At 44.5% G+C, this 72089-nt stretch overlaps 2 protein-coding genes and 2 pseudogenes across 2 annotated transcripts; 3 read left to right on the top strand and 1 right to left on the bottom strand.

Moving 5' to 3' along the window:
- Positions 1–17384: 17384 nt before the first annotated feature.
- LOC127752618 (uncharacterized) lies at positions 17385–29930 on the top strand (annotated as a pseudogene).
- Positions 29931–30113: 183 nt separating this feature from the next.
- On the top strand, positions 30114–32662 carry LOC127786010 (putative disease resistance RPP13-like protein 1). Its single transcript, XM_052313331.1, has 2 exons — positions 30114–30203; positions 30327–32662. Exon 2 carries the CDS (start codon positions 30393–30395, stop codon positions 32529–32531), a length of 2139 nt encoding a protein of 712 aa, XP_052169291.1. The 5' UTR covers positions 30114–30203; positions 30327–30392; the 3' UTR covers positions 32532–32662.
- A 15369-nt stretch (positions 32663–48031) lies between these two features.
- On the top strand, positions 48032–48919 carry LOC127752619 (probable CCR4-associated factor 1 homolog 11). Its single transcript, XM_052278029.1, has 2 exons — positions 48032–48192; positions 48265–48919. The coding sequence occupies exons 1-2, from the start codon at positions 48032–48034 to the stop codon at positions 48917–48919; spliced, it is 816 nt and encodes a 271-aa protein (XP_052133989.1).
- A 4134-nt stretch (positions 48920–53053) lies between these two features.
- Positions 53054–55987, bottom strand: LOC127752418 (disease resistance protein RGA5-like; annotated as a pseudogene).
- Between the last annotated feature and the right edge of the window lie 16102 nt (positions 55988–72089).

The following is a 72089-nucleotide window of genomic DNA, read 5'->3' on the forward strand; positions in this document are numbered from 1 at the left end:
GAATTTGAATTCGGAAAGAATTCACAGAAGAGATTTCTTAAATTATTTGAGTGCAATATTTAGAGGTGGAGTTTGAGGGAATTTATTTGGAAGCACTCAAATAGGAAGGGTGAGGGATATATGAATAAAATTTAATATGTCAATAGGAAGGTGGGAAGAAGATAATTGGAGAAGGATAAATAGGGTGGCATGGATTTCAAAGAATTGTTTGAGGCTAATAGGAAATTTGAATGACAAAGATATAATCTATTTTCTTAGCACAAGAGCAATTGTTCACAATATTCGTAATAATATTATTCTTGTGCCGAGGAGGAAATCAAGCCACGGAAATTAAATTGGCGGCTAGATTGAAAGGAGGAATTTGGGTACTTGAGATTTGGAAAGGGAACTAAGGATAGGTTTGGAATCAAAGGATAGGTTGACAATTAATTCCAACAAATTTGGAATTGCTTCGGTTTAGGTTCAAGGATAGTGTTGGAGGATTTCTTGGACCATGATTCATAAAAGTAAAAAGATTTTCAAACTAAATTTGAATAAAAGGAATTTTGTCAAAGGAAGGTTTTTAAATTAAAACCCAAAATAAATACCAGAAAGAGATTTTATGCAGGTTAATTTTAGGAGGTCTCTTTAATTATAATATCCTAGGTTTAGGAGGTTAATAAAAACATGACATGATGCGTAATTAGAAAATAGCTAATTTTTAGTATGTTACAATATCCTGGGCATCGGTTCCAGAGATGACCTTGAGAGACTTAGTCATGTCAGCCACATGTTTGATAGCCGATCTCAATTTGGACTTCTGTTCTTCGACAACACTTGGAAGATTGGCTAGTTTTTGTTTTGCCAGGTCCAGCTCAACGTTGAACTCTTCAAGTTGAGCTAGTAAATCAATTTTGCGAGCTTCAAGCCGATTTATATTCGACTGGATTGGCCTAACCGAGAGTTGGTCTAATTTAGCTTTCTCTTCATGAACGAGCTGCCGATTGGCTTGGATAGTGGCTTCAATATCGTTCCGCTCGCGCCGATCGGCTATCCGTTGCTTGGCCTTCTCCAGCTTGAATTGGTGTTGCTCAAGGTACACTACTGGAGTAATGGTGTTTGCCAGATCATTAGGGATTAAGGCTTGGATTTGAGCGAACTATGCCCGAATCGAACCACAGTCAGCCACCAGGTTGTCCAGTGAAGATCCTAGCCAAAGGGATATGTCTTCAAGTGTCTTTTTGACAGTGTCATCCAAGGGGGCTAGAGCCCTACTCGTGGTCTCTTCTTCTGTCTCATCAAAGTAATCTTTGATATCAAAAGAGAACAGATCGGCTAAGGCCTGTAAAAGAAAATTCGAAGGCAATTAGACGACAAACAAATACAGCCGATCTAAAGTTTGGCGTTTGAGAGAGACTTACTGGGATAGCAGGAGTGGTTGGTTGTACTTCTTCCTCAACATGATGACTCCCCACAGCTGATGGAGTCCAGTCGCTTGATGATTGCTGTGCAGAAGGAGAAGGAGGAGGAGGAGGCTGTAAAAGAAACAAGTGTTAGGCAAAATCGGCTGAGATCGACTAATAAAGGAATTAAAATATCTTACTGGTAGAGCCAGTTTTAGAGTTGTTGATGCCGATTTCTTCTTCACGGCAATTCTCTTTTTCTGCAAAGATAAGATTAATGAGTAATCGGCTGAGGATAAATAGTTATACAAGAAAGTTAAGGAAAGATATTTACCCTAGAGAAGTGAGCTGGAGCAGAGGGTGTCGGAGGAGTTTGCTTAGGTGAGGCCGATGGAGTTTTTTCAGTTTCGCTTATTTCATCTGCGGCTTAATCAACATCCTCGCCGATTTCTTCTTCATCCAGAGCTTGTTCAATGGATGGATCTAGGGCAGGCAGATCATCGGTTAGTTTAGGCTTCTTTAATTTGGCCTTCTTCTTTGGAGCAGGAGCCAGTGTGTCCACAGCCGATGACCTGGTTCTTCTCTTTTTGACGGCATCGGCTGGTTCTCTGATAAGCCCTTGGAGAAGACTTGAAGTCTTGGGGGCATGATAACCGATGACAGGAAGAGATGGTCCACCTCCATTGGGAATCAGACCTGGAGCATATTCAATGTCTCTGCCACTGTTACTTTGACGTGGAGGGGAAGAGTCGATTGTCTGCAGAACAGAAACAAAAGATTAGTCGGGGAATGAATCGGCTAACAATTTTTCAGGTTAATAATGACAAGGTTTACCTGGGGTATGACATCAGGGAATAGATCTGTCATGTACATCGGTTCCCCTCCGCCAAGTCTCGCTGGAAGTCGCTGTCACCGTGAAGGCCGATTTCGTCGCCTCGGTTTGATCTCCGGCTGAGCCTCCTCGCTGTTGCGGTCATCGCCGGTTCACCCCAAGGCCGTCGTCGGCATCGCAGCGCCAAGCCGAAGCCCGTACACCCCTCTGTTGCCGCCGCTCGTCACCGGAAAGCCATTACCGTTGTTGACCCATACCTCGTCGTCGTCCCGATCTCGTCGCTGGCCATCTCCTTCGCCGTTCATCGCTGCGTAAGTGTTGGTAAGCATCACCGTTGCCTCCTCTTTCTCCCAGTGCCCTCTGTTTGCATTATTGTGCAGTGGTTCGCCGGCAACCGCCGCTCCCATGCCGTTCACCAGTGTAGTTTATCCCTAGGGTCTTAATCCCATCTAATCTAATCTTGTTTGGCCCTAGCATCGTCATCGTCTTCGTGTGTTGTTGCCGGAACATTGTCATCATCCCTCCCTCTCCGATCGTTTTGGATCGGTGAGACGTCTATCCGTGTCTGCTTGGTTTAGATTTCAACCCATCAGCCGTGCTTGCCAAGCCGCTTTGTTGCAGTCGCAGCCGTGCCTGTTGCGTTGTTGTTCGCTGTGCTGCTGCCCTAACCCTAGCCGCGTGCCTCCGCTGAGCCACCGCTGCCTAGCCGAGCCAAGTCGCCCTAGTGCCGCTGTGTCACAGCTGTGTGCCACTTTAGCCGTTGCTCGGTAGTCAAGTTGTCTAGCCGTAGGTGCATCCCAAGGTTCCTACCGGCCTATCATTTGTCGTACCGGGGCTTTACCGTGAATTGTGTCTAGCTCACCAGTTTAGCCATAGCCGTTGTTGAGTCGTTCGCTCGTTTGTACGAACGAAGTGTTCCCCGTGCTTCGTTCGTTCGTCCGTGTTGAGTCGTCCTTTAGTTTAGAGCCGTTCAGAGCCGCCGGTTCCGTTCACCGGTTTCGTTGATCATTTGGGTGATCCCATGTCACGTAGAATTGACTCGTTGAGTTGGTATCTCGTGAGGCTCGCTTGCCAGATCAATCTAAGCCATCCGATCTTGGTCAACTCGATCAAGATTAATCTTAGCCATCCAAAATCAATATAATTCTGTTCTCTCTTTTCAATGGCATATTAGTCCTTTTTTATCATGTCATCTACCAAATATAATCTAATTTTTTCCGGAGATTGTTTTAATCTTTTATCTCCGTTATAAATCATTTGTAAATTGTTTAATTAATTTGGAATAGTCTTTTCTTTAATAGGTTTAGTTGGAATTAATCTTGTAAAATTCGTAATTAATTTATATGAAATCGGAATGAGGTCGTTCAAGTCTCATAATTCATCTAAAATCATGATCTACATGTTTGTTTACTTTATATGTTCTGTTTATTTGGAGTTTCTTAGTGTTTTCCTTGTTTTGCGTGTTAGCTTGTCGTTTCCGTCGTTTCACAGGATCGTGAGTGCGTCGGAAGTACTCAAGAAGATTTAATTGAAGACCGATTATTGCAAGGCAAGTCACACAGATCCCAAACACAATTCCTTTGAGCATGTTGATCCTATATTTAAGTTCTCTATTTATTTCAACTGTGCATTTATTTTCGATTGTCATCGGGTGACGTGAACCTATTCATTTGTTATGACCACTTTGCATTGCTTACTCTATTCTTTGATACCTTGGGTGATAATTTGACTAGTTGGACTTATATATTGGTTCAGCTAGATATTAGATATAATTGCTTAGCCATGCTTAGAAACATTAGCACACGATTGGGATAACTAATGTTTCACTATCACTTAACAATGGATATTTAATGATAGCTCACGATGGTCAATCGTGATTGGTTAATTAATTAATTTGCCAACTAGAACTTGATAATGGTGGGCTGTGAGCACATGGTTTTGATGGTCGTGCTCATGACAATTAAGGACCGGTTCACGAGTTTCGGTTGTGAAACACTAACCGTGCCAACCACAAGCCAGCATGGGCAACGGCTTTACCTTTTGTATAGCATGGTTCATTGCGGGGCACCAGACTGAGAAGTGGCGGAGATAAGCCCACGGGGGTCGCTGGGTAGTCCATGCCTTGTTTATAAGGGGGTGATTATGATCCAGGAATGGTGCGCTGTGGTGGATTGTGTTATGCGAGGGGTACTGTCACAGCTCCTTTCCGAGGTACCGTGGTGGTATTGAGGCGCATGGTGACATGTTGTGGGGCTGTGTCTTGTGGGTACAGTGGTACACCTCTGGCCAGAGTAAAACTATTCGAATGGCCGTGCCCGTGGTTATGGGCGGGTCTAACAATGTCTTTTGTGATTAGTCTCACACTTCTCACCATAATAAATGATGCTATAACTGGTAATAATTTGATTAGCTCCTGGTTTGGAATGGTACATTCCTAGTTTGGAGATAGATCTGTACAGCCGGGTATGGTTGTCCAGGATGGTTGGGCCTGTGCAGCATGGGTGTGCTGTTCAGTATTGATTAATATTGATGATTAATTACTCTACTGTTTTACAATTCTCAAATGTTTGTAAATGCTGCTTTTGCAAATGAGCCCTATATTATGCCATTCTTTGGTATCCTTGTGCACTTGCATATTTGCTGTGTGGCTTGTTGAGTATGTCATGTGCTCACCTTGCAATAATCAATCAAACCTCAGTTGAAGACAAGTAGCGAAGGAGAAGACGTTTGGCTTATACCCCAGTTGAGCTGCCTGTGGGAGTGGAGCCGGAGCTTCGCTAGACCGTAATTCCGCTGTTGTTTTCTCTTTTCTTTTGTAAGTATGTAACGTTATTATTATGATGAATCTGTATATTAAATTGTCAGTTTGTGTACCTCGGCTGATTCCTGGACGAGGATTTCATGCACAAATTAGTTCGGAAATTACTAGTGAATTTCTGGGCGTCACTTTTCGTGGTGGAATGACAGACGCTTGTGCCAAGCGAGTAAGAGCCTCATGACCAAGATGTCCAAGGCGACGGTACCATAGGTCGGTGTTGGTGGAGGTAGCGACAAAGGCACGTGCAGAGGGCGCCAAGGAGTACGCATCCGCCGGAAGAGGATAGAGGTCACCGGAACTATTGCACCTGACGATCTCGGTCTTGGTTGGGTAATCCTTCACAGAGAGGCCAAAAGGGTCAAGTTCAACAGAAACCCAGTTATCACGAGAAAAACGGTGAGCGGAAATAAGGCTTTTAATAATCTCAAGAGAAACGAGAACATTGTTAAGCACAAAGGAATAACTGGGATAGTGTAAATAGGCACGACCAACGGATGTAATGGGAAGAAGGGAGCCATTGCCAACAATAATGTGAGAGGGAGTATTGTGGGTAGGGCGTTGGGAGATGGAGAGGGTACCGGTGTCAGACGTCATATGAGAAGTAGCACCTGAGTCCATGTACCATTCAGTAGAAGGCGGAGTAGTCAACATGGTCGTGTTGAAGGCGCCTGCGAGGATCTGTGGGTCCCACTGCGAGGGGCCGTTCCACTGGAACGGCGTGGTGGTGGCTGGCACCACGGGAGTCGGCGGCACCGTGGAGGGGGCCGCAAACTGGGCCGGCCCAGGCGGAGCAACGAAGGCCAGCGGGAAGGCGTGGGCCAGCGCGTTGGTGAGGGCAGCGCTAGCGAAGCCGGGCCGTGGCCCAAGAAGACCTGGGCTGGCCTGGCCCGGCCACATGTGAATGCTCCCAGTCCAGGGGTTAAAGGCCGTGGGCCATCCCTGGTTGGCCCGTGTAGCAGAGGCCTGTGAAGAAGTGGATCCCTGGTTTGCTTGGCCGCCGCCACCGTGGGGGGTGCCACCGCCGCCGCCGCTTCCGCTGCCGCCGCCGTCGCCCCTGCCGCCGCTTCCGTTGCTACCACCGTTATTGCGACCGCGGCGACGATTGTTGTTGCGGGAGTTGCCGTTGGAGGAGTTGGTGGAGGACGAGCGGATGTTGGTGGAGGATGACGTGAGAAGAGCCGTGGCGGCGTCGGTCGGCTGATGTCCCTTGGTTAGCTCGTCAAGGAGGAGTTGAGCGCGGGCTTCGACGAAGGTGGGGAACGGGACTTGCAGCGGGAGGAGGGACTTGAGGTTGTCGAACTTGTTGTTTAAGCCACCGATGAGGGTGAGGACGGGGGAGCGGTCCTTGACGGGCTCGCCGACGTCGGCGAGGTTGTCGGCGAGGACCTTGAGGCACCGGCAGTAGTCGCCGATGGAGAGATCACCTTGTTGCAGATGATGAAGTTCGGCGGTGAGGTTGACGGCGCGTTGCTCACCGTTGTCGAGGAATTGTAACTCGAGGTCACGCCACACAGAGCGCACGGTCGCCGTGGGAGAGAGCACCTCCTGCATAAGAGTAGAGGAGATGGAGCCGTAAAGCCAGCCGAGGACGACGCAGTCCATCTATGTCCAGTTGGCCTGATCGGCGCGAGGGAAGTCGGAGAAGACATGGTCCTGGAGGGCGTATTTGCCGAGTGTAACGAGGAAGAGGCCTCGCCAGTGGGAGTACTTGTCGGAGTCGGGATCGAGGGTGACTGGGACGAGTGCCTTCACGTTGAGGACAGCGACGGCTTGGCTGTGGAGAGCGGCGACGGCTTCGGCTTCGTGCGCCGGCGGCGGTGGTGGTGGCACGACGGCGTCCTGAGTAGGGGCGGTCGACGCGGTGTTGATGCCGAGTCGAGCGAGGAGAGCCAGGAGCTTGGGCGGGAGCACAGCCGCAGAAGTCGGAGGAGGGACCAGCGGCGGTGTCGACGTGGGTGCGAGGACGACGGTCATCGGAGGCGCAGCCGTCAGGGGCATCGATGGCGGCACCGCGGAGGAGACGGCATCGTCAGTAGCCGGAGCCGACTGGAAGAGGTTGAGCAGCATGGGACCGAGGGCTGTCCAGGCGGTGTTCGTGGTGCGGTCGGCGGCGTTGCCGGCGACAGCATCGGTCAGGGCATCGTCGAGCTGGAGTCCGGGACTGGGATTGAAGGAGGAGCGGACGGCGTCGGTGATGACCTTGATGGTGTCTTCGAGGACGGAGTCAGTAGTGAGAGATGAGCGAGAGGCCATGGCGGCGGTGTGAGATGCCGGTTGGCTGGGGTGGAGAAGATGCGGAAGCAAAGGAAAGAAACTAATTTGATACCATGAAAGTGTGATTGGCTCAACATGATGGATTGCATTATCGATATGACAGAGTACATATTGGCCCAAGCCTTCCATATCTACTGCAACCGATTTATAGAAACAATATCGGAGGGGATACGGAAGGGAGGGAAACAGATAAACACAATCACAATCTAACACCTAGCGCCGGCGTTAGCCCGGTGTCAGCAAGGCAGAGTGAAGAGGTCGCATGTGAAAAAAGAGAGAGAGAGAGAGAGGAGACGTGTGACGACATGTGGGCCATAGGCCGGATAAGGGCAATTTTAAACCAGTCAATACCTTGACCTAGGCCTACCTGTCAGATCTTTTACTTTTATTTGATTAATTCAAATCCTAAACTTCCAAAGCCCATATCTCACTCGTTTTAAGTCGGATTTTGATGAAACTTTCACCAAAATTCTTCTAAATTCAAGATCTTCAAAATGGCACTGGTTTGGTATTTTTTTTCCATTTTTCTGGTATTTTAGCCCTTGCGTTAATGTCTAAGGATAGGTTATATTAATTCCACAAGTCAACCGAACATGTTACGTTTGTGAGGAGACCGAACCAGTCGAGGTAGAACGACCCTCGATTGAGCAAGGCAAGTCTCTACGCTCCCCTCCTTGAGCATGTTGAACCCATTTTATAAATATTTTGTTTATAAATAAAGTTGCATGTTAATTATAAAATGCGTACCTAAATTTATTCGCGAGCCTCCTTGATATTGTTACCCTTATATATCCTTGTTGCCTGAGTCTATTACTTATGTGTGGTCAATTATCGACATTGCTTTGTATTGCTTATATAGACAATTGTACACTCCATACTCATACTATATGGATGTGGTTGTGATCACTCAATGTGAGTAATTGATGGAAGACTGGTGTAGACATGAGCGCCACACAAAAACATTTGTGAAAACCAAAAACTTAATAAAACATATATTTTTGACTTGGGCAGCATGGATAGAATATGGGTGGTTCTATGAAACGGCTAATAGCCGACCCTGGTCAATTAAAGACCGAGTCAGGAAGCTATGTAGGAAATAAACCGAGTATGACCGCACTTCTCGAATGGGTAGACCTGATGGAATAAGAAATTCTCGTGGAGCAACACCCCAATCATGATGGTTCTGTATGATGTTGGTTGTGTTGTTGTAGTATTGTGCTTTGGATAATGAAGTCTAAAACTTAAAATGCACCCTATAAGTATATGTGTTATGTAACCCCTGATCCCGGGAGCGCCAAGACTCCCCTCACTTCCAGCTCGAGGTATGGATGGTGTGCCGGGGTGCAATGGGGGCCCATAGTCCTTGAAGCGGGTGCCGCAACGCGAGGGTGACTGAAAAACCGGGCCGTAACAAGTCTCATGTGTTGGGACTAAGCTCATGTGTTGGGCACGTCATGGAGTGCGGGATTAAAAGAGTACATCTACTGCAGTGTGAGTAAACCAATCTATTCGAATAGCCATGCTCATGGTTAATGAGCGTTGAGACTTGTGCGACTCTTGACTATGTTGAAAATAAAATATGGTATCCAACTTAGTGGTATGGATTATTACTGACCGTCAATGCCTGCATATAATGAAATAAAATATGGTATCCAACTTAGTGGTAGGGATTATTACTAATCATTTCCACCAGTGTTGGTAAAATATGTGTATGCAGGTATTTTATGAATGAAAACCACCCGTCTACGACAAAATACACCTCCGGACAATCAGGACGTGTGTTTACACGGATTGGAGGGCCCATATGTCAATCAAAACCACTTAGAATTGAGCCAAAACATAGTACATGATGTTGGAGGCCCATTAAGCAACCTCCCAGCCGAAGGAGAGGCTGGGAGGTGGGCTTTTGGGTTCGGCTGGCCGAACCAATCTTGGCGCCGTTGATCGCCATTTTCCACGTGTACGTCCCTGATTACTCCTCAATGATGGTTGGAGGGCATTTAGGACATTTCCCATCGTTGTAACCATCTTATGAAGGTTATTGTGGACCCCCGTTTTTATAACAGGAATCATTCGTGTAAACAGTACCATTTCCCTGGATCAAGTAGTCTGGTACACACGAGTTCATAGCTGAAATACCCAAAAGCACATACACGAGAGTCCAGTGCTAATTATTACATCATAAGCCCGCAGGCATTCTCTTAAATCATCGAACCGAGCGGTCCGGAATACATCCAAAAGCAGAAATAGATGAGGCAGCGGAATTCAGGCAGCGGCATGCCATTGCCACAGGCAACGACCGTAACTAAGACCTACTGAGCGCCATCGTTTTCTTCTCCCTCCTGGTAGTAGGCATAGGGATCCTCCGAAGCTTCATCTCCCGCTTCTGATTAATTTTATATTTGCAAGGGTGAGTACCAACCGTACTCAGCAAGCCACCACAGCAAGAAATGCACATGATAGGGGTATTCAAAGGATAGCTATGGTTCCTTTGCGCAAAGCCAGTTTTGTAATTCTTTTCGCAAGCCTAAGACCTAGCACAGACTAATCAAATTTTAGTACCAGTGTTCATATTAAACAATGACGGTTCTGTCCACCATCCATTGTGATCCCAAGGATAGCTTCCCGCCATCGAGTCGTTATGGTTTTCTGAGGACGTCCACATTCCCACCTCTCAGGAAGTGGCTCCATCAGCATAAAAATCATCATGCAATATCCCATCCCACACAAGTTAAGAATTTAAAGTCTAGCCAAGTGTAATACATGTCCCGGTGCTCAATAACCGCGAGCACGGCTATTCGAATAGATTTGGTTTACTCACACTGCAGTGGATGTACACTTTACCCGCACTCCGCAACTGCCCAACACATGAGCCTCGTCCCAACACATGAGACGCGTCACGGCAAAGCTTTTCGATAACCTCGCATTGGCAGTACCCGCTCCATGAACTTAAATCCTCATGCACTCTAGGTGTCCATGTTTCTAGCAGTGAGAGGAGTTCTGGCGCTCCCGGGAAAGAGAAGTCTCACACACATATTAAATTATAGTTCAAATTAAGTTCTCTCTCTCACACACTCTTGGCAGTCCTACCAATGGCGACACCGATGTAGGGCACGCCTCTCGGCCCTACCTCAACGGCTGTCCCATCGTAGCGCACCTGCCTCACTCAGGGGTGAACCATCTATGCAGGGATACTGCCTCCGCTCGGCTATCTAATCCGCTAGGTCTATACCCATTCGAGAAGTACGGTTGTACGGGGGTCGTTTCATGCTTAACTTCATGGCTCGGTCCTTAATTGACCGGGGACGGTACTAGCCTTTTCCAGATACCACCCAAATCCTCCGTCCGCCCCAGTCGAAAATAGTTGTTTAGTTTTTTTTTTTTTCCTTTCACAAATCATGTCATCAATATCATGGCAATGTGGCGCTCCTGTCTCCACATGCCGCATCTCAATTACCTTCCCAAAGGTAATTGCCCAAGCATATAGCATTTGATAAATATGAGTATGCATAATTCTAGAATAGCATTTCTAAGCAATTGTCATAATTGACTAGGGACTCATACGTAAACATGGTTACGAAGGAATAAGGGCAAACAATAATCAAGGCATGGCATAATCACAAGTAGGATGTTCATCATTGCATGCAATTTTATTTGTAAACAAAATAATTTCGCAATTGGGATCAACATGTTCAAGGAATAGTGATGACTTGCCTTGCTCAAAGTCTTGCGGGTCTTGGCCTTCACTTGGATCCGCAGCTCCCTCGGGCTCTATAGTTACGTGCGAAAATTGATTTGAATTCGGTTAGAATTCAAATAAAAATCCCAAATAAATCCAAATGGAAGTCGAACGCGAAAGTCGATTCTTTTATATTAACTTTACTATTCGCTAAGGCAAACCCAATTTCAATTTTTATATCCTAAACTATTTTGCGGGTATAAATATTTTGTTGTCATAAGTTTTTAATTTAATCTAACCGAGCATTATATTCATATACTTGGTTAGAAATTTCTATTGCGAGCTAAACATCGGACGGAATCCTAAAATAATATTATACGATTTAATTTAGTCTATGACTAAATGATTAAATATAATATACGTCTAAAATTCCTAGTGATTAAATCCGAATTTCTATCGTGAATCGATTTCTTATAGAGATTACCCAAATATAATTTATAATAGCCTATAAGAATTCATCTAATTAATTATATCTAAATTACTACCGCGAATTGATCATTTGTAGAGATCATTAAAAACAATCTACAATAATCTATATAATTCACCTAATTGTTTAGTTTTTAAATACATCTATGATTATAGCATTATTTTGCAAATACTATATTTTCGTTAATCCTATACTTAAATTCTAATATTTTTAAGTGTCCTAAATTTCTCCTAATTTTTCCTACTTATTTCCTTCTCTTTTCCCCCTTTTTCTTTTCCTTTTCTTTTCTTTTCTTTTTCTCTTCCTTCTTTTCTTTTCTCCCTCTCTCTTCTCTCTTTTCTTTTCTCTCTCTCTTCTCTCTTTTCTTTTCTTCTTCCTCCTCCCGGCTCCTCCCTGCCCCTCTCTCTCTCGGTTCCCTCTCTCCCTACCCGAGCGGCGACGGCGGTGGACGCGAAGGGGGGGGGGAGAGACGGCTCACCGGCAGCGGCGGCGACGCAGACGACGGTGGCGCGGGGACGATGGCGACGGCGGCGCAAAGCGCGGCGCGGCGCGGCGGTTTTGTGGCGGTGGCGCGGCGGCTCTAAGGTGGCGGCGCGGCGGTCACGACAACGGCGGCGTGTGGGGAGAGGGAAGGGGAGGAGAGATGGGGTGGCCGGGGTGGAGAAGAGGAGAAGGAAGGGGGCGGCCGGCTTTATAGGGCGCGGGGAGGGGAAGAGAGAAGGGAAGAGGGGAGAGGGGGGGGGGGCGCGGCGCGAGGCGCGGCTGCGGCGCGACGCAGCAGCGGCGGAGGCAATGGGCGACAGCGATGGGACGGCGCGCGGCGCGAGACGGTGATGCGACGCGCGATGGCGACGGCGCGGCAGCGGCGACGCGACGGCCGAGCGGCGACGGCGTGCGGCGACGAGACGGGCGCGTGGCGCGGCGACGCGACGAGCGACGGCGATGGCGATGGCGCGGCGACGTTGGCGCGGCGTGGCAGGGGCGGCACGGGGCTCGGGGGCGCGGCGCGGCAGGGGCGGCACGGGGCTCGAGGCGGCGCGCGGCGCGAGGCGGCGACGCGACACCGGCGCGGCGCGGCAGCGGCGACGCGACGGCGATGGGACGCGCGGGCGCGGGGCGCGAGGCCGACGGCGACGCGACAGCGACGATGGCGACGGCGGCGCGGCGGGCGGGCAGCGCGAGCGGCAGGGGAGGGGTTAGGGCTAGGGACGCGATCGAACACCTAGGGGGCAATGAATAGTGACTTTTCCTATTTATCCCGATTTTAGTGTATTTCCCATATAAATTTGATTCCACAATTCCTAATTTTTGCATATATGCATTTTACTCAATATTTGTGTTATCTCAACTAATGAATTCACCCTAGATTAATATTACTCATATTTTATTTTTATTTAATCTATTTGAATTTTTAATTAGGGTTAACTCTTATTCCATCGTATTTTAATTGATCCAAATATGGTCGCGATAATATTTTATTTATTCCTATCCACACCTAATCTTTATTTTAGTTTATATTTATTTTACCAACTTGTTTTTATGGTTTATTCCTAATTAACTATTCTTTACTCACGGTTAATAAACTTCGAGATCAAATCCAAATAAAATAAGCGAATAGGATCGGCATGATGCAATTAATTTTTAAAGTTTTTGAAAATCCGTATTTTTAGAGTTTAGATTTTTGTCGGTCGAATTTTCAGGGTGTTACAGTTATAAAAGGAGGAGCTCACTTCACTTTCAGCACACAACTTTGAGCTAAATTATAAGAAGTTCTATTGTATCTTTTATACATTAGAAAATAGGTAGAGTAAGGAGAAAATCTACAGGAGTGCCCGGAAGTTTGGCGCTCTCTCCGACTTCTACCTCGACGAGTATAGCTTTCTAGGAGGAATTCTGGAGGAGTACCGAAGCTGTTGGTGCACTCTGCTTTGGGTTCGGATAAACTTCTTATATAAGGTAAACATTCGAGATCTTTTCTTATGTTATTTAATTACTTAGTCTAAGTGATATGGATTTCTATCTTTGCGGGTTCATTGTTTAGTATTCGTACTAAGTACTCTAGTACTAGGACTCTGGATAAAGAAGGAAGTTCTTACGCAAGTATTAGAGTAGTAATTAGTAACTTAGGCGTGGTGTCTAGGTTAAATATAACCTTTGTTTGTTGTGATTCCACGGATTTGTCAAAGGTAGACGACAGGTGATGACAACCCTGAATCTCATCCCGGTAATCCTCCACATTCGGATACATCATAGAGCTATAGCCGGAACCATGCTGACAGATCAGCAGGGGTCAGTGCCCGAAACAACAGATAGGAAATTTCCTTTACTTAGATTAGATAATTAAAACATATAGAAAGTCCTCTCTAGCCTAGCTAGCCTACCAATAGTTGTTGTCCTTGGATAGTCTTAGCCTTAGGTAGATTAACACGTTCCCTGAGTTCGGTATCCTTTTGGGGTCACCCTAAGGTGAAGTGCTACAAAGGTATTCCATGCGCTTGCAGATTTATATGTGGTCGTAAGAAATAGCAACAGACTAGACTCTTACATCTTTAATTAATATGGTTTATGTCACACCCAAAAATTCACTCGTAATTTCCGAACTAATTTGTGCATAAAATCCTCGTCCAGGAATCAGCCGAGGTACACAAACTGATAATTTAATATATAAATCCATCGTAATAATAACGTTACATACTTACAAAAGAAAAGAAAACTACAATGGATAAAAGGATCTAGTGAAGCTCCGACTCCACTCCCACGGGCAACTCAACTGGGGTATAAGCCAAAAGTCTTCTCCTCCACACTTCTTCGACTGAGGTTTGATTGATTATTGCAAGGTGAGTACGTGGAATACTCAGCAAGCCACACAACAAATATACAAGTGCACAGGAATACAAAATGATGGCATAATATAGGACTCATTTGCAAAAGCAGCATTTAACAAACTTTAGAGAGTTATAAAACAGATGAGTCATTAATCACTATTAAATCAACACTAACCAACATACCAATGCTATATAGGCCCAACCAAACCTGAACAACCAACCCCGGTCATACAGATCAAACCTCCAAACCAGGAATTAACCATTCCAAACCAGGAGTTAAACCGAAGCATCATCATTTATCACATTATTATTTTTAATTAATTAGTGTGAGACTAATCACGAAAAAGATTGTTAGACCCTACCATGACCGCGGGCACATCTATTTGAATAATTTTACTCTAGTCAGAGATGTACCACTTGTTGGTACTTCTTAACCTTACAGATAAAATCCGCAAGCGCACGGAAAATACCGATGTAGCACTTCACCCGGGAGTATTCTCAGGTATCGATTTCCACAAGGAACGTGTGTGTCAACTCCGATTCAGATTCATCCAAGGACACGAAGCTATAGATAAGAAAAGGATAGAGAGGTTTCACCGGTGAAGAACCGTGTCTACGGAAAGTTTAATTTTAATCCTAATGAGGTACTTCGGGCACTGGCCAGCTCACTGCTCCCAGATATCGCTCTGTTGCACACCCGGACAGGGAGGACTTCAGTTTCTTGAGCGCTGTCACCACCTCTACACGCACCTCACACCTACTTTGGGATGCGGAGCAAACACCGAAAATTAACTACCTAGACACCGCGTCTAAGCAGATTAATTACTTACTTTAATGTTAGCTACACACCATAGTAAATCACTATATTTTAGTTGGTTATAGTGAACGATGATCCCGTACTCTAAATAGGAACTAACCAAGAAATAATTCTCACCGAGCAAAACTAAATTACTCAAAAGATAATTCTATTATAATCAAAGTAATTAACAGAGCAGAAGTAAATAAGGAGAGGATTACCGATAACTTGTCACGCCCAGTAATTCACGAACCCGAATTTCTAAGCTGAATGTATATTAAACCCTGTCCAGGACCAGCCAGGGTACATAAATGACAATTGTTCACATACAGATCCACGTCTTACAAAAATATAAATGATTACAAATGCAGCGGAAAAGGTAAAAGCGAGCTAAGCCTGAAGACTTGACTCTTGCAGCGGGCGACTCCATTCCACAGGCATCCTTGACGGCAGTGACGAAACCAACTTCTTCGAGACATCTCCAACTGAGAAGAACTTCAACTCTGGGGTGGGGGAAAAAGAGAGCAAGGCTGAGTACTACCCACTGTACTCAGCAAGTCATACCGGAAGAGGATGTATGATGCAGGATACAACCAAAGGAGGCTAAAGGTTCATTTGCAATAAGCTAGCATTTAAAAGTAGTAGTTGAAAGTAGTAAAACAGTTGTAGTAATTAATTAATATTAACCAATCACTGCTCAACGCTACACCACGTTGAGTCAGGCCCAAACCACCACCTGAACTAACCAGTTCAATTAGCTAACTAGGGGTGAGACTAATCACGGTGAATCTGGTTGACCGCCCATAACCGTGGGCACGTTTATTCGAATAGTTTTACTCTGATCAGAGGTGTACAACTGTACCCACAAGACACAGCCCCACGACACGTTCCCGTGCGCCGACATGCCACCACGACATAACGGAAAGAGGCCGTGACAGGACCCTTCGCATAACCCCCTCTAACCGATCGCACCACACCTCAGGGTTCACCCCCGTCCCCAGCAGGCAACGGGCAGCCCCCCTCTCGTGCCGCGGTGAATCCGGAAGCCGATCAACCGAACACCCCGGCCGACCCAACTCCATCACGCCCACCCTCGCCTGGGTATGTCGGCTAGAGGAAAGCTACACTACAAGCCCAGCCGTTGCCCACGCTGGCTTGTGGTAAGTACGATAAGTTCTTCCAGGGCATCCCGCGAACCGGTCCTTATTCGCCATGGGCATGACTAGCAAAACCATGTACCAACAGCCCACCATGTAGTGTATTTTAATTTACTAACACCATTGCGGTGGCACTAATCCAAAGCTATTGCCAATAATCAAAGTCTATGCATTAATGTGATTCCCCCTTTGTGTACTAGTTGAACTAAGCATGGCTAAGCATTCCCTAAACCAACATCTAAGCATTTTAATACCCAAGTTATCAACGGCATAAGGTAAACAATATATGGCTGAGTAGTACGACCCATCTCTCATGACATTGTAAAATAATGCAACATTTAATAGAAATGCGGGATATTTGTAAATTGTGTACAATATGATCAATTGTAATGCATGGCTTGCCTTGCTCTCGCACTGATGGAACCACAACAACGTCTTCGAGAAACCGCGGATCGATGGAACGGCTGAAATCTACACGACAAACAAAGCACACAAGCAAAACATGCTATAAGTCTACTGAAACAAGAAACAAAACTATTTTTAATGGATTCTTTGCATTTTTATGAATTTACTGAGACTTGAATGGACTTAAACGGAGCTCGGATGAATTAGATATGATTTTTAGAAGATAATATGTGTTTATTACTATAACAAAAAGTCCTTAAATCATTTATTGCGCAATAAAGCATCCTAGGGTTTATGTCAGCAAAAGAGGGGGGGCGGCGCCAGCAAGCGGGCCCCGCATGGCAGCGGCTCAAGGGGGAGGAGAGGTGGCGTCGGCTAGTTGGCCCCACCGGGCAGTGGCTCAAGGGGAGGGGGAGACGCCCGGTCGGCTCGGCTCGGCTTCAAACCGGCTAGCCGATTAGGCGGTGCAGTGGCGGCAAGCGGCCACTGACGGCGGCGACCGGCGAGAAGACGGCGGCTCGCGCGAGAGGAAGGAAAGGGGAGGGAGTTCTCACCGGGGTTCGGCCGGCGCGGGAGGAGGCGACGATGAACGGCGACGGTGAGCGACCGGAGCTCCAGGATGAACGGCGGCCGAGCTCCAGGACGAACGGCGGCCGAGCTCCAGGACACACTAAGAGAGGAAAAGAGAGAGGTTAGAGGGAGAGAGGGAGTCCACGGCGAGCGAGAGCGATGGCCGATGGCGGCGGCTATGGAAGGGCTCACCGGCGGACGGCGGACGGCGAATGGCGGCCTCCGATGGCGGAATTCGACGGAGGAAGGGCGGACAAGGTGGACCTCGGCCGCGCGAACCCGACGGCGGCGGCGGCGCGGTGCGGCGGCGGCCCTAGCAGCGGCTAGAGGCTGCCGGAGTAGTGGAAGAGGCGGCGACGGATGGGTGCATGGTGCGGGAGCGGTGGAGAGCTCGGGAGAGGCCGACGGAAAAAGGAAAAGGGAGGAGGAGGATGTAGGGATGGATTATATAGGGGCGGAGGAGCCGATCGTGGCCGAGACGGGCTCGATTTTGCCGGAGTTAGTGGGGATGTGGGGGGAGGAGAGGCGGGATTCAAATTTGAATCCCGGCCATCTCGCGGGCGCGGGCGTGAGCGGGAATGGAGCGTGGGCGCAGGGAAGGCGGGGCTCGCGGGGGAGTGGGCGACGTGGCCCACGATGGCGGGGAGGGCGGGGCGGCGGGCGGTGTGGGCACGGCAGCGGTTGCCGGCTCGGGGGAGCGGCTGGAGGTTGGGGAAAGGACTGACAGGTGGGCGCCCACCTGTCGGCGCCCGAGAGGGAGAGGGAGACCGGGTGGACTTCGTGAGTGGGAGGGAGAAGCGGGCCGGCGCGGGAAGAAATGGGCCGACGGCCCAAGAAAAGGAAAAAGGAGGAAAAAGAAAAGAGAAAAGGGAAAAAGGATTTTCCCAGGGATTAAATATTGCACTTTGCTTATTTTAATTGGTTAAAATTATTTATAGGGCTCTGAAAATTCCACTAAAAATCCTGGTAGCATATTTTGACATGTAGAATCCAAGAAAAATTCCACATGCAGATTCCGATTATTATATGCAATTATTAATTAAGGATTCAACTCTAGGTTAAATTAAATCATTTCTTCGGACGATTTATTTTATGACTTTAAAGCAAGGGAGGGGAACTTCAGGGCGTGACACAACTCCAGAATTCCTTCGACTTCTTCTACTCTACTCTCTTCCTATTCTAGTATACAATATAGTACAATAGAGCCTCTTATAATTCAGTTCAAGCTTGGAGTGTGTGAGTGAAGTGAAATAAGCTCCTCTATTTATAGGACAGGTATGATGGTTACAGCGATGCAAAAAGTCATTTTTGCCCTTCAACCGCCATCAGAAGAAGATTAGCATCGTCCCTGCAAAACCCTGCATCGGACGACTGCAGGAGTGGTTCGGCCCAACAGGCCCCAGCCTCGGCATGTTGCTCCCTCTCTACTTCTTCTGTCCATTTCTACGAACATATGGCCCAATTGATAGAGTTTCAATGTAGTTCTTGGCCCACTCTTGATATGGATAGGAATTCTTCTCCTCTTTAAGTCTGTCTTTGGTCCAACCTTGGGTTTTATCGTCTGCATCCAAATATACACCAACACTCATGGAATATATTAGAAATTAACCCTATCACTATGTTGGATGTTTTATTTCTTTGATTTATGCAGGCATTGGTGGCATAAAGTTTGTCAATAACAGCCGCCAGCAAACCCTCCACACTTAGCTCTTTACTCGTCCCGAGTAAAGGTTAGGGCTAAAGTTCAAAATAAAATTCTCCAAGATATAAACCAAGCACATAAATTATTCAAAAACTAACCTTGTACCTGTGAACTTTAACAGTGGCTAACTTACCATCTTGAGTGGTTGATAACTGGAACGGTCTCAACTCGGGTCTCCTTGCTCTCTTGATCAGAATTTTTGGGGGTTTTATTGATTTTCACAAATCATCTTTTTCTCCTCAAAATGACTTACCCTCAATTACTCAGATAATTTGTAATGTATTTGGATCCTCACCAAGTCATAGTTGCCGAAATTCATTCCCTATTCTAGAGGCTGCATATGTGGAGTTTGGTAGGGATGATTCGGGACATACCTGCATCATATATATTGCAAAACCAAATACATGGACTTAAGAAGATAGTCAATCACTCTCTTAGATCAAGGGTTGCACAAATTTGGTGGAAATATATATGATATGGGTGGAAAATGGAAAATAAAGAAAATTCTTCTCCTTGGTGTATGCCTTCTTCTCCAAATTTCTCCCTTATAAATGTAGGGGGGTATGGCTACTTTTCCTTCTCTCATATGTTTTTTATCATACTCCATATTTTGGAAGAGCAAGAGTTTATTTTTCATAGCCATGCCTTTCCCTCATTTTTCTCCTTTTCTTTTCCCAAGGACTTTCTAGGAGAAGAAGGCATATTTTGTATGGAGAATTTTTTTTGGATGAATAGTGAAAATGCATGGAATGTTGCCAACTTCCAATGTAGAAGTTTAGCATTTTTATAAAGTAGAAAAATGGTAGTTTGTGCAACCTTAATCATGAGAGCATGAGAGGCATCTAACACAAGTGACATGAATTTGATAAAGCTCAATATAATGACAGGCAGTAATACACATGTATAAGGTTTATCATTGTTATATTTGTGTATGGCCTTGGTAGGTAGGAATAAAGTCATTTAAGGAGTAAGCTTCAAAAAGAAATTTTAATTTTTTTAAAACAAATCCCCAATTATCATGATACAAGGCACAAGAATTTCCTTGTCTCAACTATATCTCAATCATCAATCACTTAGATGTGTAAGTTTCCCTATCATTGGTAAGTGTTCACATGTGACAAGTATAGTTGAGAATAAAATGTGTACAAGATTAATCATGGAAAATTTTATTAGTTGGACAATTTTATCTTTTATTAAGCTTGAACATGTTTTCATTGAATTTCTGCTCATGTACTATTTATTTGGTGGAGAGAATGAGGAATTGGACGTGCAAACCTGTCTTCTAGGAAAAAATGACAGGGATTGGAGCCAGTGTGGGTTCGGTCGAACCACTCTGATGCCCAATCAACCTACGACGCCCTTGGTGTAGAAATTTGCCATCTAGATCATCTACGGAATCCTTGGTATAGAAATTTGAACCCTCCACAACGCCTTCAAAGTAATAATCGGGGCTCTTCATTTCCAACTGGTTGTATGTCACGCCCTAAAAATCGCCTAATTTAATAATTCATTCTTTAAATCATTTTTTTGAAATTATTTTAAAAGCCTACAAGTTAAACTCTAATAATCTAGGAAAAATTTCAACATAAAATTGGGCTAGATAAAATTTTATTAAATACTTTGCTTGTTTATCTATTTTCTAGATTTTTCTGGGAATTATTTGAGCAAGGAAGGTATTTTTAATAAATGAAACATCATTTCACGAATTATTTTAATTGGAAAAGTTTTAAAAATCCTCCCCTAAGCCGTTGGGCTGTTTTCGGCCCAACATCCCTCTCTTCTCGCGCTCACCGAGCGGCCCACGCCGGCCCAAGCCGAGCCGCCCCACCCTCTCCTCTCAGCCACCGACATGTGGGGCCCACATGTTGGGGTCATCCCCTACCTCCGGCCGAGACGGCCGAGCCCGAGCGCCGCCGCCTCCCCGCCAAATCCGCCTCATCCGGTCGCCCCCGAGTCCGATTGCTTGAGGGGAAATCATCTCCTCCTTATCCTCTTCCTTTCCCTAAGGTTTCGGAGATCAATTTTGCCCGGAAAAACCAAATCGAATTCGTTTTGAGTTTATCTCTCCAAACTAACCCGAAGATTTTCCCGGCTCGATTCCTCTCGTTTGGAGTCCGATCTCTCTAATCCAAGCCTATAAATAGCATCCCCTAGTCGTCCTCTTCCGTTTGCCTCAAGTCCCGAGCTCCCTCGTCGTCCGTAGCGCTGCCGCCGTGTTGCCCTAGCCGCCGCCGTTGCCGCCGCCTCTCCGGTCGCGCCGCGCAGCCGCTTTAGCCGTCGCCGCCGCCTCCCGTCGCCGCCATTGGGTGCACACGGAGGAGGAGAACCCCGGCCGTCCCTTAGCTGCCGCCGAAGACCACCAGAGCGCCGTCACCGTCGGGGACCCGAGCCGAGCCGCCGTCGAACCTTGTCACCGGCCGTCGTTTGTCGTCGTCCGATGTTGTTTTTCGCACCGGTGAGTCCGCGTCGTCGTCCTCTACGCGTGGGTGTCCTCGAATAGTCCAACCGAGCCCTCTAGTGCCGGTGGTCGCGTGGAGCCGAGTCTATGCCGGCGATGACGTCATAAATCCTTTTTATTAGTTTTCTCTATTAGTTGAAAATCGATTAAACTTCGGAAATCCATAACTAAATCATCGTAACTCGGATTCGAGTCGTTCAAGTTGCTAAATTCATCTAAAATCGAGATCTACATGTGAAAAATATCCATATGTACTGTTTATGCTTGTTTTTGTACTGTTTTGTTGATTTTGTTCATTTGCTTTAGTTTCTGATGTTCCGGAGGAGAGTGTTTACGTTGAGGAAGGTTCAGAAGTGTTTGAAGAAGCTCAAGGCAAGTCATACAGATCCTAAACAACCCTTTGAGCATGTTGAACCTATTTAAAGCTATTGTTTTATTTCAACTATGCATTATTTTCGAATGTCATTGGGTGGTGAACCTTTCCCTATTAATTATTGGCCAAAGATGACTTTATTTTCCTATGGGTAATAAATTGATTAGCTTGGACCTTATATATTGGTTTGGTTCAGCTAAAGGCTATATATAGGTATAATTGCTTAGCCATGCTTAGAAACATTAGCTCATTAATGGGATTAATCAAATTACATTATTATTCATGGTTATATTTAATGGTAGCTCACGATGGTTAATCGTGTTATGATAATTAATTGATAATTAAGACCTGATTAATGGTGGGTTGTGAGCACATGGTTTTGATGGTCGTGCTCATGACAATTATGGACCGGTTCGCGAGCTACTGTTGTGAGACATTAATCGTGCCAACCACAAGCCAGCGTGGGCAACAGCTTTACCTTTCGTATAGCATGGTTCATTGCGGGGCACCAGACTGAGAAGCGGCGAGAAGTCCGTGGGGGTCGCTGAGGAGTCCATTGCCTCTGGTTTTGAGGGGGAGATTATGATCCAAGAACGGTGCGCTGTGGTGAGTTATGTTGTGTGAGAGGTATTGTCACAGTTCCTTTCCAAGGTATCATGGTGGTACTGAGGCGCATGGTGACATGTTATGGAGTTGTGTCTTGTGGGTACAGTGGTAAATCTCTGATCAGAGTAAAACTATTCGAATAGCCGTGCCCGCGGTTATGGGTGGGTCTAACAATGTTTTTCGTGATTAGTCTCACATTACTCATTATTGGTGATAATACTGTGATAATTAAATTGACTCCTGGTTTGGAATGGTATATTCCTGGTATGGAGGTTTGATTTGTACAACCGGGGTTGGTTGTTCAGATGAGGTTGGGCCTATGCAACACGGGTGTGTTGTATAGTGTTTATTTAATACTGTTTAATTACTTAACTGTTTTACTATTTTCTCAAATGTTTATTAAATGCTATTTATGCGAATGAGCTTTATTATGCCATCCTTTGTTATCCTGTGCACTTGCATATTTGCTGTGTGGCTTGTTGAGTATGTCATATGTTCATTCTTGCAATATTCATTCATCAGAGGAGGAGTACTTTAGTGAAGGTGATGATCAGGAGGATTAGGTTTTGTTCGGGTCAAGTTGCTTGTGGAGTGGAGTCGCCATAGCTGTTTAGTCTTTGTTTTATTTTTCCGCTGCGTAGAATTTTATTCTTTGAGAGGAACTATCCACCTCTGTAATAATTTATTTTGCGAATATTAATTAGCTGTTTGATAGTACTCTATTATCAATTTGTTATTGTTTGCCTCGGCTGATTCCTGGACGAGGGTTAAACGCATATGTAAGCGTTTGGAATTTTAGATAGAAATTCCAGGCGTGACATTGTATATCATGATCGGACACTTTTAGATAACTTCCTTCCCAAACCTTTCCAGACAAGCAATCAATACCAACCATCTCCCAAATAGACACATCGGAATTAGCAATGTTAACTGACCTATCGGCTGGCACGACCTCTATCTGGTCACCATGCCATTTGATCAAACTCTGGTGCATGGTCGAAGGGATACAACTATTTGCATGGATCCAGTCCCTTCCAAGCAACAAACTATATGAACCCTTCCCATCGATGACAAAAAAGGTGGTCGGAATTGTCTTGCTGCTGATTGTTAGCTCAACATTTAAAACGCCCTTGGCCTCTGACGGGTTGTCACCAAAATCTTTGAGAACCATGTTAGTTTTGATGAGATCCTCTGCACTTTTTCTTAATTTTCTGAATGTGGCGTATGGCAGTAAGTTTATTGCGGTCCCACCGTTAACCAACATCTTGGACATTGGCTTACCATTTACAAAACCTTAACATATAATGGCTTTAGGTGCCAATGCTCCATCCCTTCCAGCTTCTCAAAGACGGCTTGCTCGGGTGACAAGATCAATTTTGCCAAGGATTCCTTCATTATCTATGCATCTGCTAGCTCAGCGCAATATTCTGCTGGTAACACAAACACCATTTACAAACGGTATTTGCTCTAGCTAACCATTTCGTCTTGTCGGCCTTGACCTCCTCGGCTGGAACGATCTTACTCTTAGCACGCCACTCTTGCTTTGTCCCCTTCAGCCGATGGTCGATTTCCTCGCGAACCTCTTGAAACTGTTCCCTGCTCCTCATCCTTTGAACCCTCCTTTTCTGATTTTTGGTGAAAATACCGGAGGGACACCACTGCTATTTCCTGGTTTCACCCTCATCATCTTCTCCTCGTACAGAATTTTGATAAACCAGTCCCAATCTCTGATGGACAGGCAACTTCTTCTACACCAACTGATTCTCCCTCCTAGGATGAAATCAGCTTGAGCTACCGATGTGGTCCTCGTTAGCATTACTGCACCCTGGGCAATCTTCCTTTGATGGTAACCCCATCCCTTCGTTCCAGCAGAATCTAAAGAATTCACAGTCCGAATGGGGGTCGAAATTGTCGTTATCTTCATAACTCTTCTCTTCCTGCCTCTCAAGCTTTTTCTGATATTTGCTGATGATTCTAGCAGAACTGGGCTGTCTGGGCCGATAGCTTCTTCTATCAGCTACTCCCTCGCTTGTGTGGACCATGTTGACAGGAAAAGGATTGCAGTCGATTTCCATGGATTTCTTCGGGTCGTCGAATTTGATTCTTCCCTGCTCAATAGCGGATTGGATCTGTTGCCTGAAGACTTTACATTCATTAGTATCATGAGACCCTGTGTTATGCCACTTGCAGTAGTTCCTTTTTCCTAGCTCAGTAGCCGATCGAATTACGTGACCAGCACGAAGGTGGATTTGTTTCTCCCGAAGCAATAAAATCAAAGATCCTATTGGCTTTGGTGATGTCAAAATCAAAATTTTCCTCCTTTCTAGAGTCCTTAACCCATTGACATGTGACTACTTTTTTGTTTCTTGCCCATTCAGCGGTTGCCACCTCAGGATCCCCGTCTTCTTCGGTTTCAGAGGCATATGTACTAACATTGTTCACCTTTTTATATGCCTTTCTAGCTTCAAGGAACCTTTGTTCGTATGCCGTTACCTTTTGAGCCAAGTGAGCTAGACTCTCGAATTCTTGGGCTGATAATTTTTCCTTGATTGGTGCCAGTAGGCCCTTGAAGGCGAGATCGGCAAGCTGGAATCTGTCAAAGCCAAACTAAAGCATTTGTTTTGAACTGATTCGTCATGCTTTTGTTTGATTGATGTTAAATAGGATAACTTCATCTCGTGAATCCCACTGTAAAAGTATTTGTGGAATTGCTTCTCTAGATCGGCCCAACTTTGTACAGAATTGTACGGCAATGATGAAAACCGTGTGAAGGCCGATCCGGATAGAGACAAAGGAAACAATCTGACCCTTAAAGCATCAATAGCCGATGCCTCTCCACACTGGGCTAGGAATCGGCTGACATGTTCGTATGTCGTCACATTATCTTGTCCTGAGAACTTTGAGAAATCTGGGACCTTGTATCGGTTTGGTAATGGTACTCTCTCAAAATATTCTGGATACAGATGCCGATACAGGTTCCCACTATCCTTAGGCTTGAGCCCGAATTGTTCCCTCATTACATCGGCTATCATATCTACCCAAGGCTTCTGCTGAGGTACCCCCTGGATCTGCTGCTGCATTTGATCCCGCTGGTTGTATTGAGGCAAATACTAGGGCTGAGGTGATCCCCCTGGCCGATACTGTATCTGAGGTGAGTGGGGCTGGTACTGGAAATTGAGGTTGCCCCTCATGTGAGGCTGAGGAGACTGATGTACTATGTGTTGATCAGGGACAAACTGAATGCCGATAGTTTGATGTTGCCATGGAATAGGTGACTGCTGTCCCATGGTTATATGTTGAATCAGCTCAACTATCGGCTGCCTCAGTCTGAACATAGATGCGACTCCGTCTGGAGAGACCCGGGGAATGTTATGCCCTACATGTTGTGGTTGTGGCCTAACCAGAACGTGAGGATTAAATCCTGGTTGCCCCTGCGCTGATGTCGATGGACCCTGCCCCTAGGGGGCACAACCGACGCCATCGGCTGTTCCGGGGCAGCACTCGAGATAGGTTGATGCCTGTCCGAACTGAGAGTTCTGTAATTTGGAAAAACACCTCCAGGCAGAAATGTTGGACCTTTGGCTTGATGCTCAGCTATTGTGCCGTCGACCACAGATTTGATCATATTGGTTAAAGTATTGACAAGTACTCCTGATTGGTTGATCAATGCATGATGAACAGCATAATCAACCTGGTCTTGCATATTTCTAAACGCCTCAAGATCCCCCTATTGTTTGTCGTCTTTCGACTTGTTGTCTTCGCCAAAACTTGTTTCTGCATCATCCTTGTTCGGCAAAACTATCTTATACTTCCGGACCACGGTACCCGAATAAGTCTGTGCGAATGAATGCAGAAATTGGCTTTGTAAGTTGTTTTTCATCAACTCAAACTCCGCCTTCTGCTTTGGTGTAAGCTTGTCCATTGTTATTGGGATGACATTTTCCGGATCAATGTCAGTCAACTTAAGGTTTGCCATGAGGAAGATCTGCAAAAGTCCGTCCTACTGGGCGTGCCAAAAAGCGTGTTGATGCGGATAACACGCACTGGCCTAAGAGATCTGCTTAACACTAGTGCAGATCCAAAGAAATTGCTTTTGGGTTTTGAGCGTGCCAGTTAGTTTGATCCTGCAACCAACAAGAAACAAAGAAGACAAAGTTAAATCTATCAACGATAGTCGATCGGCTGGATTGCCGATGACATATCTTTCAGCACCAAGTCGATGTAACTTGCATTAGATCGGCGAGGGAAGATAAAGCATAGAAATCGTTAGATCTACTCAATAGGCAGTAGGTGTCAACGATATACAGTCTATCCAACGGAGTACGTTCAGACCAAGCGATTGGGATAGTTCGGACAGTATGCCGAGACAGTATAAATCGCTTATGTAGAGATTGTATATGCTCACAGCATAGCTGATAGAGCAGATCCAACACGTATCGGCTAGTACTTCGATACCACCTTGTACTAAGATATCAATACGGATGAAACATACCAAACAGGGATCAAACTAAATATCAGGATAACCTAACAAATCGGTAGCATGGCTTAATATGCTTCAAATAAGTGAGATCTCAATATAAAGGGCATATTTAGTAGATCAAGAACCATAAAAAGGAACAAGACAGCTAAACTAAGTAAGATTGACTGAAACTCCGATACTCTCTCTATTAGCATTCATAGGACGAGCTAGATATTAAAGTTCAAGGCACTACTTAACAGATCGAATCTAACCGATGCAGCATTAAGTGTGGATAGAAACATAAGATCTAAGCAAACCGATAAAAGCTCCTTCGAGATGGTAAATATACTGTATAATCTAACTCAATATCGATATCTAACCTTATCGGCCGTTTTCGATGATAGAGGTTAGCCGATGAGGTTAGATGACAAAATCGATCTAGATTATACAGCATATATGATAACTCGGTGATTCACATAGACATGATTAGAGTAACATAAAGATGTAAAAACTAATCTCGAGAACGCAAACCGCCATAACAAGTTGTATCTCTTCGTTGAAGATCAAACTCGATGCAGCCCAACTTGAAAGCAAAAACTCATCGAAACAATGAAAATAGAAAATGGTGGCGATGCACCGAAGTATTATTGAACTGTTTTCTTTTGATTACAAGGTGTCGGACCATATTTATACCCGAAACACACAACATGTCCTTGCTGGACACAACTCTATCTCTATTACAATTTAAAATATGAACAAGTCCTTTAGGCAGACTCTTACCAAAAATATCTTTAAGGAATTTAACAAAATATCCTAATTAATAGATACAATTGCCTTCTTTGGACCCCAATCCTCGCGTGGCAATGCCTATGAAGTGCCTTAATTGATCCTGGCAATAGTCGCAGAACCATCTAGTCAAGATTGGCCGCATCGGCTTGCCTTCGTCGGACTTAGTGTCAGCTGATGCCATCCGTAGCCGATACGCACACTGCCTTCCTTAACCAGAATTTCTCCAAATCCGCTTTGACTCTGGCTTTGAATCGGATCTATGGTTCTACCAAATTTGGTCGTTAACACATACGCATAGTATCCATCTAAAAGTCATAAACATGAATTATCCACGGATATCAAAGAATCAACCATTAACCAAAACTGATACAGAGTCAGCCGGTCAGATCGCTCCACACATACCGGTTTGACCGGCAACCACAACCTGATCTGATCGGACCACTCTGTTAGTGGTTCTTGTTTGTCACCTGAAAATTCCAATCATCTCTAAAATCACTTCGTCAATAATCTCTAAATGTCAAAACCAATAATCTGATATGCCAATTGTTCATCACAAAATAACAATCAAACATGCTTTGATTTTACAAGCTTGACTCTTTATTCCTATAACCAACTTTGTATATATATTCAACCCAAACTCTAACAAAAATATACGAGATAACTTTTTAGCGAAGCCGAACAAGCATATCGTCAATTTTACTTTTTTTTTAAAAAAAAGAAGAGGGGCTTTCTTTTTCTTTCACTTTCAAAAATGAGCACAGCAGAGTTGACTGACCAAAGGTGTACTACTATATTTTCAATGGACCTATACTTTCAAGCTGATTTTCTATGGAGATCGGGTTGCTTAGATCAGGGGTGTAAAGTTTTGATGAGTCACATTGGAATAGTATGTAGGGTTTCGTTTGGGATGTTTGGGCACTAATAAAAAAACTAATTACAGAATCCATCAGTAAACCGTGAGACGAATTTATTAAGCCTAATTAATTCATCATTAGCAAATATTTACTGTAGCATCGCATTGTCAAATTATGGAGTAATTAGGCTTAAAAGATTCATCTCGCAAATCAGTCACGATATGTGTAATTAGTTATTTTTTTTCTTATATTTAATACTTCATATAGATGTTTAAACGTTCAATGTGATAGGGTGAAAAATTTTAAGGTTAGATCTAGACAGCGCCAACACCGCGTGCAATTCGGGAAGGCAAAATTTGCTACGAGACATCCAAAAAACTTGTAATTAGCTAGTGGACACCGGAAAAACACGAATTTGCTGTCAGGCACCAAAAAAACTGGTAATAAGCTATCGGACACTCACGGCCTTATTTTATTATTTTCGGGAAAAATGGAGAGAGAAACGATCGAAAAAAACTAGATTGCCCTATGTGGGCCAAGGATGTCAGCCTCTCCCTTATTTTCTTTTCTTGTCCTCTTCCAGCCTGTGCTTCCTCACCGCTTCGCACGCCAGCGAGTGCAGCGCCTGTCGCCGCCGCCGTTTAGATTACATGTCCAAGGAGATGTGCCACAACTGAAGGAGATGTGCAGCAGCCTGGCCACGTCCAAGGAGTTCGTCAAGGCTCTCGTCGGCATCTGGGGCCTCGATGATGGCCTGAACCCGTTGACGGCGTCGCTGCTCTCCGCGCTGTGCGCCGAGCTCGACCTGGCACGCGCCCACGCATGGCAGCTCGCCATGGAGGACCGGCGGCGCAGCGACGAGATGGCGCGGATGAGGGCGCAGCTCGTCGAGGAGGCGCGGGAGTGGAGGAGCCGGCAGAGGGAGCAGGTTGCGGCGATGGTGCGCGTGGCGGCGGCAGAGCTCGACGGCGAGCAGAGGTCGAGGCGACGCGCCGAGAGGGTGAACGCCAAGCTCGGGAAGGCGCTGAGAGGCTAAGCCCGGAGGGAGCTGGAGAGGGAGAGGAGGTCGAGGGAGCGGCTGGAGAAGGTTTGCGACGAGCTCGTCAGGGGCGGCCTCGCCTGCGGCGTGGACGGTGTCAGGGGAGGCGAGGAGGAGATGAGGCGGGAGGCCCAGAGGGGCGCAGGAGGAGCTGGAGAAAGAGAGGGAGATGCCGCGCCTCGCCGACGAGCTCCGCGGGCCTTCCCGTGCACCGCCACCAAGGCCTTCCCACCCGCGGCGTCGCTCACCGCCACACCATCCTCGCGCTCACGGCCTCGGTGTTGCCACCTCCGCCGCCACAGAGGGACTGCCGACCAGCTTCGGTGAGGGCGGCGATGGATTGTGACGACCAGCTTCGGCGAAGTAGCACAGGGGCAGAATCGTACTCTCACCTCAGTTTCTCTCTCCGTTTTTCCCAAAAATAATAAAATAATGCTATAAGTGTCCGAGAGCTGATTAGCAGTTTTTTTTTCCCGACAGCAAATTCGCGTTTTTACAGTGTCCACCAGCTAATTATAGGTTTTTTTTTTCCCAACAGCAAATTCGCCCTGTGGCAAATTTTGCCATTCGGGAATGAGTACGGAGTAGGTAGTAGAGTTGACTGACCATGTAGTAGTTGTTCTTGTTCGTACAAGCCGATTGCTTCTCGGTGCCTTGGGGCTAGAAGCTCTATTGTTCTACTATTGTGCTGTTGACTGGTGAGTTTTCCCCCCCTCTTCATCACTAGTCTTCACTAGTCAGTGGTTGAATCAAGTGCCCTGGATCTAGGTGAGTTCTGGAGTAAATTTGCTAGCATCTTTTTTTTTTTCTTTTAACTTCAGTTCTCCCAACGATTGTGAGCGGTGCGGCCAGCGGCGCTGGATGCCATTCGCATCGGTTGAGCAGCGATGAATTGGTTGACGGCTCCGGCGATCTCCGGCTGCAACGACTGGGTGGAGCTAATCCAGAATCTTTTCTCCGCGGGGTCAAGCCTTCTGTCCCTCTTGGGCGGCGAGCCCCGCGAGCAGCTGCAGCACGAGCTGGATCGGCTGGAGAGATGCATGCTCCACCTCCCATCTCTCATCAACCGGGCGGAGTGGTTCATCCACAAGGATACGGTGGCAACCGTCCTTCACCAGCTCAAGGGCCGGGTGCTCGACGCCCATGACCTGCTAGACACCTTCAATTACCACTGCAAGCTCAAGGTAGAGGCAGAGGGTACCCGTCATCTGAGAGCCGATTTCATCATGGAGATCGTCAGCTCTGACCGGGTTAGGAAAACCCGAGAGCATATCGATTACCTTGATGATAAGCTGGCTTTGCTCATTGACCGCCACGCAGAGATGAAGCGGTTTGACAGGTTCATCAGGCCGGATATGGACCATAGCTGTGATGAGTCTCGGATTCGTGGCCGTGTGAATGAAGTGGAGGAACTGGTCCGGTGGTTGGGGATTCTACCTGCGCCGGCGCTGCAGCTTGGTACTGCATCCTCAAGCAAGCGGCGAACAGATGCAGCAAGCGTTGCATCCACCAGCAAAAGAAAGAGGACGGCAGTGGTATCAAGCAATCCTGTGCCATCGAATTGCACGACCATGGCTGGGGGATTTCAATGTGATTACCAAAGAACCAACAATTTGTCGGCTTTGGCAATTGTTGGTATTGGAGGCATTGGAAAGACCACTTTGGCCCAGAAAATTTTCAATGACAAGAGAGTCCAAGATCACTTCCACCTGAGAATCTGGATATCTGTCTCCAATGACTTTGATGTGCTGAGGTTGACCAAGGAATTCGCACAAAGAGTTCTTGAAAATGAGATGCATTCTGACAATTTACCTTGCCTTCAGGGTTTTCTTACTGGTGGTATCATTGGGGATAAGAGGTTCCTGCTTGTACTTGATGATGTGTGGGATGATCTGTATATGAACCATGAGAGCAAATGGCACAAGTTTATTAAACCATTACAGTCTTCTCAGCTGGGAAGTATGATTCTACTCACGACAAGATCCCAAATGGTCGCGGAAGAAGTGAACAAAAGGAGAAAATTTGCACTGGAAGGCTTACCCCCTGGTATTTTCAAGGAACTCTTCAATGACTGGGCGTTCGGTACTGATCGTTTACAGTATGACCCAGAACTGGATAATATTGGCAGCAGAATACTTCCACATCTGAAAGGCTGTCCATTAGCTGCTAAAACTCTTGGTAAGTTATTAAACTGTATGCTGAATAGAGATAGCTGGAATGACATTGCAACTAGTGAACTTTGGGAGCTGGATCAGAACAATGATGACATTTTGCCTGTTCTCCGTTTGAGTTACCAATATCTACCCTCCCATCTGAGGGCCTGCTTCTCATTCTGTTCCATGTATCCTAAAGGCTACCAATTTGATATTGATACTCTGGTTGAAAATTGGAAAGCAGCTGGCCTGCTGGATTCTCTCAAGGGAACGTCATCAATTAATGGGCATAAATATTTCTTTGATTTGCTGGGTCGATCCCTTTTTCAGAAAGCACCGTCGTCTTCCAAGTATGTCATGCATGATTTGATACATGATATGGCACAGCTGGTCTCTGGGAACGAGTGTTACATAATAAAGAGTCAAAAAGACCTAGAAAATATCCCTGAGAATGTTCGACATTTGTCCATGCTAGAAAGCAGTGGCCTTAATCTTTATAACTGCAAACTTCTGTGCGAGTGCAAGAAGTTGCGGTCAATAGTGTGCCATGGTATCCCCTCCAAAATTATCACTCCTGCAGTAGAATGCTGGTTTAAAGAGCTCACAAACATTCGCATTCTGAGCTTTATTTCTTGCCAGTTGGATCATCTTCCAGAGAGTATAGGAAACTTAAAGCTTCTCCGCTATCTGAATATTGCTGAGTGTACTTTTGAAAATCTTCCCAGATCCTTTTGGCAACTCTATAATTTACAGACCGTTGATGCGCAGAACTGCAGGTTCCATGTTATCCCTGAAGATTATAATCTACTTGTCAACTTGCAGAAATTTAATTTGAGGGGTACCCTTGTAAGAGGACCTGGTCTGGTGCCTTGACATTGGAAAATGTTATTTGATTTCAAGGGTGCTGGTAAACCCTAAACTTTGGGTAAGCTCCTGATGTATTAGAATAAACAAGCTATATATGCATCAATGGTCCATCAACTATTCTTAAGTTAACTGTGGAATTGGAGGTTTTGTAGTCATCATTAGCAAGAATTGAAGCAATGTGTACCATCTGAATGACCTGTACCGATAGTGAGTGTTCTTGTTGTCTTCTGATGTGCAGATACCGCCTTTGTTTCATAGTCTAGGCTGCTTATTTGTTTGTTTGGCAAAAACTTCAGTTGTTCGATCGTTTGTTAAAACTTGCGATGTAGGCTGTCATGCTTTGGTTAGTACATTGGAATCAGGTTATGCAAATGTTGTGCAGGAAAACCCCTCAATTTCCCTGCTGGCAACTTTTTTAACAAGTCGACAAGCACTATCGTAACACCTAAACGCCTGGTATGGAGTCACCAACCACCTCAATCTAGCCAAACGGCCAAATCAAGATGGATTTTAAGGAAAAACAGCTAAACCGGCTAGCGGAGCCGATTTAGAGATCAAAATCAGCCTTTAGGCCAATTTAGGCCGATTTTGATCGATATGAGGATAACTATCCGTTTCGTGGGCAAAACGGAAGGTTTTCAGAACAAACCTACAAAGGGGTGTGGCACTCTCGCAGCGGCGGCGGACGGTTTATGGCACAAACCGACAAAGATGGACTAAACTAGGGTAAAATAGAAAACATAGTAAAAGAACGATTCAAGTAAATTGTATTGGGGGGTTTTATAATGAACCGGCTTTGTCCCTTAGATATGGGTTGGTCTTGCCCTCTATAGGCTTTTCTTCATGTCCAACTCGGGATAGAAACGAAAGGAAACACGAAACATGCCTTCCCGAGCAAGGACTCGGACTCGGACCCTGACGGTCTGACCGCCCGCATACCTGCAGTCAAGATCGGCCCTACTAGCCGGTCAGACCGCCCACACACCTGTGGTCTGACCGGCCCTGTGAAGGAAACCCGTCACTTTCCAAACTTTGGCAATTTTCCTCTATTTCGTCCATAGGTGCCAAATTTAGATGTAAACACATGCCCCCCTGCCTTTTTGGTGAACATACGTGAACCTAAAAGCATAGAACATGTTATCTCAGGGCGATAATCCAATTACCAGACATAGGACTTCCTAAGCATCTTACAAAATGCTCGGGAAATATTTCTTCAAGTATTTCCCATTAATTGCTCTCTGAAAACATCATCTTGAAGTGTCTTCATCTCCTTCAAAGTCTTCAAACGCTTGTCGATGACGTCTTCAAAATTGCTTCCCATTAAGGTCTTGTAATCTTCAACCGACAAGTCGTCTTGCTTGAAATACCGAAGAGAGCCAAAATTTACCTCAACTAGCAAAACGGCAATTTCTACAATGTTTTATTACTCGACTCGGCTTATCCATTAGCCTGAGCGTAGTAAAGAGAAGAACTCAACAACTTAATATCATAAGATTCGGCAAAACTTCTCACTTCTTTGGAGATAAAAGAAGCCCCTTTAACGTTTGAGGAATACCGAATCTATGAACAATATGCTTCAAAACAAAGTCAATTACCTCCGTACAAGCAATATTCTCGAGCGGCACGGCTTCGGCCCACTTAGGAAGTAATCCATTGCAACTAGCATGAACCAATGCCCTTTTGATGACGAAGAATAAATTTGACTAATGAAATCCAAAGCCCAACCGCGGAACGGCCATAGTTTAATGATAGGATTCAACACAGCGGTAGGCGCTAATTGAACATTGCCGATCCGTTAACAAGCTTCACTCCCTCTATAACATTTGAAACAATCATCAATTATTTTCGGCCAATGAAACCCCACTCTCCTAAGCAACCAATTTATCTTACGGGCCGATTGATGAATTTCATAAATCCCTTCATGTACTACTCTCCTAGCAACTTTAGATTGATTATTATCTAAGTAATACTCCATCTATTTTTCGGCAATATAATATTTGAGCGCTTGCCGCCGAATCTTCCGATCAACCTTAAGTGCAGGATATTTCAAATATCTAATCAAAGTAATTCTCCAAGCTATTTCTAACTCATGGGCACAAATGTCCGAATTCACAATTAATTCGGTCTTTTAATCAATTGTAATGTGCCCCCAGCCTCCTGTCTGGGATCGGTCAGACCGGCCACGCAATGCTGGTCAGACCCCCCTGTCTGCCCGGTCAGACCAGCCATGCAGAGCCAGTCAGACCGCCGGTACCACCGGTCAGACCGGCCGTGCAATGCCGGTCAGACCGCCCCTGGTCTATGACTTTGCCAATTTCGTCCAAACCTTTGAAATCAAGCATCGGCCTTTAGTATATAATTTTTCTTCACATAATAGCCAGATGCTTGGTGTATCAAACTATTGGACCAAACTTTCTTCTCTCTAGACATATGAAAAACTATAACATCCAACTAACATGTCTAGATGAATACTAATTCAAATGGCTTTTGAAACAATAATCATCATGGCATCAAAACACTTAGCCAATTGAAGTATGATCAATAATGAATCACCAAAGTCATATGCCTCACACACATGAATTCCAATAAACTACAAATGTAAGTTATCGGCTTGAGCATGTATGCAAAATATTAACAATGCCAATGTTCCTAAATACAATAACTCTAGAACAAATCATCACATTGACCATTGACATTAGCCGAATTACTAACAAGCAAAACTTTCATGGTGCAATAAATATGAAATCTATATATTATATGGTGATCCATAAAAACACATATGATTTGGCTTTAAATAAATATCGAAGACTCATGAGCCAAATCATACTTCAAACAAACTATATGCCAACCTACCAATTCCACTACCTAGAACTGGCATTTGCAACATGTATGCATAATATCAATTTGATAAACAAAAACACACATGTGCTAGATAGCAAGCAATGTTCTAACATGGCATAGGCATATAATATAACATTGAATACAATAAACCCATACCTTGCCTTAGCATCCAACAAACGGCGGCTCAAAGATGTGATGTTGTATCCATCGCCGTTCATCTTCTCTTGGTTCCCTCATAAGTATAATAATGTCTTGCCCCCCAAGCAAAATCAGCTTTCTCGACAGCATGATTTCGAAGGCAAGACGAATACCGCACCAACATCCATAGCATCATGCGAAGGAGACTTATCTCTTTGACCGATGATTCTTCTCTCATCAAATTCGATTTATCACTACTACTATGGGAAATCACCAGTCTCTTAACTTTTACTTCTTTAGGTCTCCACACTTGCCTAGGTGCTGTTCGAGGCTCTAAATTATTGCATGTCTTGTTCTCCACATCTTCGGCCTCCTTTTCTTTTTGACCTATGGCCCGAAGACGCTGTAGCCTCCTCTTTTGAGAGCGAGATAAGTCAGAAGGTATCCACTTTGGCTGTGGTTGTTTTCCAGGAGCTAGGCAATGATTCTTCATATTTTTGGTCGAAATGGAAGCTCCTATGTTGCTCTCAATTTTCTCACTCTTCTCCAATGCCCCCTGGTCAGACCGGCCTCTGGGCCCGGTCAGACCGGCCACAAGCCGTCGGTCAGACCGGCCAGTAGGGTTGGTCAGACCGGCCGTAATCTAGCGGTTAGACCGGCCAGCCGTCTCAGTCAGACCACCGCTTTTGATAATCACGGTGTCGGCTTCGATCTCTTTCGCTTGCATGGTTTCCACCACATCTCCAGTAAGTACATGAACATCTTGAGACTCCTCCTTGATAACAACGACCTCCGGAGCTTTGGCTTCTTTCCTCACCCACACCTTCTTCACCTTTTTCACCTTTGATCCACCGGATCGATTCTTTTGTGGGAAACGGTCTTGTCTTGAGTTAGAATGACTTGGTACTGTCCTAGATGATTGCTTCCATTCCTGATGACACGGCATAGATGGTTGAGGCATCCACGGCTTGTAATACATAAAGGGATAACCATATAGTGACATTGGATATGGATACCATGGCATCACAACCGGAGGTTTATATGGAGTTGGTATGGTTGATGGCTCTGATTGCTTTAATGTTTGACCAAATCTCTTCCTACGAGATGATCTTGGTCTTTTCGAATCACTAGTTTGGTTATCAAATCGTTGACCAGCTAATCCTTTCTTGTATTTAGCCATAAGCATCTCAAAAGTGAGCTTCGGCTTTTTGGTCCTTTGGACACTAGATGACTTATCCTTTGCAACTTTATGATCTTCGGCCTTCGCATTTTTGATCCTATTCTTGGGCCGAGGATCCCCAATAATAACACGTTTTCCTTTCTTTTTGTCAACATCAATAGGACTAATAGGGAGAGGATCACTAACAATTCCGGTCTTAGGCATAGATGTAACCGAAATAGTTTCACAAGCGACCGATGAATCATCAACCGGTCTTTTCTCCATTAAGCTTGCATCTTTAAAATAATCATGAAACTCATGCTCCAATTGTGACCATGTAGAAATTGAACTAGGAGCAAGCAAACTATATCACGTAGATGCAAAGTTTGACAAAGAAAGGGGAAACAACTTCAACTTAAGCAAATCATCGCTACCGGCCTTACCACATTGATCAATAAAGCGCCCGATATGCTCCATTGTAGTCATAGCATTCTCACCTGTGAATTTCGTGAAGTTGGGCACCTCAAATCCCTACGGGTATGGAATCGAATCTACATGTTCAGGATACGACCTTTGATATGTATGCATAGCTACTTTGGATTCTATTTCACAACTATCCCGCAAGACATTGTCATCATTTTTTCCAACATCCACGTGACCGATTTGTGACTCGGTCTTAGGTGACAATGCTATTTCACTTTCGCTTGTAATACAATCCGAACTGTCATTTAGTTCGGCTATACTCTCAATGGTGTCATTGTCTAAACTAGCAACACAATCCGAACCATCATTTAGTTCGGCTATTCCATCATTGTCTAAACTAATAACACAATCCGAACCATCGCTTGGTTCGACCATAATGGTTGTTGCATCATTATCCAAGCTAGCAAGACAATCCGACCAACATTTGGTTCGGCTATAATTGTTATGGCATCATTGCACAAATTATTAACACAATCCGAACCATCGCTTGGTTTGGCTATACATGATATTGCACTTTCATCTAAACTAGCATTTAAACTATTGTCATCCACTCGGCTTTCCTGAGCCAGAGCTTCATGCAACATGTGGACCCCCGTTTTCATAACAGGAATCAATCGTGTAAACCGTACAATTTCCCTGGATCAAGTAGTCTGGTACACACGAATCCATAGCTGAAGTACCAAGTGCACATACACGAGTACGAATTATTACATCATAAGCCCGCAGGTATAGTCTTAAATCATCGGACCGAGTGGTCCGGAATACATCCCAAAAACAGAAGAAGGTAAGGCAGCGGAGTTAAGGCAGCGGCACGCCATTGCCACAGGCAACGACCGTACTAAGACCTACTGAGCGCCGTCGTCTTCATCACCATCCTGGTAATAGGCATAGGGATCCTCCGAAGCTTCATCTCCGGCCTCTGATTAAGTTTATATTTGCAAGGGTGAGTACCAACCGTACTCAGCAAGCCACCACAGCAACAATGCATATGACAGGGGTATTCAAAGGATGGCTATGGTTCTTTTGCGCAAAGCAAGTTTTGTAATTCTTTTCACAAGCCTAAGACCTAGCACAGACTGATCAAATTTTAGTACCAGTGTTCATATTAAACAATGACGGTTCTATCCACCATCCATTGTGATCCCAAGGATAGCCTCCCGCCATTGAGTCGTCATGGTTTTCTGAGGACGTCCACATTCCCGCCTCTTAGGAAGTGGCTCCATCAGTATAGAATTCATCATGCAATATCCCATCCCACACAAGTTAAGAATTTAGAGTCTAGCCAAGTGTAATACATGTCCCGGTGCTCAATAACCGCGAGCACGGCTATTCGAATAGATTTGGTTTACTCACACTGCAGTGGATGTACACTTTACCCGCACTCCGCAACTGCCCAACACATGAGCCTCGTCCCAACACATGAGACGCGTCACGGCAAAGCTTTTCGATAACCTCGCATTGGCAGTACCCGCTCCATGAACTTTACATCCTCATATACTCTAGGCGTACACGGTTTCTAGCAGTGAGAGGAGTTCTGGCGCACCCGGGAAGGGAAGACTCACACATGCATTAAGTTATAATTATGTTTAGATTCTCACATGGCAGTCCTACCGATGGCGACACCACTGTAGACATCCGCCCCGCGGTCCTACCAATGGCTGCCCCACCGTAGAGCCCCTGTGCCTCACACATCAAGAAACCACTATGCATGGATACTGCCTCCGCTCAACTATCTACTCCGCTAGGTCTATACCCATTCGAGAAGTACGGTTGTACGGGGGTCGTTTCATGCTTAACTTCATGGCTCGGTCCTTAATTGACCAGGGACGGCACTAGCCTTTTTCCGGATACCACCCAAATCCTCCATCCGCCCCGTCGAAAACATTTGTTTAGTTTCATTTTCCTTTCACAAATCATGTCATCAATGTCATGGCAATGTGGCGCTCATGTCTCCACATGCCGCATCTCAATTACCTTCCCAAAGGTAATTGCCCAAGCATATAGCATTTGATAAATATGAGTATGCATAAATCTAGAGTAGCATTTCTAAGCATTTGTCATAGTTGACTAGGGACTTATACGTAAATCATGGTTACAAGGATTTAAGGGTAGACAATAATCACGGCATGGCATAATCACAAGTAGGATGTTCATCATTGCAAGCAATTTTTATTTGTAAACAAAACGATTTCGCAATTGGGATCAACATGTTCAAAGAATAGTGATGACTTGCCTTGCTCAAAGTCTTGCGGGTCTTGGCCCTCGCTTGGATCCGCAACTCCCTCGGGCTCTAAAATTACGTGCGAAGAAACGATTTGAATTCGGTTAGAATTAAAATAAAAATCCAAATAAATCCAAATGGATGTCGAATGCGAAAGTTGATTCTTTTATGTTAACTTTACTATTCACGAACTAGGGCAAATCCGATTTCAATTTATACATCCTAAACTATTTTGCGGGTACAAATATTTTGTTGGCATAAGTTTTTGATTTAATCTACTCGAGTATTATATTCATATGATAGATTAGGATTTTTCTATTGCGAGCTCAATATCGGACGGAATCCTAAAATTATCTTATAATATTATACAATTTAATTTAGTTTATGACTAAACGATTAAATATAATATAATCTAAAATTCCTAGTGATTAAATCCAAATTTCTACCGGGAATCGATTACTTATAGAGATTACCCAAATATAATCTATAATAGCCTATAAGATTTCATCTAATTAATTATATCTAAATTACTACCGCGGATTGATTTCTTATGGAAATTACCAAAAATAATTCATAATTTATATTAAATTTTGCAATTCCACGACTTTAATTATTCTATAATTAAATTCTAATTATTTTGCATTTTCTTAAACTATTAACCTCCCTATTCTATTTCCCCTTTTTTTTCTTTTCTTTTGTTTCCTTTTCTCTTTTCTTTTCTTCCCTTTTCTCTTTTCTTTTCCTCTCTTTCTTTCTCTCTTTCTTCTTTTCTCTCTCTCTCTCCCTTTCCTTTTCTCTTTTCCTCTCCCTCTCTTTCTTTTCCTCTCGGCTTCTCTCCTCTCCCTCTCGGCTCTCTAGCAACGGCGGCCAAACAAAAAGGCGAGGCGGCGGCGTCTTACCGACGGCGGCGGCGGCGGCGACGGCGGCGCACGGCGGCACGAGGGCGGCGGCACGGCGGCACGAGGGTGGCACGAGAGCGGCGGCGCGGTGGCACGGGAGCGGCGGCGAGGTGGAGAGGGAGGAGATGGAGGGGGATAGGTGCGGGACAGAAGAGGAGGGCTGGGGGGTTTTATAGGGTGCAGGAGAGGGAGGAGAGGGGGGGCGGTGAAAGGGGGGAATGACGCGACGGCGGCGCGGGGCGCGAGGCGGCGATGGGACACGCGCGGCGAAGGGACGCGCGCGGCGACGGGACGTCGACGGTGACGGCGACAGCGGTGGCGCGCGGCTCGGGGTGACGCGCGCGGCTCGGGGCGGCGCGGGGCTCGGCGCGCGGCGATGGCGACGGGCGACGCGACGGCGATGGGCGGGGCGGCGCGGTGCGGGGCTCGAGGCGCGGGCGACAGCGCGCGGCGCGGCAGCGGCGATGGAATGGCGACGGCGACAGCGGGGCGCGAGGCGACGCAACGGCGCGCGGGGCGGCAGCGGCGATGGCGACGGCGTGCGGCGGCAGACGGCGACGGCGACAGCACGGGGCGGCGACGCGACGGGCGGTGGCGACGCGGGGCTCAAGGCCGGCTAGGGCGCAGAGGTGGGAGAAGAGGGGAAAGGCTAGAGACCGCATCGAACACCTTCGCCACGATGAACAGTGCATTTTCTTATTTATTCCGATTTTAGTTTATTTCCCGTATAAATTTGATTCTATAATTCCTAATCTTTGCATCCATGAATTTTACTCAACATTTGTGTTATTCCATCTAATGGATTCACTCAAAATTAATATTACCCATTTTTATTTTTATATAATTTATTTGAATTTTTAATTAGGTTATTTGAATTTTTAATTCGGGTTAATTCTTATTCCATCGCATTTAAATTTAATTGATACAAATATGGTTGCGATAATATTTTATTCATTTCTATTCTCAACAAATCTTTATTTTAAATTATATTCTAATTTATCTTATTTGCCATTTAATTTTAGGATTTATCCTAAATAATAATTCCTTATTCGCGTCCGGTGAACACCAAAATTAAAATCCAATGAAATAAGCGAATAAAATCGGCATGATGCGATTTATTTAAAAAGTTTTTGAAGGCCCACATTTTCAGAGTTTAGATTTTTGTCGGTCGAATTTTCAGGATGTTACACAACACATGATCAACATCAAGAAATATTTGGCCATTTAATTTCTCTTTAATAGAATCAAGCAATCCATCATATGCAATGTTGGCCAAATCTTTGTCAGTTACTCTCAAACTAAAACATCGGCTTTTAATATCTCTAAACCTTTCAATATAATCAGCAACAGATTCATTGTATTTATGCCTAACCGATGTTAAATAAGACAACTTAAGCTCAGTTTCATTAGTGTGAAAATAATCATGAAATTTTTGTTCTAATTGAGCCCAAGTAAAAATAGAATTTGCCGGTAAAGAAGTAAACCATGTAAAAGCAATACCGGACAAAGATAAAGAAAACAAACGCAATTTAAAAGTATCACTATTAGCCTCACCACATTGCGCTAAAAATTGACCTACATGCTCCCATGTGGTCCTACCATCTTCACCACTAAACTTGGTAAATTTGGGAACTCTATAATTACGAGGAAATGGCACATTATCATAATAGTCAGGATACGGCTTTTGGTAAACCTTAGCACGATTCCTAGTTTCAATCCTGAATTTATCCCTAACAATCCCACTAATTACTTCCTCCATATTATCAGGCCTATGTTGAATTGGTGGTGGATTTGGTGGCCTAATAGGTTGTGTTTGTGGCGCACTATGATTATATTGGCCTTGCCTAGTATCGTGAGAATATCCTCTATTAGAATCATTGTAAGCATTAGGGACATGTGGAGTAGTATGACTAACAGTATTAACAGGTGATGAATAATAATTAAAATCAGCACTGCTAGTCGTGGTATGAAAACCTAGAGAAACTCCCAGGGAACCGGTCTGACCGGCCTATGGCCCGGTCTGACCGGTGGTCAGTGGTGCGGTCAGGTCGGCCACAGGAGGTCCGATCTGGCCAGAATAGAGCATGGTCTGACCGGCTATAGTAGGCAGGGTCTAACTGGTATAGGATGCGGTTAGACCGGTGTCATGACCAGTCATACCATTAGCTAGGTTTTGCATATAGCCGATTTCTGTGTAATCGGCTGTATAATCACCCATTGACCCCCCTAGCATTATAAGCATATTGTATAGGAGCAAAACTAGAAGTAGCATATGCATCTACACAATGATTATTAATGTTTTGAAGAGCAAAGGACGGGTTAGGCGAATCGAAGTTTACCTTTGGTGAAATACAACTTGAGGTAGCGGGACATTTCCTCTCATGACGTCTTAATCGGTCCTAATGTATTGTCTAGCAATATTGTTGAACCCGTTCCCGCTCGTCATAGTTGATGAAAAAATTACTTGATTAATTCCGGCCATATAACTCATAGCTGAAATCGTTGACCAAATATATTAATATACGGTCTTAATTTTTCTTCTTACGTTACTGTATGCTACTGCTTAGCCAATTTTGTCAAAACTAGCTTTATTGATTTTCTGAACGTAACAGTGAATTTGGTACTGTAGCAAAATATACCAAAGAATCAAAGATCGACCGATCTTAGATTAGATCGGCTGCTACGTTCTTTTTTTTTCTTTTTTTCAGTACGTGAGCAGTAGTAGATCTTCTGTGATAGCCTGATCTTTTTCTGTTTTTAGGAATTTGTATACAGCAAACCGAATAGGATTGAGACTCAAAATTCCAATTTTCAGCCCGTGTACAGCAAGATGCTGCCGGCTGCTTGTTGCTGTCTCCACGCGCGAGTATGGATCGATTTCGGCTGTATAGCCGAAACACTCAACTAGATGGAAAATCGATGAAACAACAGCAGCACGATAGATAGATTGATTCTTGCTTGATGACTGGACAGTGTTCCCACCAAATTAATCCGATACATGCAGCAGTGGTGATGATTGTACAGATAGATTTTGGCTGTTTAGCCGAAACTCTCAATTTGACGAAAACTGCTAGATTAAACGAAATTTGGCCGTTATATGGCCGATTAGATCGTTCCCCAGCAGAGTCGCCAAAAATCGTGTTGGCAACCTTTTTGACAAGTCGATAAGCACGATCGCAACGCCTAAACTCTTTGCGGTGGTATGGAGTTGCCAACCAACTCAATCTAGTCAAACGGCCAAATCAAGATGGGTTTTAAGGAAAAACAGCTAAATCGGCTAGCGGAGCCGACTTAGAGATGAAAATCAGCCTCTAGGCCGATTTAGATTGATACGAGGATAACTACCCGTCTCGTGGGCAAAACGGAAGGTTTTCAGGACAAACCTACAAAGGGGTGTCGCACTCTCGCAGCGGCGGCGGACGGTTTACGGTGCAAACCGACAAAGATGGACTAAACTTGGGTAAAATAGAAAACATAGTAAAAGACTGATTCAAGTAAATTGTATTCGGGGGTTTTACAATTAACCGGCCTGGTCCCTTAAATAGGGGTTGGTCTTGCCCTCTACAGGCCCTTCTCCATGTCCAACTCGGGATAGAAACTAAAGGAAACACGAAACATGCCTTTCCGAGCAAGGAAACCCGAGACCCGACGAAAACAGACTCGAACTCGGACCCTGACGGTCTGACCGCCCACATACCTGCGGTTAGACCGGCCCTACTAGCCGGTCAGACCGCCCACACACCTGTGGTTTGACCGGCCCTGTGAAGGAAACCCGTCACTTTCCAAACCTTAGCAATTTTCCCCTATTTCGTCCATAGATGCCAAATTTGGGTGTAAACATTCCCCTTCTTATTACTGTCGACTGCAATCGCAGTTGCTTTGCCGTGACATTTTCATGAGCAATCATATTTCCTCTTTTATTTTTCCAATTTATACCATTTAAGTTATTGTGAGATATGTTGAACAACAGTATCTTCTTGATGGTTAAAGAATTTTGTGCTCAATTTTCTCCTGATATCCTGGTGGAGTGGAAAATTTTCTAATCCACCTGCTAATTCAGCAACACCGTTGCATTGTTACTTCCTTAATGGAGTGTTTCAAAAATAAAAATAAGCACATGTCAAAAAGCATTTGTATATAGCAACCGAGGGCAAAAGGATGTGTTTGCAAAATCCATGGTCATAGATATTCCCAGATTAGAAATAAGATAGTTTAGTTTTGAGAAATGGAAAAAGTCTAAATAACCCCCTAAACTTTGGATATAAGTTCGTCTAGCACCTTAAACTTTTAAACAAGACAATCAACCCCCTAAACTTTACAATACCGTTTATACAATCTCCTAAGATGGTTTTGCATAGTGGTTTTTATCTAATTTGTATATAAGTTGGATGAGTTTGATCACATGTCATACACTTTAGACATTTATATTAAAATTTTGACTTAAATTATTATTTTTTTTGCTTCTTATTGGCTCTCACTTATAAACAAGTACCTACATAATAATAGCATGATATCACTATATACAGATAAATTGATGACTAATAACTCATGATATGTAAATATATTATATTAGTTATTCAAAATTATTTGTTTAAGCTTCCAAAATATGCAAAACTATCATCCAAAACCACCTTAGGTGTAATATAGATGGTATGGCAAACTTCAGGGGGTTGGATGTTCGGTTTTAAAGTTCAGGGTGGTAGACGGACTTCCGTCTAAAGTTTAGAGGGTATTTAGACTTTTTCCTTAAAAAAAAAACATGGACAGCTTGGATAAGGGGTATAGCTTTCTCTAACATACATCTTTTGATAGATTTATTCTATTTGCTTTCCAGAGTGTAATTTATTCTTTTCTTTTATTTTTCTTATGTTGTCTATTATGTGAGAAGGGATCACTTACTAGTTACTGTTTTTTGTCCAAATAAAAGTTGTATTCACAGTTTGATTGTACATTTATTATGTGAGAAGGGGTCATTTTTTTTTATCAATCATGTTGTTTAAAGTAACATGATTGATAAAAAAAGTTTATTTTCAAAGTGACATAAGTGTAAACTTTAATATATATGTAGACTAGTTTTGGGTGAGATGGTAATTAAGCCCGAAAGTTGGAATGGTTTTTATTTTTGAAAATTAGAAAGTAACTTTAAAAGACTTGGAAAATTTTCTGATTTATACAAAGAGTATTAATATTGATAGTGAAGATAAATTCGGTGAAATAAAGTATAATTGGACAGAAAATAGTTTTTATAACTAAATCTAATTCATCAGATAATTAGATTGCACTAGGAACCAAATTCAATCTCAAGATAAGTACAGCATTCATAATCCAAATACGTGCACGGATCGAGGAAAATTCGTTCGTTCTACATGGAAACCATCTCCCAAGAAAGTCTTCTACATGGCCCTTGTATAAGGGCATTGGTAACAGATTAACCAAATTAACCTTTGCAGATAATGGTGTGTGGAGAGGAGCTGCAGGTGCATTCATCTATATCCACTATCCATCAAAATTTAAATTATAGAGCATACAAATATTATACATATTTGCTAGTGTGGTTGTCAAAAAGTTTTAATATTTTTAGAGAGAAGGCAGAAAACTGCCCAGCTTTAATATAAAAGCATAAGGTGTCACAGGTACATGGCTAAAGCCAACATTTCTAGACCGGGGATTCCGGTTCTTACATGCTCCGATCGCACAAAAGCTAGACACAAGGAATTGACATCGAAAAAGATAAAAAGAACATCCGCTCATCCAGACGCCCTGTGCTCCTTGGTCATCAGCCTGTATATCACACATTTATCCCTCCTCGTAGTGGAAACTTGGAAACTACCATTGGATCGAGAAATAGACGTCCGAGATTCGTCCACGTCACCATGAGTTAAAATTTAACTTGCGGATTCAGTCATGAGTTAAAATTTTATTGGGAGTTAAATTTTAACTCATAGTAACGTGGACGAATCTCGGACGTCCATTTTTCGATCCAACGGTAGTTTCCAAGTTTCACTACATATGTGGTTTGCACTACATATTTTCCCTTAAATTGTGGCATGCAACGAGGGGGGCCTCATATGCGACTAGTCGCCCCCAGGCGCACGATCAATACTACTAGCACTAGTCTACTACAGCACTAGTACTTTACTACTGCTGTTGTTATACTACTACTAGTATTACTACTATAATATATATATATAAATATATATGTATATATTTTTGATATGTAAAAAAGTATACATATATACAAACTTTATATACGTACGTATTAAAAAAATAAAAAAAAACTAGAAAATATATCACGTATGCAAAGTTTGTATATGCCTCTACAAACTTTGATACACGTATACAAACTTTGCATACGTATGAATACAAACTTTATATTCATGCATCATTAAAAAAGGGAAAATAACCGAACAGAAGAGGAACAGGAAAAAAAAACCAAACCGAAGAAACGAGAAAAACGGAGAAAAAAATAGAAAAAAAGAGAAAAAACGAACCGAACAGAAACGAAAAAAAAGGGAAAAACCGGAAAACTCGCTACTCCCTCCTCCTCTCGCGCAGCGTGTCCGCCGCCCCTCTCCGCGCGCGACACATGTCCAGTCACGCAGGGAGACACGCGCGACTGGTCGCCCAATAGCATTTTCGTGCACCTAGAGCCTTGTAGCCTCCACTTCCGCTCCCAACTTCGCTGGCGTAAGAGCAGGTACAATAGCAGACTATTAGCCAGCTACAAATATATTTTAATGAGATAAAAGATGAGAGAGAAGAGCAGCAAGCTACAAATCTGTAGCCAGCTGCAGCACGGACTCCAAGATGCAATGTGTGTATGACAGGTGGGACCATATACTAATAGTATAGTAAGCAATTATCGTATGAATTGGCTATTAGATTGGCTATAGATGAATTGGAGTTAGTAGTGAGCTATGCTATTAAACTTGCTCTAAGGGTTTTCCGCTGCTTAAAAAATGAGACAGCTTTAAAGTTAGTTGAATCACATCTGACATAAGTTTGTTATTAAAAACCCAATTATTTCTAATTGACCAGGCGCTGGCCGCAAAAAGGCACAGCAGTGGGATGTTGCTAACAAATAAAGTTATAGTATGTGTTAGAGTTTGTGTCGAATATGTGTACTTGATCGGTTACAGTTTAAGACTTAGAGTTGTAATAGGTATTAAGATTAGAGTATGAGTCGGACTCTATCCTAGGATCTCTCATAAATAGAGGGGCATGCCTGTTGTAACCACACAGCGACTTAGCATAGCGAGAGGGAACGGATGCCGGCGGCAACCGGTCGTGAGTCGTTGTAACTCTATATGTACGATATATATGCTGGATCGGGGAGGAGCACCCGTAATCAGTGCCCCGGAGATGTAGGCTACGGCTGAACTCCGTAACTAAATATCGTGTCTTGGTGTCGCTATCGTTTTGGATCTTCTATGGCGTTTTCTTTCGCGTTCGGGGCTGGTTTTATAACAGTATGTTTAGGGATTTATACTTTCATTCTTTTTAGAGTGTGTTAAAGAACGTATTCGTCAGCAATTGTAATGTTTTTTATATGTAACCTTTTCATATAAACGAAAGCAAATCTGAAATTAAACCTGAATACCTGATAAATTACGTCATTATTAGGACGTCTATATAATCTTGGGACTCTGGTGTCCTAGTCCCACTCGGATTGCGCAACCGCCTATAACATTACTCGTGCCAAACACGCACCGCCCGTACCTCGCCGTCTACGGCCATCGCAATCCTCGCCACGACAAAGCCGGCGATGCCGGCCACGCAGCCGGCGCGGGAGGTGCTAATCCGGCGGGTGACGGCGGACAACCTCGCCGTCGAGATGCTGACCATCCGCTCCCACCTGCCCTACTTCCCTTACATCACCATCCACGCCGACTACCCCGTCGACAACGCCGCCGCGCGCCACGGGAGGCGCCGCCGCCGCCGCGGCGGCGGTGGACGCGGCAACAAGAGGGAGAGCGAGGCCGAGGAGCGCTTCTACAGGCTCGCCAAGGCCAGGGTGGACGAGCTCCACGTGCTCCAGCTCGACATCACGCTCTGCGACCACCACGGCCGCCTCCCCGCCACCGCGATCGCCGGCCCGGGCGGCGCCGCCGTCGCCGTCGAGATGGCGTGGCAGGTCGGCTTCTCCGACTTCGACATGAGCCAGTCCGCCGTCGACGTCCTCCGCGCCGCCGGCGTCGACTTGGAGCACCTGCGCGCGCGCGGCGTCCCCGCGGCGGTGTTCGGGCAAGCGCTGCGGGTGTTCGACATCGTGTCCGCCGCCAACCTCGGGCGGCTCACCTGGGTGGCGTTCGGCGGCCTCTACGACTTCGGCTTCCTCCTCAAGATGCTCGACGGCGGGCGGCCGCTGCCGGAGACGGCGGAGGGATTCGCGTCGCGGCTTCGCGCGCACCTCGGCGTCGTGTACGACGCCAAGTACGTGGCGGCGCGGCTGCCGATGGACGGCGTCGAGCTGCGCGGCGGGCTGGTGAGGGTGGCGAGGGTTCTGGGTGCGCCGGCGGCGGCGGTGGAGGAGCCCCGGCAGGCCGGCGAGAAGAGCCTGGTGGCGAGCCAGGTGTTCACGCGGATGACGGGGCTCTTCTTCGCCTACCACGACGTCGCCGTGCACGCCGGCAAGATCGACGGCCTGCAATGACGTCATGTTCGCCGCCGGCGATGGCGCAATGTTGGTGTTCTTGGATTGTACTCCCTCCGTTCTAAAATATAACAACTTTTGGATGGATGAGACATATTGTAGAACTATAAATCTAGACATAAGACTCCGTTCCAAAATATAACAACTTTTGGATGGATGGGACATATACTATGTCCAGATTTAGAATATGCCCCATCAATCCAAAAGTTGTTATATTTTGGGACGGAGGGAGTACTGAATTTTGACCAGTGGTAGCAATATCAGTGAACTTCCATGTATAATTTTCCATGCATCTGGTAAATTCCAGATTTGTATGAAGATTGAAGGGACATAGGTTTTCCCCAAGTGCAATTGATTTCAGATGTATACCTTGATGTGTACAGGATATATAAAGATTTAGTTGAAAACTTTATAAATGTTTAAAGGCATGAAAATTAATCCTGGGGGCACAAATTTCAGAAAACTGAACTTGCAGAACATTGCCATAGATAAAGATCGGTTATATATCTTTACAAAATTTCATGACGAATTTATGTGATCTAACACAGCAGGCAAGAGCATTCATCACATCAGGAGCCTCCTTAATTCAAAGGGAAATAGGGAATAACATGTTCATTAGGACACTTCCAAACCACTAGTAAAGTAATCCGCAGGACAAACCCTATGAACAATGGGCAACTTGTACTGACAGAACAGATACAAAGGAGATAGATCGAACAGAAAGCATATCAAAATATATGGAGATTGTGAGCTTCGTCTCGACATTATCGCATGATGAATGCAGTGCTCGACTATCCATCCGATTTCTCCAATTAGAAACGAATCCAGTTACAGCCAGTTCAGCATACACTGATATATTGTTGATTTGTAATGACGATCTGAACTTCTGGAGGAAGATGCTGCCTGCCTGCCAGCTGAAAGAGAACATGTTTTTCCTGTATGAATTAGCTAGGGCCTATTTGAATCGCAGGATTGAGAAAACGTAGGAATAGGAAAAACGTAGGATTTTGATAGGAATGTAAGTGTAAAACAGAGGATTGCAAAACAAAACACAGGAAAAACACAGGAATGACCGTTTGATTGAACCACAGGAAAAATACAGGAATTGGATGAGAGAGATAGACTCAAAGGAAAGTTAGCAAGAGGTTGAAGCTCTCGCTAAATTTCCTCCAAAATCTCTATAGGATTGTCCATTCCATAGGAATTTCAAAGGATTGGATATGATTCAATCCTTTGTTTCAAAGGGCTTTATAGGAAATTTTTCTATAGGATTGAAATCCTCTAAAATTCCTATGTTTTTCCTTCAAATCAAAGGAGCCCTAAGTGTAACAGAAACAGAGCACTTTCAGTTAATTTATTGAACAATGTCGCTCAGACTAAGACGGACTGAAGGGCATGCTGAATGCATCAGTAGTATAAAAAAATGGAGAATGAAATTCCATATTTTCCAAAGGAAGGAAAGGTACGTACTTATATTTCAGGAATAAAACTATGCTTTGGGTGGATTTTTTTTTTTTGGGGGGGAGGGGGGGGGGGGGGGGGGAGGGGACTAGTAATACCTACATGGCTGTAGAGAGAATTTGTACTATCTTGATGCTCTGGTACATATCAATCGTGACTGAGGGTGGTGAGTTCTGTTGAAAATATAATCACATAATGATTCAATTTATTCTATAAGTATAAATCATGACATTGCACACGTAAACCAGCATATTGCATCACATGATCTAGACATATAATCTAAATAGTAAAGCATGAACAGATCATAGATGCGAAACATGTTTACGCACCTAGGGTTTCGGAAAACCGGCTGCTCAGAGGGAACAACTCGCGGTTGCGGACATTGACGACGGCGGGCAGCACGCGGTCGAAGAGGAAAACGAGCCGTTTTGGACGAACAGGGAGCAGTCGCGCAACGCGCTTTCCAAAAACCTTATTGTCGTCTTCTCCTGGTGCAAGACGTCGAAGGCGTAGGTTCTGAGACCTGCTCTCCCAATTGGAGGCCGTAACTCTATGCCGTTTCACGAACCGGATTATCCGGGACGTTTTAAAAAAAACCAAATCCGAATTTTCTGCAGCAAAACAAAACTCCAAAAGGAGGCTGCATTTGCGCAAGGGTGAGGAGCCAATATGTTAGCGGACCGTTCGACGCGTACATCATGCACACGCTCCGCCATGCCAGGCGAGGCGAGCGCGCGCGTGTTCCCCTATTCTCACCACCTCACATGACTCAAGTGGCTAGGAGGACATTCTCCCTTTTAAGGAGGTCCCCCTCTCCTAAAATAACCAAGGTGGTACTAAACTATGCCATCCTATGAGGTGGGTTTTTGTAATTTTTCCAAAAAATTAATCTTCGAATGAGCCAAAATAAGAACAACCTTCCTCCGGCCAATGGACAGTAGGTGCCCGATCCCTAAGATGCGCATCATTACATCTACGGACTAGAAGGATGGGATTGTTGGGATGTACATCGGCCGCATGCCTCAGAGCCGCTTCCACTCCCTTCACCTCTGCACAGTTGGCTTCGCTGCAATACATATCAACTTCCACACGCTCCAACGAAGGGAGATGTCCCATGGCCAAGTCGAGATCACCACTGCTACCATTACCGATGGCCATGTCGTTGTCCCATGCTCGGAGGCTGAAGCAAAGGTATCTAAGCCTCGGCATGGCTCCTCGAGGGAACATGGATGGCACTGTCACAAAGTCAATGAAGATGCACTCTGTCGTGCGTTGGAAGGTGTTGGTGCTGACCGCAAATCTCTCCACCGCACTCTCCTTTATGTTGCCTTTTCTTATGAGGGTGACATAGCAAAGAGCTGGTAGTTCTCCAAGGGTTTGTATATCCCCCGGTCGCACTTGATCAACACATATATGCAGGCAAGTGATGAGGAGCAATGGGTTGATCCATGCTGGCAGAGTCGAGAACGAACTGGAACTAAATCGTTCGACATGAAATCTGCGGAGAGACACAGGGGGCACCCAGCCTTCCTTCATCAGATTCAGACATCCATCATAATCACGGACCCTGAGGCTTTGCAGGCTGCGCAGACTGCCGAGGCACTCTACCAAAGCTTTGTCCCGCTTCTCGCCCAGACTGTCCCATGTGATGTCAAGCACCCTCAGTCTGGTCAGCTGGTGTAGCTCTTTCACAATGTCTACACATCTGCTGGTTGAGATTGATGATAGCTCTTCTAGAGCTATCATTTTGCCTAGCCCTTCTGGCAGCGTTGTGCGATAGTCAAGATATAGGCACATCAAACGTCGAAGCTGAAAAACAGTGGCAGGCAACTCTGTTATACCAGACCCATCTAAGTCCAGTGTCTGCAAAAACTCTAATTTGCCAATTTGCATTGGGAGATTACGGTAAACGTATGCGACGTAATAGCCTTCTTCATCTTTACAACGCACTTTTACACTAAGTGTATTTCTAAGGCCTAGGTACCTAAGGTGAAGTAAACACCTGACATGCATAAGTTGGTTGGTGTCCCCAAGACAACAACTTTCCAAATCCAATACTCTTATCATTTTAAATCTTGAAAGGGATGGCACCAAGTTAATTGTAGGACTAAAGAGAGTGAAGGACCTCACTTGAAGCATAGTTAGGGTACACAAAGAGGTATTGCAGGGATAACCTGCGAACCTTGTTTCGTGAAGATGTGATATTCCCAATATCATTGAACACAGTGACGAAGTTTTGTTGGCTTGACAGGTGGCATATGAGATCAAGCACCAGTACACGACAAGCTTTTGCTCCACCTTCAGCATCGATATCAATGGGTTGGATCATGTTTCTATTTACGAGTTCATTGAAGTAATTTTCACCAATCTCAAATAAGCTACCACCATTTTGTGTTTGTTGCACAAAACCTTCTGCTATCCACCTCCATATCAAACGGTCTCTCCTAATCTCATAATCTTCAGGAAATACACTCAGACACAATAAGCAGGGCTTAAGATGTGAAGGTAGATCATAATAGCTGAAAGATAATATTTTCTGCATGTCTTCAACATTACGGTCTTCTGTAAGTCCACGTCCAATAGAATTGTGCAAAGTAAACCATTGATCCTTTGTCTGTAAATCCTTATTAGCCAAAAGGCTAGCTATAGTAATTATGGCTAGTGGCACCCCACCACATTTTTTCAAAATTTCATTGGATACTTCCTCTAGTTCATAAGGACATCCATTCCCCTGAGGAAATATTCTTTTATAGAAGAGTTTCTTGGAGTCATCTTCAGAAAGAGGCTTCATTTTATAGATTATATCATTATATTCGCAGAGCAGTATGCTTTAGATACATTGATATTGCGGGTCGTCATGATTAACCTACTACCAAGATTGCCTTTAGGAAAAGCACACTTGATATAGCCCCATACTGTCTCGTCCAATAAGTCATCGATTATGATAAAGTACCTGAATATCAGCTTGTGAGAATTAGAAATTAACAGGGAAAAGATATATATAACATTTGTAGCTTTGATGGTTTTCCTAGGTAGGAAGTCGTTACTCCCTCTGGCCCATTTTAGTTGTAGTTGGGGGTTTCTGTGTTCAATATTTGACCGTCTATCTTATATTGAATTTTTTTAGATTAGTATTTTTGTTGCATTAATACTCCCTCCGTTTCAGATTATAAGATGTTTTGAGTTTGGTCAAAGTCAAATTACTACAAGTTTGACTAAGTTTATAGACAAACATAGTAATATTTATAATACCAAATTAGTTTCATTAAATCAATAATTGAATATTTTTTCATCATAAATTTGTCTTGGGTTGAAAATGTTATTATTTTTTCTATAAATTTGGTCAAACCTGAAGCATTTTGACTTTGGCCAAAGTCAAAACGTCTTATAACCTGAAATGGAGGGAGTAGTACTTTATACGTGACTTATTTTTTAAAAAAATATTTTAAATAATACGGATGTCAAACATTGGACACGAAGACTCACAACTGCACTTAAAATAGGATAGAAGGAGTATTAAATTAAGAAGTGTCAGATTCTAGGCAAGAGAAAAATATTATTCCTTCTAGTTCCATAATACTTGTCGTTTTGAACAAGGCTGAGGTCAAAATTTTAGAACTTTGACTATAAATAAATTTTAAATTTTTTTACTTTACAAGCAAGGAAACTATATGTGTGGATTAATCTTGAAAGATACATTGATAAAACCATATATTCGTTGATATATATTATAAAAAAAACGTAGTGCTCGAAGTTATTTTTTTGGAGACTATGTCTTTGTCATAAACAACAAGTATGATCGAACCGGAGGGAGAAGGTACATAAGAACAATGTATTTATATATAATGATTACCAACGCACTACTAAAAACATGCATCCATGCAGACTACAAAATAATGGTGAGATTATTTAACAAAAGAAAAAAAAGGAAAGCTGCACAGCAAAGAAATGAAATACACTCAGATTAAGTTTCTTTTTTTTTGAAAAGGGATCAGCTTAAGCAATTGAGCAGAAATCATCATTTATGCTTATCCTAGAAGGTAAAGAAGGGTATGTGTTCTCGGTTCGGTCATGGGTACCTCTTGTGCCGAAGAAATTCTCTCAATTCGTCAATGAGCTGTGTTTCATCCCATGATGATTTATTGATGTTTGCATATTTTTCTTTCTCAAGTTGATGAAGTATCTTCTTGAAAATCATCCATTTGTCAGGATTCCTAGAAACAGAAACAAAAGCCGTACAATCAAACTGCGCTTCAATATTCTCATGCACTGCTCTTGCAAGAGTTGTCTTGCCCAGTCCTCCAAAGCCAACGATGGAGATTATCTTTAGTTGCTGCTTGGATGAATCTTCACCTTCTGTCAATATCTTGATCAGTTCCTTCCTAGCGTAATCTATACCTACAAGATCTATTGCGTCGATGTACAGTGCTGTCAAGCGTGGATCAATAGTAGCAGGCATGCCGCTGTTTTGCAGCTCAGTTAGGCTGTACCTTTCACGCAACCCAGCCGTCTGCTGCGCGAGGGCTTGGGCTTCCTTGATGGCATTAGCAATCTGATGGAGCTCTTTTGACTTTCTGAACAATTTGCTAGTCTTTATAATGAACCTCTTGACTCTGTTCTTGAAGGTATTGGGTCCACAATGGGAGTCATCTTCCACACGCACCATGAATGCATCAACGGCATCCTCCATATCATACGAGATCTCCCTCACATTGGATGCCCAGACCTTGACCTGATCATCTAGCTGGTCTAGGGGCACCTCAGCTACCTTACACAGTGCAGCATGCATCACCGAGCTCTGTATTCAGAGAATTGACCCCTTTCCTGACATGCTTCTCAAGGTTGTATTCATCAATGAGCAGCTCAGCAAACTTGGGCAGGAGAGGCTCGAGAACTCTCATCGCCCCTGCTGTGACCTCCATGGCTCAATTTCTGCAACCACAAAAAATTCCACTTGGTTAGTTACTCAGGTCATATAAGGCTACTTATTGGGAAATTCATCAGGCGCAGTATTGTCATTTTCATTATGTGAGGCGTCATGAATCAGCTCTCTCTTAAAAAATTGAGGCATCCCAATTATTGCAAGAGAATGGCAATAGTTCAGTCTTCAGTTAGGCCTTAGGTCAACCGTACTTGTGCGCTTCCCGTAGCTGTCAAAGGGGATTGGTATCCCCAATGGCCCAATGTAGAGACTGTAGCGAATCATTGTTAGACATAATGATATTAGGAAATGAAAAATGTATAAGTTGTGATGTGCATACGATATGCCCTCCCATCTCATCTCGGATCGAACCGCTGTAATCATTCCAGTCACAACACTCATATATCCTCTGACTTTGCCTCTCAACTAACGGTAGTGTATAAATAATTAAATACAGAAAATTAAACTATTGACATTTCTCCCGAAATAATTGGGATTGTTCCATCTGTTAGGACAATCAAATCTTGACACTAGAATTAACGAAAATAACAGTAGTGTATAAATACAGACTAGTCTTGTATAAAAACAGCAAATGTTGCTTAGATATGTGCAAACTAACCGGTGGAAACTGCTGAGGGGGATGCTACCTCTGAGGAGATGCTCTCGGGCGCAGGAGGAAGACGAAACAAAACGAGGAGAGTGCACAAGCAGCGACAGCAGGAACGTGGCTCCAATATATAGTACCCTCTCGGTCTCTCCGTTGTAAATTGCGGACAGTTGCAGAGAATGTTTCCCTCCCAGTAGTAGTTTAATAATAGTACTTCCTTTATCTCATAATATAAGGCATGATCAAACTTAGTATGGTCTCTAAAACTAATTTTTATCTTATAATATTATAAGGTTTGTAGTAATAAAATTATAACCAGAGTAAATTGCATTGGTGGTATATAAACTTGTTAGGTAGGTGTAATTTAGTATATAAACTTGTAAAATACTCATTTTGATACACGAACTTATCTAATTTGTGCGAACTAGGTCCAAAATGGCTTGGCAAGGTTAATTTTACCTAGATGATGTTGATTAGGATGTGGCCTCCATACGTATAGTGAGTATGCATAAAACATATGCTATATTTATAAATTGGTTCTCTACTTTATCTTGAATTCCGTATATTTCTAACCCATGTATCATTGCTCCGTATTTTACATCTTTCTCTACAATCAATATATCCCATTCTATCTTTTTATTCAACAAGTGCATGTCTAAGTAGTAACCTTCTCATATATATGTTTACTTAGTATCCTAATTAGCACCTAAATCAACTACTTAGTATTCTAATCAGCACCTAAATTAATAAAATTAGTCACGTAATGTCCTTTTGACCTTAGTTCACACGCGCAAGATAAGTTCATTTACCAAAACGAGTATTTTACAAGTTCATACACTAGATTGCACCCATCTGACAAGTACCACCGATGCAATTTACTCTTATAACCATATTAAAGGAAATTCAAATGTCAATCTAATAATATAATTTTTAGCTAGTAAAATCAAATTCATACCGTACTAAATATTAGTCAACATGTTTTCAAGGTGGAATGGAGGGAGAAATGACCGTTGACTTGCTGAGATGCAGTGCACAAGCAGCGACAGCAGGAACGTGGCTCCAATATAAGGTACGCCTCTCCATTGCGAATTGTGTATGGTTGCAGAGAATCTTTACTAGTAGTAGTATAATAATATTATTCCCTCTATCTCATAATATAAAAGACATTGTCAAACTTGACATGGTATCTAAAACTAATTTTCATCTTATAATTTCTCATATATTATAAGGTTTGTAGTAACAAAATTTCAATGTCAATTCAATGATATAATTTTTAGACAGTAAGATTTAATTCATATTATACTAAATATTAGTTAAAATGTTTTGAAGGTGGGAACTTAAAATACGTGGACGCCTTATATTATATTTTGGGATGGAGACGGAAATGACGGTTGACATGCTGAGATCCAGTGCAGTGCACAAGCAGCAATAGGAGGAACGTGGCTCCAACCTCCAATATAATTGAGGCATCCCAACACATAGGCGCCTTATATTTTAGAATGGGAGAGGAAATGACCGTTGACTTGCTAAGATGCAGTGCACAAGCAGCGGTAGCCGGAACGTGGCTCCAATATAAAGTTCCCACTCGGCCTCTCCGTTGCAAATTGCGGCCGTTGCAAATTGCCGACATTTGCAGAGAATCTTTTCCATCTAGTAGTATAATAATAGTATTTCCTCTATCTCATAATATAAGACATTGTTAAACTTGACACGGTCTCCCAAACTAATTTTTATATTATAATTTTTCATATATTATAAGGTTTGTAAAGGAATTCAAATGTTAATTCAATGATATAATTTTTAGACAGTAAAATTTAATTCATATTATACTAAATGTTAGTTAAAATATTTTAAAAGTGAAATCTTAAAATACGTAGACGCCTTATATTTTAGGATGGAGGGGGAAATGACCGTTGACTCGTTGAGATGCAGTGCACCAGCAGTGAGAATAGGAACTTGGCTCTAATATAAAGTATGCCTCTCCCATTGCAAATTGCGAACTGCTGCAGAGAATCTTTCTAGTTGTATTTCTAGTTGTAGTATAATAATAGTACTCCCTCTATCTCGTAATATAAGACATTGTCAAACTTGATATGGTCTCAAAAACTAATTTTCATCTTATTTTTTCTCATATATTATAAAGTTTGTAGTAACAAAATTATAACCATAAGAAAGGAAATTCAAATGTCAATCTAATGATATAATTTTTAGCTAGTAAAATTAAATTTATATTGTACTAAATGTTAGTCAAAATGTTTTAAAAGTGAAATCTTAAAATGTTTTGAAAGTGAAATGTTGAAATACATGGGCACCTTCTTATATTTTAGAGTGGAAGGGGAAATAACTGTTGACTTTCTAAGATGCAGTGCAGTGCACAAGCAGCGGTAGCAGGAACGTGGCTCCAATATAAAGTACCCACTCGGCCTCTTCATTGCAAATTGCGATCGTTGCAAATTGCGGACATTTGCAGAGAATCATTTCCTTCTAGTGGTATAATAATAGTACTTCCTCTATCTCATAATATAAGACATTGCTTAACTATTGATGCGAAAACAAATACTGGCCTGGAAGATCTGCTTAACTCCTGTGTAGGTCCAATATCTTGCTTTTAGGTTCTTGAGCGTGCCAATTGATTTAATCCTGCTATCAACAAGAATAAAGACAAGAAAAACCGCGGTTAAATCCATAAATGATAGCCGATCGGCTAGTCGCCGATGACATATCATTTATCTTTGATCCGATGTCATATCTGAATCAATCGGCAGTCATTAATGAATGAAATAAAACTAAATCTACTTGATCGGCTGTAGATATTAACAACATATAATCTCTACTACGATACATATTTAAACTAAGTGATTGGGATAGATCGGTCGCTATGCCGAGACAGTATAAATCACATAAGTCGAAATATATAGTAACGTATTGATTATATAGATGTTTATAGCATAGCTCATCAAATAAATCAAGCATGTACCAGCTAATACTCCGATACCACTCTATATTAAGATATCAAAACAAGCAGAATATATCAAACAAGAAGCCTAATATAGCTTAATGCAATAAGATCTTAATATAAAGGGCAGATTTAGTATATCAATCGAGCATATAAGATGTAAAGTAGCTAAATCAGGTAAGATCGGCTGAAACCCCGATACTATCTCTATTAATTATCATTAAACGGGTTAGATATCACGACTATAGATAGAACTTAATAGAACGAACTCAACCGATGCAGCATTAAGCATAAAGATAATTGTAAGATCTAAACAAGATGATGAAAACTTCTAAGAGATGGTAGATACACGATATAATCTAAGGTAATAACAAAACATAGCTCTATCGGTTACTCCCTAACAGTAAGAACTAGCCGATGACAAGTTATATAGTGTAACTAACAAAGGTTATAAAGTATATATGATAACTCGACGAATTACATAAACAAGATTAGAGTGTCATAAAGATGGAAGCACTAATCCCGAGAACACAAACTGCCATGACAAGTTTACTTCTAGTTGAAGATCGAATCGATGCAGCTCAACCTGAAAGCAAGAACTCGTCGAAAATAGAATAAAAGGGTGGCGATGCGCCGAAAGTGTTATTGAACGTGTGTTGTTTGATTACATGGGTTCGGGTCATATTTATAACCGAGATTACAAGATATGTCCTTGCCGGACACGATTCTTATCTCTAACAAACTTTAAGATACCACAAGTTTTTGCGGCAGACTTTTGCCCAAACATATCTCTAAGGAATTTACATCAGATATCCTAATTAATTGATACAATTGCCTTTCTAAGAGCTTTATCTCCATCGTGGCAATCCTTGTGAAGCACGTTGATCAATTCTAGAAACAGCCTCGGAGCCATCTCCATCGGAATCGGCTGTATCAACCCCATCGGTTGTATCTGTTGTCCTCCGTCCGATCCATCTCAGCCGTTTCAGACTCCAGCCGATGTACACGCTGTTCTTCGAATCTAACTCTTTGCCAAATCCGCTTCGATCCCAATGCTGAACCTGGTTCATATCTTACCAAATTTGGTCGTTAACACATGCCCCCCAAGTCCGCTATATTTGTAGTGTGGCGGATTTTCTCAATTTCCCTTTCCGATTAAAACTAGGGTTTCCATTACCGACTCTGTTTTGGCCGTTACAGCGCTCCCTTTTAAATAGTAAGCACCGCTTTGCACTTTTCACAGCGTCAACTTCCGTTTTAACCGCTCTAGCGGAAAACTTTCCCCAATCTCCTCCTCGAGCTCGCAGGCGACACCTTCTAAGTTTCCGGCGACCCAAAGGCGATTCTCCGCAACTCCAACCTTCATCGCTGGCAATGTCAACCTCCGCCAGTCCATCGAGCGCATCGGCCACCGAATATGTCGAGGTAAGTACCCATCGGCTAAATCCTCTTCTTATTGCACGAGATTGGTTCTTCCTCCACTCAATCCTCGACTTCTTTCTTCTGTAGCATCTTACCCTCCAAGTTGCGCTTCCTAGTACAACCGATAAGTTTCAGTTTTTTCTTGGCCCAATCGGCAACCTGGACCCCATAGAATTCATCAATGGAGAAATAAACTGAATCCGTTTCAGATTTGCTAACCCAAATCTCAGCCCTTGGAAAAATACCTTCAAATCATGGCCATCGGCCGAAAAGAGCTAGCCCGCTTGGTACAAAAGGATGTCAGCTAGCAAATTGACCTATTGGGATGAAATCGGCATATCTCAAGCCTTAGCCCTGACTGCAGCAGATATGGCAAGGGATGAACCTATGATGGTAGCTGTTACTTACTTTTGGTCCACAGCCATGAACACCTTATTTTCTCAAGGACCGATGACCCCAACTCTCTTAGATGTCATAATGATCACTGGCCTAGATGTCACTTCATCAGCTAACCTGTCCAGTTTGGATACCCAGCTCACCCATGAGTTCAAAACTAGGAGCATAGGTGGTTGGTCAGGTTATATTGCAAAGAACATGGGAACTGGGCCGATTTCTCCAAGGGAACATGTAGCTTTCCTTATGATGTGGCTCGAGAAAGTCTTGTTCTATGGTCCTACCGCAAACTGGCAGCATGTAGCCGAGAACTTGGTAGAAAAGAAGCATTTTCCCCTTGGAAAGTATCTACTGGGCTACCTATATCAAACTCTCAATATTGCAATAAACAAGATAGCTTCTGGAAAATAAATCGGCACAGGGGGTCCATGGTGGTTACTTAAAATTTGGCTGAACTTGCACACCAGGATGGTTGCCAATCGGCCACCACTAGCAGATGTGAAATTTTCAAGGTTTGAGCCAATCATAGATGATGATGGAGAAGAGGTTACCACATGCCGATGTATGTCCTTTGGTGAAGTAGCATCGGTCATCACCGCATACAAGCTATCGGCTAAACCCTTCAAAGAATGGTTTAACAACTTTTATGATGGTTTCCCTAGAAACACTAGAATGTGGTTTGCTTATGAAGGACATGGCACTTTTGAGCTACCAAGCGATTTTCGGTTTGATGAGATCAATTCCAAAAATTATGAAATCCAGAGAAGTATTCTCAGCAGCCATTAGCCCTTGCATCCTTCCTATCGGCATTCACCAAGGCAAGAACATCCAAATGACCTACGAGTTTTATCATCCAATAAGTGCTGCAAGGCAATTTGGCATGGGTCAACTGCCAATCAGCCTATTATTTACCGACAAGATCCAAAGTAGAGGAGAAATCACATCATTACTCATGATGGATCGGCTGCTGAATCTACCAGGACCACCTTTCGGCAGCATCAATGTTGGTATTTCTTAACAACATTACTAGAAATATAATTCGCAGCAATGGCGCAGAAATACTTCTGGTATATTACGGTTACAGAGTTCATCCGCAAGCGCACGGATATACCATTGTAGTATTTCACCCGAGAGTATTCCAAGGGTATCGTATTTATTTTATCCCGTGGGAAGATCATGCAGAGAGAACTCAACTAATTATTTATATTTTACTTGTGATAATCATATTCTAAGCAGGGGTTAAGATAATCCAAGGGTAGAGTGACACACAAGCATTAACTACTCATTCTCATAATATATTGTCTAAGCTAAGTGGAAAGAAAAGAGAAAGAAAATCTATTCCTATACTTCTAATATTCTAATAAACATCCGGAATTTAAGTTAAACTAGTATCAGGATCATAGCAACTCATAGTTACTATCTCATATCTCGCAACAACCTAGACTTAGATCAGCGAGTGCAGTTCATTTACCTCAGGATCCCGGATAATTGTTGGCTATTTATATTTAACCTTTGAGAGAGCATTTACCAAGAACCCATATATAAGAGATATAAAACAGAGCAATTATTTATCATCTCAACGAAGAGAACTAGCTTCGGCCCACTTAGTGAAGTAATCCATTGCAACTAGCACGAACCAATGCCCTTTTGATGACGAAGGATAAATTTGACCAATGAAATCCAAAGCCCAACCTCGGAACGGCCATAGTTTAATGATAAGATTCAACACAGCGGTAGGCGCTAATTGAACATTGCCGATCCGTTAACAAGCTTCACTCCCTCTATAGCATTTGAAACAATCATCAATTATTATCGGCCAATGAAATCCCGCTCTCCTAAGCAATCAATTCATCTTATGGGCCGATTGATGAATTCCACAAATCACTACATGCACATCTCCTCTAGCAACTTTAGATTGATAATGCACTTCAACAATACTCCATCTATTTTTCGGCGATATAATATTTGAACACTTGCCGCCGAATTGTCTGATCAACCTTAAGTGTAGGATCTTTCAAATATCTAATCAAAGGGACTCTCCAATCTTTTTCTAACTTATGGGTACAAATGTCCGAATTCACAATTAATTCGGCCTTTGAATCAATTGTAATGTGCCCCCCAGCTCTCTGCCCGAGATCGGTCAGACCGGCCACACAATGCCTATCCGGTCAGACCGGCCATGCAGAGCCGGTCAGACTGCCGGTACCACCGGTCAGACCGGCCGTGTAATGCCGGTCAGACCGTCCCTGGTCTATGACTTTGCCAATTTCGTCCAAACTTTTGAAATCAAGCATCGGCCTTTAGTATATTAGTTTTCTTCGCATAATAGCCAGATGCTTGGTGTGTCAAATTATCGGACCAAAATTCCTTCTCTCTAGACATATGAAAAATTATAATATCCAACTAATATGTCTAGATGAATACTAATTCAAATGGCTTTTGAAACAATAATCATCATGGCATCAAAACACTTAGCCAATTGAAGTATGATCAATAATGAATCACCAAAGTCATATGTGTCACATGCATAGATTCCAATAAACTTCTAATGTAAGTAATCGGCTTGAGCATGTATGTAAAATATTAACAATGCCAATGTTCTTAAAGAAAACCACTCTAGAGCAAATCATCACATTGATCATTGACATTAGCCGAATTACTAGTAAGCATAACTTTCATGGTGCAATAAATATGAAATCTATATCTTATATGGTGATCCATAAAAACACATACGATTTGGCTTTAAATAAATATCAAAGAGTCATAAGCCAAATCATACTTCAAACAAATTATATGCCAACCTACCAATTCTACTACTTAGAACTAGCATTTGCAACATGTATGTATAATATCAATTTGATAAGCAAAAACACACATGTCGCACCTGGAAAAATACCTTTTCCAGAACGCTAGTGTATTAATCCTCGTCCCAGGAAAAGCCGGGGTACACCAAATAGACATGATACAAAAGGCACATCTTTATTATATCGATAATATTTACATTATTACAAAGGCACTTCAAGCCTGACAATCAAAAATAAACAGCAGCGGACTAGTGGGCCTACGGCTCCATCTTCACAGGCGCTCAACTGGGGTATAAGCAGGACTCCACCTAAGACTTCTTCAACAAAGCTTCTCTTACTGAAGGGGGGAAAGATTGAGCAAGAATGAGTGCAACCACAGTACTCAGCAAGTCACACCGGGAGATGCATGATTAATGCAAGGGGGTACAAGGAGTAATAATATAGGGGCTAGGTTGTGCAGTAAATAGCATTTAAAAGTCACTTAGTTGCCCAAAGCTATTTTATAAAGACGATCCTAGAGCTACACAGTGTTATTAATCAAGGCCGTGAACCCTCATAAACCTGCCTTAACCCAAGGCCTACGACGATTCAGACTAAACTGGCAACCAGACCCAGGTCCCAGCTCGTCCCAAGCCAACCCAGGCCAACCATTCCACATTTTAGTTGTTAAGCAAGTTTTAATAGTTAAACCACTAACTTGGGTACATTGCTAGGCTTGCCCATAACCGAGGGCGCGGCTATTCGAATAGATTATACTCTGATCAGAGGTGTACATCTTTACCCACAAGACACGTCTTCCTCACGTGTAACCACGTGCCACATACCACCACGGCATACGGACGGAAGACGTGACATAGTTCCCAACCCATCCTAGCCATAAACAAGAGTACCGACCCAACCCCGCCTATGGCCGGAACCCCCGAGACAGGTAGGCAGGATTGAGCCCCTAGCAGCAGGACACTGGCTCTGTGCCATGACATCTCGATTATCGGGTCGCAGCTCGTGTAGCCTTCATTTGTCCTAGAGTTGTCCATCGAGCCCCGACTTCGTCCATCTCCATCTGTGTACTTTTGCCTATGACAGGACTGAGCCACAAACTACGCCTTACCCACTGGACATGTGGAAGTACGGTGGTGCTTTGCAACAAAGGCCCGAGCTTAATCCTTATATTGGCCGGGGTGCTACTTCCCACAACTGGCATGCACCCAAACCCCACCGGAAAACAGGTTTTAGGGGTTTTGAAAGAAGAGGTGTATGTCCAATTCCACCATAAGCCAACCATTCCATAGTATCCAAGTGATATGAGAATTCCCAATGTCTAAAGTTATAAAACCACCTAATGTTGCCTAATTAGCCAGCGAAGCATCTACCTAAGTTCATACTAGTGGAACCATGAATAGAGTACCCACTAGTTGGGGTTTTATTTATCCTAGGGTGAACAAAGTAACAATAACAATAGCAATAATAATAAGGTCATAACAAAGATAAATAGGCATGGCTAAATAAAACAGTGATAACGCGGGAATTTAAATCAAGCAATAATGCATTAATTTAAATCAAAATAATTTTATAAACTAGAATTCATTATGCTCAAGGATGATGTGACTTGCCTTCCTCAGAGAGAACGACCTTCCGAACCTTCGACGACAACCACGAACCACGCTTCGAGAACCTCCGGAACGACAGAAGCTACACGAAGCACACAAGCATAGCTACAAGCCTAAAAAGAAGCAATAACAATACATAAAAAGAAAGCACAGGGTTCTTTAGGTTATAACAAAAATTAAGAGACTTGAACGGGTCAATTTGGAGTTCGTATGATCAAGATATGATCATCCGAAGTTTAATATTGTTACATGGAGATTTACGGATTATTGTAATTAGGTTTTGCAACTATAAAACATGTGTAAGTGCTAGGCTGGAAAAGACAGGAAGGCTGCGCCGTTGACATGCGGACCCGACATGTCAACCTAAGGGACCACGGTGGACCGAGTACACAGAGACGGTCCACGGGTCGACGGAAGCAGACCTCGTGTGTCAACCGAGGCGAGTGGCCGACAAACAAACTCCACTAGACACCACGCGGGCTGCACACGTGGAAACAACGTGGCTACCGAGCGGGCGCACAAACACGGTCACCACACGCACACACGAACAACTACGACACCGGTACACGGGTACCGGGGTCGACAACCACACAACGGGCACGGGGCGACACAAAAAGAACGAGGACGGGGCAGCGAAGGAGAGATCCTTACCACCATGCAACGAGGCGTGGGAACGACAGAGGCGAAAGGCGAGGGAATGACTTCAGCGGCGATCCTTGGACGAAGGCGAGACGAGGCCGGCACAACGCTTGATGACGTGGAGCCGAGGATGAAGACGACGATGGGGCTTCTGCAAACTTGACGAAACGCGGGCGGCGAACGCGATCGGCTTTACGAAGGGAGGGCCGACGACGGAGGCGGCGCCGTGGGACGACGAGCCGATGAGGATGAACGGTGAAGGCGACGAAGACCGGCGGGGTTCGGATGGAGGGGAGGCGAGGCCGAGGGCAACCTTGACGCTGCGATGCCGGAGGAGGAGACAGCGACGTCGGCTGGCGCACGGGCACGGCGGAAGGGGCTGCCGGAGGCGACGTCAATGACAAGGAGGATGGATAGGCCGGCACGGGCGATGGCGTTTCGGCGAAACAGAGGAGCAGCCGAAGGAGAGGACGACGCTGCGACGTCGACGGAGGAGACGGCGACGTCGATCGGCGTACCAGCAACGAACAGCAGCTGGCCGGAGACGGAGCAGTGGCGGCAACACCACTATTGCCAGCGGGGGCGCACTTCTGGAGGTCTCCCCGGGAAACGAAGGGCAGGCCAGGGAAGGGGAGCCGACTGCGACGCCGAGGGAGGCGACGGCACGGCCGGACGGCGCACGGTCGTGGCGGGAGGTGCGGCTGGAGGTCGGCCGATGCCGGAGAGAGAGAAGGAGAAGGCGGGGAGAGGTGGTGCGGCCACGGGAAGACGCGGGAGGAGGCTAAAACGATAGAACGGAGGGAAGATGTTCCATTTTATAGGCAAGGGGAGGGAGCCGGGCATGGGAGAGGTCGGAACGGCGACGGGAAACATGGCCGGCGGCCATGGACAGTGGCCGGGATTGGCGCGGCCGTTCCGAGCGAGTGAGGGTGCCATTCAAGGGGGAAATTAGGGGGAAAGAGAGAGGAATCACTAGGGATTAAAACCCCCAAATCAATTTCGGAAACCCCAGTTTGAATCGCGTGGATTTTGGGAAGGATTGGCGCTAGGGTTTGCACGGGAGAGAGAGAGGAAGGAGGCTGAGCGGGAGGAGGACGACGACCCGGGGGTGGGACCCACGAGGCCAGGCGCGCAGTCAGCGCGCGTGCAACGTGCGTGCTCATGCAGGAGGGGAGCGGCTCGGGCCGGGGAGGCGCGGCTTGGGCAGGCGGCCGGCCCAGGAGGAGAGGAGGGAGAGGCGGCCCGAGAGAGAAAGGGAGGAGGAGGGAGCTGGGCCGAGGGGAAGGAGGGAGGGGCGGCCCAAGAGAGAGAGGGGGAAGGACTTCAGCCACGGGCCAAGGAAGAGAGAGGGAGGCTTGGCCCAAAGGGAAAAGGAGGATTAATTTTTAGTTTTTCTTTTTAATAAACTTTGGTAATGGTTGTTGTTGCTTAATAATTATTTCCGGTGTTCTAAAAATTCAATTAAAATTTGAGGGCTCCATTTAGACCAAGGGGAATTTAACAAAAATTCTCCGGGCCACATTCGAATTTTTCTTGTACGTATTTTAATGTTTGCCAATTTGTTTTCGAATTTTAATTCTATTATTCCTTTTAAAGAATGATTTTTATTTTTGGTTGGATTTATCAGGACGTGACAACACATGTGCTAGATAGCAAGCAATATTCTAACATGGCATAGGCATATAATATAATGTTGAAAAACCCATACCTTGCCTTAGCATCTGACAAACGGCGGCTCAAAGATGTGATGCCGTATCCATCGCCGTTCATCTTCTCTTGGTTCCCGCATGAGCATATTAATGTCTTGCCCCCCGAGCAAAATCGGCTTTCTCGATTGCGAGATTTCGAAGGCAGGATGGATACCGCACTAACACCCATAGCATCATGTGGAGGAGAGTTATCTCTAATGACTGATGATTCTTCTCTCATCAAATTGCATCCATCTCTACTCCGTGAAATCATCGATCTTTTAGCTTTTACTTCCTTTGGACTCCACACTCACTTAAATGTTGTTCGAGGCTCTAAGTTATCACATGTTTTGTTCTCTACATGTTCGGCCTCTTTTTCTTTTTGACCTATGGGTCGAAGACGCTGTAGCCTCCTCTTTTGAGAGCGAGATAAGCCAGAAGGTATCCACTTCGGCTGTGGTTGTTTTTCAGGAGCTAAGCAATGATTCTTGATATTTTTGGTCGAAGTGGAAGCTCCTGTGTTGCTCTCAATTTTCCCACTCTTCTCCAATGCCCCTCGGTCAGATCGGCCTCTAGGCCCGGTCAGACCGGCCGCAAGCTGTCGGTCAGACCGGCCAGGAGGATCGGTCAAACCGGCCACAGGATGGCGGTTAGACCAGCTAGGAGGTTTGGTCGGACCGGCAGTAAGCCACCAGTCAGACCGGCCAGATGTCCCAGTCAGACCACCGTTATTGGCAGTCACGATGTCGCCTTCGGTCTTCTTTGCTTGTATAGTTTTTGCAGCATCTCCAGTAGGTACTCGAACATCTTGAGACTTCTCCTCCATAGTAGCCTGATCTTTTTCTCTGTTGCCGTGCGAAACAAAAGAAACAGTGTTGCTGAGCCAGCTGCTGCCCCTGATGATGATCTTCAGTACACACGGCAAGTGTTCAGATGGATTCGGTGATGACCAAATAACCTCGCCGCCGATTAGATTAATCCGGCGATAATAGATTAATTTCGGACGTTTAGCCGAAACTTGATTTGACGATACGGTAGCTACTAGATTAAACGAAATTCAGCCGTGATATGGCCGATTAGATCGTCCCCAGCGGAGTCGTCAAAAATCGTGTTGGCAACTTTTTGTGACAAGTTAACAAGTACGATCGCAACACCTAAACGCCTTGCGGTCATATGGAGTCGTGTCACGCCCAGAAATTCACGAACCCGAATTTCTAAGCTGAATGTGCATTAAATCCCTGTCCAGAACCAGCCAGGGTACACAAACGACAGTTGTTGACATACAGGTCCACGTCTTACAAAAATATAAAACATTACTAATGTAGCGGAAAAAGTAAAAGCGAGCTAAACCCGAAGACTTGACTCCTGCAGCGGGCGACTCCATTCCACAGGCATCCTTGACGGCAGCGACAAAACCAACTTCTTCGAGACATCTCCAACTGAGAAGAACTTCAACTCTGGTGTGGGGGAAAACAGAGCAAAACTGAGTACTACCCACTGTACTCAGCAAGTCATACCGGAAGAGGAGGTATGATGCAGGATATATTCAAGGGAGGCTAAAGGTTCTTTTGCATAAAGCTAGCATTTAAAAGCAGTAGTTGAACGCAGTAAAACAATGGTAGTAATTAATCAATATTAACCAATCACTGTCCAACGCTACACTACGTTGCAACAGGCCCAACCAACCACCTGAACTACACCAGTTCATTAGCTAACTAGGGTGAGACTAATCACGGTGAATCTGGTCGACCGCCCATAACCGCGGGCACGGCTATTCGAATAGTTTTACTCTGATCAGAGGTGTACAACTGTACCCACAAGACACAGCCTCACGACACGTTTCTGTGCGCCGACATGCCGCCACGACATACCGGAAAGAGGCCGTGACAGGACCCTTCACATAACCCCCAATAATCAAAGTCTATGTATTAATATGATTCCCCTTTCGTGTACTAGTTGAACTAAGCATGGCTAAGCATTTCCTAAGCCAACATCTAATCATTTTGATACCCAAGTTATCAATGACATAAGGTAAACAATATATGGCTGAGTAGTAGGACCCATCCCACATGATATTGTAAAACAATACAACATTTAATAGAAATGTGGGACATTTATAAATTGGGTACAATATGATCAATTGTAATGCATGACTTGCCTTGCTCTCGCACTGATGAGACCACAACAATGTCTTCGAGAAACCGCGAATCGACAAAACGGCCGAAATCTACGCGACAAACAAAGCACACAAGCAAAACATGCTATAAGACTACTGAAACAGGAAACAAAACCATTTTTAATGGATTCTGTACATTTTTATGAATTTACTGAGACTTGAATGGACTTAAACGGAGCTCGGATGAGTTAGTTATGATTTTTAAAAGATTCTTTGTGTTTTTACTATAAAAGAAAAAAAACCTTAATGTATTTATTGCGCAATAAAGCATCCCAGGGCTGATGTCATCAAGGGGGGGCGACGCCGACAAGTGGGACCCATGGGTCAGAGGCACAAGGGAGAAGGAGGGTGTACTGGCAGGCGGGGCCCACCGGGCGGCTGCTCATTGGGGAGGAGGTGGCACCGGTTGGTGGGTGGGCCCCACCGGGCAGTGGCTCAAGGGGAGGGGGAGACGCCCGGTCGGCTCGGCTCGGCCGGTTAGGTGATGCGGCGGCGGCGAGCGGCCACCGACGGCGGCGACCGGCGGCGCGGGACACGGCGGTGGCCGGCGACGCGGGCGGCTGGCGCATTACGGCAACGCGCATGCGGGGAGCTGCGGCGCGCGCGAGAGGAAGGAAAGGGGAGGGAGTTCTCACCGAGGGGTTCGGCCGGCCGAGGGAAAGGCGACGGCGAACGGCGGCGACGAGCGACCGGAGGGAGGTCGGCGAACAGCGGGCGGCGTCGGGAGAGGCCTAGGGAACACGATGAGAGAGGTTAGAGGGAGAGAGGGAGTCCACGGCGCACGGCATAGCCGGCCAAAGGCGATGGTAATGGAGATGCTCACCGGCGCTTGGGGAGAAGCGGGCTCCGGCGGCGGACTTCAACGGAGGAGGGCTGGACGAGGTAGCCCTTGACCTCGCGAGGCCAACGGCGGCAATGGAGTGGCGCGGCGACAGCACTAGCGACGGCTAGCGGCGATTGGAGACGACGGTAGGCGGCGGCGCGTGGGAGCGCCAGTACGGCGGGGGTGCGTGGCAAGCGAGCAGTGGCCGAGATAGCCTCCGCGGCGGCGAAGCTAGCGGCAGCGAGCGCACGGCGTGGCAACGGCCTTAGCAGCGGCGGCGTGCGACCGGAGCTCGGCGGCGAGCGGCGGCACTAGCAGCGAACGGCGCGGCGGCGTTAGAGAGCGCGAGAGGAGACGGCGAGCGCGGAAAAAGAGAAAGGGGGACACGGGGAGCGTTTTATATGGGCTCGGGAGGGGCGGACGTGGCCGGGGGTGGCCGGATTTCTCGCCGACGACGTGGGTGGTGGAGAGAGAGAGTGGGGGGATTCGAATTGAATCCTGCCCTTGCGGGCGTGCGCGTGTGGGCGGGAGAAGGCGGGGCGTGGGGGCGGCGATGTGGGGGCGTGTGGGCGCGGAGTGGAGCGCGGATGCGGAGGAAGCGGCGGCGGCGCGGCGGTTGCCACCGCTAGCTGGAGGTGGAAGAAGGGGCCGACAGGTGGGCCCCACCTGTCAGTGACCCGGAGAGAGGAGGGAGAGAGGTAGGACTTCGGGGGAGGGGAGAAGTAATGGGCCAGCCCGGTAAGGAGGGAGGCGCGGGAGGCGAGTTGGGCCGGTGGCCCAAATGAGAAAAAGAAGGAAAAGAAAAGGAGGAAAAAAGAAAAAGGATTTTCCTGGGATTTTTTATTGCCGTTTATTGTTTTGAATTGGTTAAAATTATTTATTGAGCTCTGAAAATTCCACTAAAAATCCTGTGAGCATATTTCTACATGTAGAATCCAAGAAAAATTCCACATGCCGATTCCGATTATTATTTGCATTTATTAATTTAGGGATTCACCTGTCACGCCCGGAATTTCTATCCAAAATTCCAAACGCTTACATGTGTGTAAACCCTTGTCCAGGAATCAGCCGAGACACACAATAACAAATTGATAATAGAGTACAATTATTACTCTAATTAATAAGCGAATAAAATGTCATTATAGAGGTAGATAGTTCCTCTCAACCAATAAAGTTCTAAGCAGCGGAAAATAAAAGAAACAGCGCAGGCGACTCCTCTCCACAGGCAGCTTGACCAGGGCTACGCCTAATCATCCACACCATTAGCATCACTGTAGAACTCCTCCTCTGATGAATGATTGCAAGGTGAGTATATGACATACTCAGCAAGCCACGCAGCAAATATGCAAGTGCACAGGATAACAAAGGAAGGCATAATATAGGCTCATTTACATAAATAGCATTTAATAAACATTTTAGAATTTCATAAAACAGTAAAGTATAAATTAAACAATATTACTCCAACACTATACAACATACCCTGTTGCATAGGCCCAACCATTCTGAACAACAAATCCCGGCTGCACAGTTCTATCTCCCAACCAGGAATATACCATTCCAAACCAGGAGCTAAACAAATTACTACAAATTACAGCATCATTTATTATGGTGAGAGGTGTGAAACTAATCACGAAAGACATTGTTAGACCCGCCCATAACCGCGGGCATGGCTA

This window comes from Oryza glaberrima, chromosome 10 (assembly GCF_000147395.1).
Source record: "Oryza glaberrima chromosome 10, OglaRS2, whole genome shotgun sequence".
NCBI lineage: Eukaryota > Viridiplantae > Streptophyta > Magnoliopsida > Poales > Poaceae > Oryza > Oryza glaberrima.

Excerpts from the sequence above, each read along its gene's own strand:
- LOC127752619 (XM_052278029.1), top strand. The coding sequence starts at position 48,032 with ATGCCGGCCACGCAGCCGGCGCGGGAGGTGCTAATCCGGCGGGTGACG. Across the intron at positions 48,193-48,264 it reads GCCGCCGCGCGCCACGGGAG|GCTCGCCAAGGCCAGGGTGG; the intron begins GCGCCGCCGCCG and ends GCGCTTCTACAG.
- LOC127786010 (XM_052313331.1), top strand. The coding sequence starts at position 30,393 with ATGAATTGGTTGACGGCTCCGGCGATCTCCGGCTGCAACGACTGGGTG.